Here is a 58,979-nt window from a genome sequence, read left to right as displayed (position 1 = left end):
CTCCGGGAGCTGTAGCTAAGCCGCCAGCAATTAAACCCGGACTCCACTTCACCATTGTACACGAATAAACCTGTAAATCACCACTTCCACTGAGAGCACTCACTCTGGACTTGTGACCGTGTTGTGTTTGTGTGGGTCATGGTTTGCCTGAGCGATACACATCGTTGTGTAGAGCCAGGTAGAGCCAGCAAATAAAGAGCTGCTTTTTCACCGTGAACTGTCTTGTGTCTATCATTCCTGAGCACCACATCACCACTGCACCTGTGCACTACAAACCACTTTGCCAAACGTGGTGTGAGAAACGGGACTATGGACGTCACAGCACTGTCCGTGCTGCTGGAAGCACTGGACCAGAGATGAGAGGAGGCGGACAGCAAGAGAGGAGAGGTGCGCGGTGCTGATCGAGAGGATCGGCATCAGAAACGCACCCCAACTACCAACAATACCTGGTCACCTTTGAACGTCTGGCTACCGCAGCATCACGGCCTTGGGAATACTGGGCTAGCCAACTGGGCTCCTGCTTAATTGAGGAAGCCCAAGCAGCCTACCAGGCCATGACCAATGAAGAAGCCAGCCAGTACGACCTGGTAAAACAGGCCATCCTCCGGCGTCTTCACATCACGGGGGAAACACATCAGTTGCGTTTCAGGGAGTACCTGCAGACACCAGAGACCCGCCCCAGGTTGGTTGCCCAGTGGTTGTGCAACCACATAGTGCACTGGCTTTGCCCCAGCGAGAAAACAGGGGTACAAATGGGTGAAGTCATCACCTTGGAGCAATTCTGCCATGTGGTCGGTGCTGAGACACAAACCTGGATACAACGCCACAATCCAGCCACCCTGGAAGCAGCGATCTGACTGGTAGAGAATTTAGAGGTCTCCCTGATCTCCTCTCTGATCAGCCTACTGACCCCTCCCTCACCACCAAGCAGCAGGGGACTGGTTGCACCTCCACCATCACCCCTCATCCTGCGGGAATCCAGACCGCCCAGATCACCGACCCCAATGGGCAGCCCAACCTCCCTACCATGGAGGCGACGACTGGCCCCCAGCTGGGGTAGATTCAATGCCCCTGACCCGCTGGACAGATATGTAACCCCAGTGCCTTCTATCCTGCATATCTATCATGTTCTTATGACTAAACTACTAAAACGGCTACCTTGCTCCAATAGTGAAGCCTCATAAGTCACCTTATGTTTACAGGAAATTACTTTTTTTTTTTTTTGCCATTTTCTTTTTTCTTTTTGGAATAAAACTCTCTTCTTTTGCTGATCATTTACCTGAGAATTTTTAAACCATACTGATGAGGAATCCATACAGTGTAGAATTTGCTGCCTATTCTGGAGCGATCTATGGAACAAACGTTGCCTTATGGAAGTGGTCAGATGGCAAGAATTGAAGATTTTGGAACATCAGTCATTCACCTTGTTATTTCTATTGCAGATTCTATGCTGTAAACTTCAATTTACTGTATGAAACCAGTCTGTGAAACCAGCTTAATCTGCAGTCAACACTCTAAAGATCACCAGCATGATTTTTTTGTCTAATTGCAGTTTAGTTTTCCTTTTACAAAATCTTGTGCAAACATTATGGATCTGACCAACTGCCTGAATATTATCTTGTATCTTTATGTGCATTTTTTCCCCTCCAGTATTCAATTAACTTTAATTAATTTTTTTAAAGGAGAAAATAAAAAGAACTAAAGTTGTGTTGTTTTTCTTATTTTGTTAGATTAAAAAAAAAAGCGTTTGCCTTTCAGGAGAGCGGACATTTTCTGACACGACCTACCTCACGCATTTAATATGGTTTCAAAAGTCTATCCGACAGGAGTCTTTACTTATGCACCATCATATGCGTTATAGGCTGGGGACGCATTGTAAACCGCTGTAGAATCACCATCGTCATTTTTACTTGTTGGTGCAGAAGTAATAGCATATACTGGTGCAAAAAACACAAAACCAGCCCTCCAATCTGTGAGAAAGATCAAGGAATGCTCCACTACAATGGACTGGTGCTCATTGAGCGAATGCTGGTGTGTCGTTTTGCAGCCCCGGTGAATGATGTGAGGCTCCTGCTCCAGTCTGGCTCGTATGTATTCTCTAAAGGAGGAATGGGTTACGCTAAGTTAGCTTAGCTGTAACTCCTAATCAAGCAAACACATTGCTTCACAGCTACAAACGAATTGTATCGACTCCAACGTTACCACCACCTACCCACCTCCCTCCCGCCCCCGCAGAGACAAACTCCCGCCTGCTTCACTAGCTAGGGATGGGGGAGAGAACTCCAGATATGTAGCATAGTCATCGAGCAACAAAATTGCCACGGAGTGGTAACTAATTAAACCCGGTCACAGATCTGAGCATTGTAGCTGCAGCCAAAACCAGCACGGTCAATGAAAACGAGAAAGAAAAACCTGCAACCAACAAACTGACACGGTAAGGCATTTTATAAATAGAATTAAACACAAATAGATGTATTTATAAAAAGAGCGCACATCATATTTATAGAATTAAACACAAATACATGTATTTAAAAAAAGAACGCGCATTTTATTACTAGAATTAAACACAAATACATATATTTTTTAAAAAAAGAACGCACATTTTATTACTAGAATTAAACAGAAATGCATATATTTTGAAAAGAACGCGCATTTGATATCTGCTTCTTAATTTTTTTTGAACGGTCTGCTGTACTGCTGTGAAGCTGATCAATGCGGTTATTCTTTCAGGATTGATCGCTTTTGCATTCTTCTACTGCTCGTTCTAAAATTAAGGCACGAGAAGAAATACATTTATTTAAGGATTATCCAACTTTCAATGAACAGGAACTAATATTTTAATTCTTTATACAAACTCTACATTTATGAACTTGGAAATCGTTATAGAAAAGGTGAATTGCATTACTGTATATATTTTGTTTTTTAAATAAAAGTTTGTCTTGTCTTAGTCATTCTATACATACGACTATTAAAAAAAATAGACATATGCTTATAACCACAACAATGGGTATTAATTTGATATATGAATACTGCTATGCTACCGGTATTTAAATAGCCAATTCAAATATTTTTATCTGCTTTAGTTTCACGTATTCCATGCGTTACATTGGTTCAGTGCATAATCCATGCCTGCGTATTCGGCTATAGAAAACATTATTTTTTATGATTTTTGTATTAGAAATCATTTACTTTTGAGGATATTATGTATGCATATTTAAATAGGCTAAATGATCACACCAGAGAGATACCTTACAACGTTATATTGTATTATTATACCGACTTACCTACAGTCATTGACCTAACACACCTGTGATATGCAGCACACGCATTTGTGTAAGCAAGCCACTGCTTATGGAAATTTGCATTCCTGTTGAAAATACGTTTATATCACCACAGCTAAGACAGAGCATAGACTAGGTCGCACGTCCTTCCTGATATGTCGTGTCTCAAAAGTGATTTTAGAGAACAGATTTAGCTGCAGATATAGCATAGCTTGTATGATGCATTTCTCTGTATTTAAAGTATGATGGATTTTCTTGTTGTTACTGCATCTTGTAAAGCGCTTTGTGATGGTGGTCCACGATGAAAGGCGCTATATAAAATAAAGATTGATTGATTGCTATCCGACCATAGCTTTCCTTATAGGTGAACTATAGCCAGGTATCCTTCCACACACCTTGCAGACTACCACATTGAATGAGTTCCATTCTAGGCGCCAATGGCTGTGCAACTCCTTATTGACAGTGTTTTGGCAGGTGTTTTTTAAAATAATAATAATAACAAAAAAACACTGTGTAGCTTCTAGTTATCCATCAACCTATATAAATATGTGTTTGAAAACCTCTCTGTAGCTAATATGTCCATTGTTTTCACAGAGAAGGGAGGTGGCATCAATAATTGTGTTATTCAAATGAGAATTGCCTTTCTGAAAATAGCTTTTTATCTGCATCCTTATTACCTAGCGGTGTATCTATTTATGTTTCTAGGACCCCCCTTCGGATGACTAAGCAGTGAATCCGCTGTATCTATTTAAGCTCGCTGTAATTTCGACTTTACTCATTTCTTTGCCTCCCACTCCGTGCAGAACAAAACCATCTCCACTTAAGTCTATAACGCAAGGTGAAAGGGTGCCAAATGACTGTGTCAATCCCTCCTTGGTCGACAGTGCAGAGAATTCCAATAGCAATATACAGGCAGCTGACCTGCAGAAAATAACATCGGGTGGGTTTATGATTAATAGAGGTACATTTTGCTCCTTTTGATGGATCACATATTCAGTTTAAGAAGTATGTAGTTATCTTTAACTTCAAACATTTGCAGCCTGATTAATGCAATATGAACAGAAACCATCCAAACGAGTAACTGTGTCAATTTGTAACTGTTTCAGGTTTCACCTTCCATGTTATTGTCCTGTTTTTCTTTTTAAAATGTATGTATGCATGTCTGGCATTTCCAGAAACGCAAATAAAAACAGTGAGACAAAAGGTGTGTTTGCACTAACACATACATTCTGCAACCAGAGGACATTTTCAACTCGAACCATCTAAATAAAGTAAGTGCAACTTATATATATAATATTTATTTCAATTATATTGTTACTCACCTTTCCGAAAGTTTTTCGTGGCTTTCATTGAAGATATTCAAAATATGGCGCTCGATGAGTTCTCTGTCCTGAGAGAACTACCCCCTGCTGTTTTAGCCAAGTGTAAACGCGTTGTGTCGGAAGGGTTCCGGAACGACAGTGTAAACACACCCAAAGAGTTTGAGTTTCTTTTAGTATTCATAATTCAACCCTTTATACTGCAGAACAGGTGACAAGAGGTATGGTCATGGCTGCCATTTGCCTTATAATGCCTTTCCACTAGCACTTGTATTGTCATTATATGGCTCAACACAAATTGCAGTGTCTTATGTCTCCCCACTACAGCGTTATAAAGGAGAAGCACTGTATGTTTCATTCAATGAACAGACTCTGTGCCACAGTTAATGAAAACCATGGAGCCAATCAGGCTAACTGATAAATCAATCTATAGAGCGGTTGATATTCTCTAACATTTAGTGAGCAAGCAGGACATTAGAATGTAAGAACATAGCACATTTACAAAAGAGGGGGGCCATTTGAACATTAGAACATAAGAACAGCACATTTACAAAAGAGGGGGGCCATTTGAACATTAGAACATAAGAACAGCACATTTACAAAAGAGGGGGGCCATTTGAACATTAGAACATAAGAACAGCACATTTACAAAAGAGGGGGGCCATCTGAACATTAGAACATAAGAACAGCACATTTACAAAAGAGGGGGGGCCATCTGAACATTAGAACATAAGAACAGCACATTTACAAAAGAGGGGGGCCATCTGAACATTAGAACATAAGAACAGCACATTTACAAAAGAGGGGGGCCATCTGAACATTAGAACATAAGAACATAGAACATTTACAAAAGAGGGGGGCCATTTGAACATTAGAACATAAGAACATAGAACATTTACAAAAGAGGGGGGCCATTTGAACATTAGAACATAAGAACAGCACATTTACAAAAGAGGGGGGCCATCTGAACATTAGAACATAAGAACAGCACATTCACAAAAGAGGGGGGCCATCTGAACATTAGAACATAAGAACAGCACATTCACAAAAGAGGGGGGCCATTTGAACATTAGAACATAAGAACAGCACATTTACAAAAGAGGGGAGCCATCTGAACATTAGAACATAAGAACAGCACATTTACAAAAGAGGGGGGCCATTTGAACATTAGAACATAAGAACATAGAAAATTTACAAAAGAGGGGGGGGCAACTGAACATTAGAACATAAGAACAGCACATTTACAAAAGAGAGGGGACATTTGGCCCATCTCATCTGGTTCCTAGTAGCTGATTGATCTCAGAACTTTGTCAATTTGAGTTTTAAAGGATCCAAGCGATACTGCCTCAACAACATGGCTAGGTAGCCCATTCCATACCTTCACCACTCTCTGTGTGAAGAAGTGTTTCCTTTCCTCTGTCCTAAGTCAATCGCCATTTAATTTCCAACTGTGTCCTCTGGTCTAAATAGGGTATATTTGTCAACAGAAGCTATTGGTATCCCCAGATCCAAAAATCAGAAGCTACTGGACGCAGATAGCAAAGCAGAGGCTACTTGAGATTGCAAGCTGCCGAATGACACACACTTGAAGAGGAAAACCCAAACAGTAGAACAGGTTAGACAGCAGCACTTTACTTTAGCCTGTAGGCTATCGGTATGGTAACACAAAATAAATGATTTGAGCGTTTTTTTAATTATTATTGTTAACTTAACACAAAATAGATCATGGTGCCGCATTGACAAGTTATGATGCTTACAGGAGGACAATCAAGTCTTGTTAATACGAATTTCAAGGGACCAGCAACAAGTGTTGCATTAGACCATTATATATTATTATCATGAGCAGCCTATAAGCCAAATGTATACTGTTTGTTTTTATTTAAGTTAGTCAGTGGTGCAGTGCTAAATTGTGCACAATTACAAACCACCTGCACATTAACAGAATAGGTGTGTTTGCTATTCCTATAGAGATGCTCAGAATGAGCTGGAGGGGTTAGCGGCACATGTGTGCAGTCTATCGCTCCCAACACGTTGGGGGAAACCAGAAATATCATAGAAATTTGTTTTCCAGGCTTGTAAGTACACCCTGCTTTGAGGGGAAAAAAAATTAGTTTTTTGACTGTTCGTCTCAAAAATGTATTGAGCAGAGCTGGCAATGCACGAGAAAAGGCGGACTGGGAAATGCCAGCAACACTTGTGACTGTTTAAAACATGCTTTCTAAAGTTCTTAAAAAATGGATGCAATTGTAAGTGTCGCAATTCTGCAGCTTTCGTACATCTCATTAGAATATTTGAGAACCCTGATTTGCACTATCTCCACCCCTATTTGTGAATTTATTTACAGTCTGTGTGTACAGCAATCGTCATGGTGATGCCTCTGTTGATGGTGGGTGATATATCACTTGGACTGGAGGACACAGTTGGAAATGAAGTAGAAAAAACTGGACAGAGCGAAGGAGACGCTTCTTCACGCAGAGTGGTGAGGGGATGGAATGGATTACTTAGTCAAGTTGTGGATACAGTTCTCATGTTCTTATGATCAGGAGGGTGGTAGAGGTGTCAAAGGTGGGTGGAAAGATTATTTTCCAGAGAAAGAAAGAAAGGGAATTGATTTTTTTTCATTCCATAGGAATAACTCATCATAAACTGTACAAGTCACACATAGCTCTTTAAGCATTTTACACAGCTGCATAGGTTGCAAATGTGCACTTTTGAAAGAAACACGTGCATAGCAAACAGATTTATTTAAGTGCAGATGTCTGCTTTAAAATTAAATACATGTTTGCTTCTTTCAAAACGGAACATTTGAGATCTCTGGAATGCATGAATGTTCATGATAATTTATGTATCTTGTTACCTGAAATTACTTTAAGAATGTCTAAAATGCAGCTTCCAAACCACACAGATCCCACACTAATAACTTATAAAACATGCTGAGGGAGAGATTTTACACCACTCATATTTTCTCTGTTCTTTTCAAACAGTCTCTGTTTCAACCCAATAATTTTCCACTATAAACACCCACTCAGCAGATGAGTTGTATTAGATTGGCATGTTTCGATGCCATTTACAGATTTTAAGAAATACATTTAGCTGATTGAAAATATGGTTTTGTAACCGATCCTGTTATTTCACTACTTTCACATTTAATAGCCAGGGAGCAGTTTGAATGGAAGGAGAAAGGCTGCTCAATCCAGCACGTAGGATTCTTCCCAAAGCCAGATTTAAAGAACACCTCAGTATTGGAGCACCACTCAGCATGATTACAAACACCATACAATACTGAAGCTATTTTCTCTTCAAAAGAACTGGCACATCTCAAATCCAGCGATCTATTAAGTATGTCAGGTAGTGACCGTAAGACGTGGGCAATATTCTCCTAAGTGGCTTCTACTAGCCACCCACATATCACTGTAGGCTGTGCGTTTAAGAACGAAAGCCTCTTCAGTGGATTGTTTCTGTGCTGCTTTAATTGCAGGGGGTGGCGTAGCTCCAAAAGTAATATAAAAGATAATAAAAATGACAGATTATAACACAGGGTGGATTAGATTGCCTTCAAATGAAGCCTGGCGACCTGCTTGTAACTTGATAAACAATGCCTATGCAAAGAATATTTTTTTTATTAATATAGGATATCACATATTATTTATTTTTTAATTTTCATCCTTGGTGTTACAGACAGGCAGGTTTTGTAAGAGGCTCCCCTCACAGCTCTGCAGGAGAGAGAGCGCACCTCAGTCCTGACCTGAACACGCCCTGCCATTCACAGTCTGTCAATCTATTTAGCAAAGAACAGAGAAGAATTAGGGGGAGATGTGATTGAAGTCTTTAAAGTTGTAAAAGAAGTTGACATAGTTAACCCTAACCAATACTTTAAGCACAGTACAGAAACCAGGACCAGAGGACACACAGTTGGAAATTAAATTATTAATTTCTTAGCAGACGCCCTTATCCAGGGCGATTTACAATTGTTACAAGATATCACATTATTTTTTACACACAATTACCCATTTATACAGTTGGGTTTTTACTGGAACAATCTAGGTAAAGTACCTTGCTCAAGGGTACAGCAGCAGTGTCCCCCACCTGGGATTGAACCCACGACCCACGGTCAAGAGTCCAGAGCTCTAACCACTACTCCACACTGCTGCCCATAAATGGAGATAGACTTAGGACAAGACTTCACGGAGAGTGGTGAGGGTAAGGATTGGGTTACATAGTCATGTTTGCTGTTGAGGCAGAATCACTTGGATCCTTTAAGACCCTAAAGGTTTTTGAGATCAGTCAACTACTAGGATCTGGATGAGTTTAGATGGGCCGAATGGCCTCCTCTCGTTTGTAAGTTATCTTATGTTCTTATGTAACTGTGTGGAATTATGTTGATGTTTTGTGGTCCAGTGCTGAGATGATCAAACTCATTTTACTTTGACAACACGGGACACAGCACAGGTAACGGAATACGTTTCTTGTAAACTTTGCAGGGTGTTCTCTAGCACTTTGAGGTGCTTTGCAGGGTGTTCTGTAACACTTTGATGTGCTTTGCAGGGTGTTCTCTAACACTTTGATGTGCTTTGCAGGGTGTTCTGTAACACATGTATAAATAATTTTACCTGGGCATAAGCAATGTTAACAGCAGGGTTAGAAACTAATGCTCGCACGGTCGCCTGAGGCACATTAAAATTGATGAGGCTAGTTGATGTCTGTGTCTCAGTAGTCCTGTGGGCGACTGCTTAAAAAAGCGTACAGATATACTCTCACGTTCAAAGGCAATTTTCTAACGTGGTGTAGCAGTGATGAACACACATTCATAACGCTTACAAAACAGTGACTCAGAACTGAAACCTCTCTTCATCTGCCCTTGTCATGCCAAATTTTGCATCATGCGAATGCGTTGGTGTTTCATTGAATTTTGTCCGTGTGATTACTTACACTATTCATTTATTTATCGCCGTGGTTTAACTGTAAACAAAATGTACTTTTTAGACATCAAAACAGTATAGAAACGGCCATTTCCTCACATTACGTTTCATTTTTCAATTATGTATTTCTTTTTTGAAAAAGCCCAATTGCTTGAACACAACATAGTTATTTGGTAGGTTGATCTTTAGTAAGTGTAAAATATTAAAGTATTTAAAACTATATAGATTTAAGGGATGATTGATGATTGCTTAACTATGTCTTATTACCATCGTGTATATATATATATATATATATATATATATAACATTTCGTAGATCTCACATGAAACACGTACACAGTATGGTCAATTTGATTGGTAATTTAAGCTATTAGTGAAGGAAATATATCAATCGCTCCTTGCAGATTCTTCAATGCTACACTTTGGGTTGAAGGAAAGCAGTCCACATTGATTTGTTTTAACCCAGCGGTGCACAGCGAGGGCAATTGTAGCTCAGATATTTGTTACCATACCCTTTGTATTGAATCAATTACACTTCTCTTCAGATTTTAATCCGTTAATTATTTAATTGATAACCTTTAAAACCTGATGTGGAATTGTCCTTGAAGACTGGAGTTGTTTAAAAGGAAATACGCAGCCAGCAGGGAATTTATTTTAAAAGAAATAAATACAATTGTAATGTTTTTTAAAGATATTTTTCTTCACTTTTGACATTAATTCAGAATAAGCCCCCTTTCCAAGTACGACTGCGGCATCCTGGTACGTTTGATATAGGTCACTAATTGCAGCTCGACCACGAGTGTGAGTTTGAACCATAACCCAGAAAGTGTACCAGGAAACATTGTGTTGTCTTTCAAATATCTGCATATTTCAAACTGAAGTATAAAATGCCAGCAAAGAACCAACATATTAACAAAGGAAAGGAAGGGGAATCAGAGATTGTATTGTTTTGCTTGATATGATAAGCTTTGTTATTTTTCCTTTAAGATTTAGAAGACTGTTGACCTGTTTGTGTTCCAGGATCACCACTTCTCCACTGACGCATGTGCTTTCCTCTGTGATGAAGCCCAGGAGGAAGTGAGGGCCTGACTCAGGTTGCCATGGGAGACGGTGGAATTCTCCAGACGGAGGGGAATGCCCTTCTGAAGGCCGTGTTCCAGGGCAAACTGAGGCTAACCAGGTTGCTGCTGGAAGGAGGGGCCTACATCAATGAGGGCAATGAACGAGGAGAGACCCCAATCGTGGCCGCTTGCCTGGCAGGCTATGAGGACCCCCAAAGCCGGCAGAAGATGGTAAAGTACCTGCTTGAGAAGGGGGCAGACCCCAACATCCCAGACAAATCCGGACAGACAGCTTTGATGCACGCCTGTGCGGAGCAGTCCGGTAAGGAGGTGGTGTCCATGCTGCTTGAGTATGGTGCCGATCCCAGCATGAAAGACTACTCTGGGTCTTCAGCACTGGTGTACGCTATTAATAAGGGCGATCGAGACACTCTGCAAGTCCTACTGGATGCCTGCAAGGCTAAAGGCAAGGAGGTGATCATCATAACTACAGACACTTCGCCCTCAGGTACCAAAAAGACCAAGCAGTACCTCAACTCTCCGCCTTCTCCTGGAGTTGAAGATAAGCTCTCTCCCACCTCCTGCATGTCCCCCTCTGACGTGGAAATCCGAACTTATGCGTCCCCAGGGAGTGAGGAGAAGGAGAAGGAAGACATCTTCAGCTTTTCTCTTAACTCTGCCCTCCCCTTGCCGTCTGCTCGCCCGCCAGGGGAGAAAAGGGCTGTGCCTCCAAGGAAGCACCTCAAAAGGCTCAATTCAGAGCCCTGGGGTCTAGTAGCTCCTTCAGTGTTGAGCAAGGCAAACCAGGAGCAGCAGCAGCAGCTGCCTGGCACTTTGAGAGATGAGGAGAATGTTATCTCGGAGCTAAACGGCATGAGCATCTCCGGTCGCCCCATCCTTTCCAGGCGGCACAGCATTGAAACCCACGACCCTTCCTCGCCAAAACCCATAGATCGTTCTTGTTCTGAAGATTCTGCCGTCCTTCACGGATCCTCGTGGGCGGATAAGGTCCAGCAGCACCAGCTGCTTTACAGGAGAAACACGGCGCCAGAATCTCAGGAGACCAGCTCCACCACATCTGGTGTTGTACCAGCCAATGTCCGCCCACTGGCGCACCCCAGACTCACCCGGATGGATCACTACGAGTCCGATACGCACTTGTGCCCAGAATCCATCCCCGGATCACCCGATTCTGGACGTGTTTCCGTGGAACGCCGTAAGTACAACACATCCCCCCTCTCCCTGCTCACAAGCTCCTCCCGAGAATCCCTGGAGAGCATTCCCAATTCTGTATCTCCCATCACAGTACGACGCAGACCCCAGGGGCTTCTGGAACGAAGGGGGTCCGGCACACTGCTGCTAGACCGGATTTCTCACACCCGTCCGGGATTCCTGCCCCCTCTCAATGTCAACCATCACCGCCCCATCCCTGACATCCGAGCCAATGGGAAGCCCTCCTCCCCAGTCCACTCCAGTCATAAAATCCTGGTGCCGGTGGCCCCCAGCTCCCCGAAACGGGAGCCCAGGCACAAGAAGAAGCTGCTGAGGCGTCACTCTATGCAGACGGAGCAGATGAAGCAGCTCTCCAACTTCCAGGACATCCTGGCCGAGAAGATGATCGAGTTCACCGGGGACTGAGGGTGTCGGCATTCACAACAAAAGGAAAGAGCAGGAAGGGAAAGATATCCAGATTATGCGATGGAAGATGGGCCAAATTTAATAAAAGCAAAAATGAATACAATACAACGACTTAAATATATTGAAGCTGTGCGTCCTTTTCATCACTTTTTCCATCAGTATCCTGGACACAGTCACTGTCATTGTTTTTCAAATTCTAAACAAATTCCACTCAATCCACATTTGATTTATTTAATAAGCAACGATCAGACATGGTCTAAAATGTTGGAACTTTGTTTAATTTTGATTCCTTCTATGACAGTTGTAAACTATTTGCTCGTCACCTTGCTTTGTTGCATTCAATTTAGATTAATAATATATTCTCCGCTAGTTCGGTAAATACGTTCTTCGTCTTTCGTCTTGAGGTATAGTTCCCCCATGTGCTTTAAAACAGTTCTTACATATTTAGAAAGGTTGTTGTCTTATAAAACTTTGTAGATGTCTTCTGTCAAATTTTATCAGCAAAACAAAAAATTGGGAAACAGGAAATCCCTAAAGTGTAACTTTCCGATGGAATAATTATTATTTATTTCTTAGCAGACGCCCTTATCCAGGGCGACTTACAATTGTTACCAAATATCACATTATTTTAACATACAATCACATTACTTTTTACACATTATTTTTACATACAATTACCCATTTATACAGTTGGGTTTTTACTGGAGCAATCTAGGTAAAGTACCTTGCTCAAGGGTACAGCGGCAGTGTCCCCAACCTGGGATTGAACCCACGACCCTCCGGTCAAGAGTCCAGAGCCCTAACCACTACTCCACACTGCTGCCCTATAATGGCTTAACCGTAGCACAGATGCCGTTTCTGGTACAGGATGGAGAAACTGAGCAGTTTATATCCAAGCTTAACTCCTCTTTCTACCCAGGTTTACTTGACTGCTGATATCTGAATTTAGGAATGCCGAACAACACTCATTAAAACGGTCAAGGAAATCCAAGCCCCATGTAGTTTTCTGTTTGGCTCAAAGTTTGACATAGTTGAAAGCAGACTTCAAGAAGGGAGACACCTTTGCAGTAAAAAAAAAAACACTTTCTGTTATAGTATGCAGAGAAGGTTATGAAGGAAAGCCAAAAGCATTGGTACTGTTTGTAAATAACACACACACACAAAAATAAACCAAAGTTGAGAGATATTGCAAGAGATTGCACCTTCTGTATTTGGTGATTAAATCCTGAGTAGGATATCAGTTGATCAATCTGACCAATTAGTTTCCCCTTAACCGCAAGCTCTATACAGGAGAAGTCCCTAAAGATCCTTTAACGTCTTAATGTGATTTTCATGAATTGGCATTTCTTGCAAGGTCAGCTTAAAAAAGATAATGATAGTTTAAAAAGGGTTAAACTAGAAACTGAGCTGATTAAGGCGTTGGTCGTTGGTGCCAAATAACAACATTTTATTCTAGTCAGAGATCAGTGTTCAGTTATTTGTTGTGGTATTGATTTGTAATTTGCAGTTTTTTGATGAACGGACGGTTGTCAAATATGTAATTCATTTTTAAGTGGCATTAATGATGCATTAATTACACACGTTTCTGTGCAATTACAGAAAGGTTGCCTTTTTATCCGGGATGTGCAAGACCCCGGAGATGAACAGCTTTGGCTACTTAATTGATCATAATGAGATTTAAATGAGATTTGTAATTATTGCACAGGATCTCTAAATCAAAGATAACTTATTGTGGAGCTCAACTGGGCAGGGATGGCCTTTAAGTGCCCCCGAAGGTTGGGTGGCATTTCTGGAGTTTGCAACACATTCATTGACTCGATTAGGTACAACTTGTGATGTGTCACAATAATTTGGTTGTAGGGTAATGCTTCTATTCCGATTAGTCATTATTACCTCTGATGCTAACAGACTACTGACAGATGTATATAGGCATTCATTTGCATAAGTTTAACTTAGAGTAGGGTGCCTGGTATGTGTATACAATAAATAGCTGTCACTTTTAAATAATCGCTTCCCGGTTCTGCATTATCTTCAAAGATTTAGTTTTGTTCAAATGTATGCAGTATGCTTTGAATAAAGCAGAATAAAGGAGAAATGTCTTCCTCATCCAGCCTGCCTCTTGATACTGCCTCAGATTGTGACATGTATGCACCGGCCAATGCTGGAAAAAGTGTTATAACATAACTTCAAAGTGATTAATCAAGTGGCTTGTACACTGAAGGCGGCACTATCCAAAACATCTGTATAATACAAATCAACCAACACATCTAATAGGATCATTTTTCCTACGAAGTGCAAATGTAAATCTAATTTTGATGTTGATAACAAAGCCAAGAGCCACATTGAAATAAGGAAACGAAATGTAAATTTGAACAACATAACGATGCAGTCGTGGCCTGCTGTATAAGGGAACCCATAAACTAATTCGAATGAAGCAGCTTATTTGCAAGATACAACGTTCAGGGCCAGGGCTGTCTGCAGGTGCTTGCCCATTACCTGCCATGTGGTTTTGGAAATCGGACTATTAAGATTTGACAGGCAGCGACACCCTTTTTTATGTTTTTGCTACTAGTCGATCATAATATTATGGGGTAGGTGTACTAAGATGGGCCAGTCGCAGCGCAAACATATCGCAATTTGCATTTTCTGTTGCGACACTTAGCAAAGTAAACATTTTGCCGTACGTACTACGAGAAAATTTACTGAAGACAGCCACAATATACTCATTTAAATTTTGGTTGCTTCTTCTTAGCGAGATCTCCTCAGATTCTATAGTGGGGCCCCCATCTTCACCCCCCCCAGAAGCTTTTCATAATCATACAGTAGCCCCTCGCTAAACCGGTCATGTTTGTCCAACATAAAAACAATAAACATTAAAAACAATACACTAAAATCGCACACACATACATTTATAGAGCTCAATGCATTTTAAATGTAAATCATTGCACTGAACACTAATGTGTTTTAGGTAGGCTGCAGCTGGGGTTAGAATGAGCTGGAGGGGTGAGTGGCACATGTGTGCAGTCTATTGCTCCCAACACGTTGGGGAAACCAGAAATGTCATAAATATTTGTTTTCAAGGTTTAAGTATTTGGGTGCTCGTCTGAAAAATGCATTGAGCACAGCTGGCAACGCGGACTGGGACATGCCAGCAACAATTACAACTGTTTAAAACGTGCTTTCTAAAGATCTTAAGAAATTGATGCAATTGTAAGTGTTGCAATTGCCGGGAGCTTTGGTACATCTCATCATAATATTTGAGAACCCTCATTTGCATTATCTCCGCCCCTTTTTTGCTAATTAATGCCGGACTGCCCATAAATGCATATTCATCGCTTGCGCTTGAACCACAAAGTAAAAACCGCTGCCCCAAAGCATTCCCTAAAAAGTCGCAAATAGCATTGCGCTTGTTTAGTACATTTCACCCAAGACTTCCGACTGTGGGCCAGTCGTTAAGGTCTTGTAACCAGAAGGTCACCAGTTCAAATCCCACCTCTGCCACTAACTGACTCACGATGTGACCCTGAGCAAGTCACTTCACCTCCTTGTGCTCCGTCCTGCGGGTGAGATGTTAAATCACTGTCTTATTGGAAGTGACTCTGCATATAATGCACAGTTCACAGCCTACCTGTGTAAAGCGCTTTGTGATGGTGGTCCACTATGAAAGGCGCTATATAAAAATAGATATTATTATTATTATTATTATTATTGCGACAGCCGCAACACTTTAGCACATCTACCCCTACATATTTAAATATATTTTCTTATAGTTGTTTAGTTTTTTTTTATTATCTAATTGGCCGACTAAAGCACAAATTATGCACATGTTATTGTTACTATGACAACTGGAGTTCTAAAGAGATTCATTAAATTCAAATCCAAAATATGAATTTTGTAAGACCTAAACACATTGTAAGTTTTGTGAGAAGAATGTAAATGTCATACGTGAATTAGTGGATAGCTGTAATTAATTTAAAGGACTTTATTTGTCTGATGTGGGTGAGCTGTTTACTGCCGACAGCATTGTCTGATTTGAATGTCCCTACTGAGGGATGGTATTCGATTTTCTTGTCATCTAATTAGGACAGTTAAAATGGGAAGGAAAAAAAAGGTTGTTTTGTAGATTTGCATGGATGGATTTAGACATTGTTAAAAGAACCTTACAGGCACTAGATGGAAAATTTGCCTCCCATAGATTTGCTTTAAATAATAGTTCATTAATAACACTCTACATGGGTTGGGTGCATTCAAAGATCCTTCTGCTGTATTAAATATTAATGAACACTTATTACAGAGGTGCTAATGTTCAAGTTCCACACGGAAAGTAGGAACAGATTTATTTATTTATTTATTTATTTATTTATTTATTAAATATATTTTATAAACACTAGTCTCCATCCTTCTGACAGGATAACAAGGGCCTGAATGAAATCAAAGTGTATTTCGTTGCGTATTCCACAATGAAATCATTTTTATGGCAGCAACATACCTTTGATTTAATCGCGGCCCAAGTAATTTTCCCTGTAAATACTTTTATCGGAATTATTAAAGTGTGCTGTTTAACATGTTTTAATAAGTAACTTAAATATCATTTTAATTGTCTTTTTACATTTACATTTGTACGATCCGTTCAAATCATGTGACAATGGGGCCACTCTGCTGTAATGATAAGTCGTGCCCTATTTAATTTAGTAAGGTTAAAAAAATATCATGTTATTATCACACCTTCTGTAATTACACCGGTTTCCAAGTTTCATAATTTACATTTGTATTCATGTTACGTAGCTCTCCGACTGGATTATTTAACACAACTTAATTAGGGGAAGTAGATCAAACAAATATATATGTGTGTGTGTGTGTGTGTGTGTGTGTGTGTGTGTGTGTGTGTGTGTGTGTGTGTGTGTGTTAAATAATCCAGATGAGCTACATAACATGAATATAAATGTAAATTATGAAACTAGGAAACAGCAATGTTTAAATAACTTTGCCTCTAGAAGGTTGTAGAGCAGAACCCTCAGGTACTCCCATAGGAAATCAGGGTTCTGTTGATAGGCCCCATTGTCACATGATTTGAATCGAACCAGGACGTCTTTGCTATCTGGGAAGCCAGGTTGTACAGTGAGTATCTTCACATGTCACTCAAACTGCTTTCTTACTCTCCCCTTTACCATTGTATGGTGTTTGGAATCATCCTGTGTGCTCCAGGGTTCTGGTGCTCCAATACTGATTGATCATCTTTTTTTAAAATCCGCCTTTACCAGGCTTTAAACCTTTCTGGATAATCCTAAAGCTGAACAGCCATCCTTATTCAATTCAAATCATGTGATGTCACCTTTCAACTCTGCCAGCCCCGCCTACTCTCTGTGACATCACCTTTCAACTCTGCCAGCCCCGCCTACTCTCTGTGACATCACCTTTCAACTCTGCCAGCCCCGCCTACTCTCTGTGACATCACCTTTCAACTCTGCCAGCCCCACCTACTCTCTGTGACATCACCTTTCAACTCTGCCAGCCCCGCCTACTCTCTGTGACATCACCTGGCGACTCTGCCAGCCCCGCCTACTCTCTGTGACATCACCATTCAACTCTGACATCACCTTTCAACTCTGCCAGCCTCGCCTACTCTCTGTAACATCACCTTTCAACTCTGCCAGTGGGGCTGGCAGTTGAAAGGTCATATTGTCCCATGATTTGCATGGATTGAGGAAGGCTGTTCAGTCCCAGCACTCCAGACAAACTCAAAGCAGCTCAAAGTCAGACGAGAGCAGATTATAAAGATAATATCTCAATATTGGAGAAACAGACCCCCGAACCAAACACCATAAATAAAAAGGGAATGTAAAAAGGAAATCAAAATGCCACGTGAAGCTACTTACTTAGACAGATAAACAACAGCGGAACAAGAGAGCCCAGAATAAGGGAGATTTACCATAAAAATGACATTTAAAAATACTTACTGTTTAAATATTGAAATGTACTGTATATGTTGTATTAAGAATTGCTGCTGTTGAATAAAATCTTCTATAAGGTAAAATACATTATTACTGTGTTCAAAACAAATGTTATTTTTATAATGTTAGGAAATTGTGGTGTGATTTTTTTTAAAGCATAAATTGATTTAGATTGTAATATAATCATGCTAAAATAAAACACGGAGTGCTGCTTTGTAAAGCTTATTCCACATATGAGCATATGAATGTTATTTTAAAGAATATATATATATTATTTCAAAGCAATATGTTAAAATAACATGCTTTCATGTAATTATGTATGTCTTACATGCACTGTAAAAACCAGAAGATGTAATATAAACAAAAGGAAATATGTAATAACATTCATTTAGAGAATGCATTTACAAAACAAATAATTTTGTGAAATTATGAATGCTTGCCTGTCTCACACAATGTTTTAAAAACATTTCAATGCCTGTGTGTCTGCCTTTCAGGTACGTGTTGATTCATTGCATCCTGAAACCAACGCCAGCATAAGCATAAGATCTTTTTCGATTACCGCGCACATTGTTTTCATACTCTTATAAGTATGGCTTGAATTTTTCGGTGTTTATTTTTCTTTTAACGGTTTGCCTTTAAGTCTTAAGCCGCTACATCCTAATTATGAGAACATTGTGTTAAATTAGCGGGGAAGAACAAAACAACACGAAACGGACACATTGGAAGCTATCTAGTTCCCAGGCAAGTGCGAGAACGAAATGCAAGTTAAACTAGCACCTGGGGGAAGTGATTAATGTCATTGCTTGCTCTTGTGTTAGAATAATGAAGAAGGTGAAACAGAATCAGCAAGTCAATCAGGACATCAAAGTAAAAAGAAGCGACTTTGTTTAGTAATTAACGGTTTAATTAAGATATTGAATTGGCTCAAAACACGGTCACGTAAATAAAAACGTAAAACTTCAAGCCCTAGTTCCTTCCGTTTCAAAATGCTGTATCTGCGTCTTTTCTAGTGCCGAATTTTTCAGCGTTTTTTTTCTGGCACTTACTGTCTTTACAAGTTTAATAACTTTAATTCTGTCATCTAGGGAGGACCTTTGGTTTCTCTACGTTTTCTCTCTTCCTTTACAAGAGAGCGCTGTTGTTTTATTGATTTTAAAAGACGCTGAAATGGTTACCGTATTCCTTTTAATTTAGGACGTACCATTTAAAATCATATTTTTCTTATAACAATAGCCCTGCGTAGTGGTGTTTAATACAGGTTTGAGTCCGTTGCTGGGTAAGAGAATTGTGGTTGCTGTTAGACAGGTGGCCGCTTAATACAGTTAAATAACTACAAAATAATTGCTGATGAATACACTGCCTGGTCAAATAATTCTAGAATGGCATTAATGGGCTCACAGCACATTGTTTATGTGGAAACAGGGTTGTTTTAACCACTGTTGAAGGTTAGTCTTTGGGTTAGGGTTAGAACATAAGAAAGTTTACAAACGAGAGGAGGCCATTCAGCCCATCTTGCTCGTTTGGTTGTTAGTAGCTTATTGATCCCAGAATCTCATCAAGCAGCTTCTTGAAGGATCCCAGGGTGTCGGCTTCAACAACATTACTGGGGAGTTGGTTCCAGACCCTCACAATTCTCTGTGTAAAAAAGTGCCTCCTATTTTCTGTTCTGAATGCCCTTTTACCTAATCTCCATTTGTGATCCCTGGTCCTTGTTTCTTTTTTCAGATCAAAAGAAGTCCCCTGGGTCGACATTGTCTATACCTTTTAGGATTTTGAATGCTTGAATCAGATCACTGCGTAGTCTTCTTTGTTCAAGACTGAATAGATTCAATTATTTTAGCCTGTCTGCATACGACATGCCTTTTAAACCCGGGATAATTCTGGTCGCTCTTCTTTGCACTCTTTCTAGGTTAGAGTTAGGGTTAGGCTTTGGGTTAGGGTTAGGGTTAGGGTTAGGGTTAGGGTTAGGGTTAGGCTTTGGGTTAGGGTTAGGGTTAAGCTTTGGGTTAGGGTTAGGGTTAGGGTTAGGATTAGAGTTAGGGTTAGGCTTTGGGTTAGGGTTATGGTTAGTGTTAGGCTTTGGGTTAGGGTTACGGTTAGTGTTAGGCTTTGGGTTAGGATTAGAGTTAGGGTTAGGCTTTGGGTTAGGGTTAGGGTTAGGGTTAGGCTTTGGGTTAGGCTTTGGGTTAGGGTTAGGGTTAAGGTTAGGCTTTGGGTTAGGCTTTGGGTTAGGGTTAGGATTAGAGTTAGGGTTACTGTAGCACCTATTGTTCCTTGTGTCATCAAAATAGTACCAATGTTAATTCAGTCAACCATATAACAAAATAAATGTTCCAAACGCCAAGACCTCACTATAATGTTCAGAATCCAGGCAATTGTTCAGCCCGCTACAATGTAATTTAACATAGAATATCCACACACAATGTAGAACAATCAACACTGGTATATTTTCATTTCATTTGTGTGAGCTCTATTAACTCCAAATCTAGAAACTATTCAGAATTCAGCATGCCAGTGTGATTTAATACAGAACCTCCTATTTGATCTGCTTTTATTCGCCCTACCCTTTTCTGTTTGATGCAAAATATTTTTGATTTCACTTCCAGATTTTTTTCTCGTTTCCATAGAAATGTACCACCTCTGCAGTGAATTGTGGGATTGTGGTCCTCTGACTAAACCTGGAAAGCAATTTCATGTTCCAGTACAACATCTTCTTCAGTTCACGGCACCTCCTGACCGTATGTCATTAAAAATGCCAGCATCCGAGGTGAAAGGAAAATTCCTTCCAAACGGCTTTTAAATCACAGACTGCGGAAATCAACTGCCATCGATTGGTCCTCGCTTGTATAGATTAGGGCAGAGAAAAGCAGCTTTTCTTGTGACATTAACAGTTTAAACAGGCGTATTTATTTAAAACCTACTGACAAAAACACGCTAAAGGGAATTAATCATATTTTTGGAGTGTCTGCAGAGCCCTACTAAATAGTACACAGCTTATAGTCACATCGTTTTCTACTCATTTTACTGTAATTTGTTGACCGGTGTATTTTAAAAAATGGTGTTGAAATTTTCTGTTGAAGTCCAAAGGTTTATATAATGTTTTGTGCTGAGATGGATATAAGCACATCTGTTCACATTAACTTTTTGTCTCTTGGCGATGTTGCTTAGCAACGTTGCTTAGCTTTGGAGAGTGAAGGCTTTTAACCTTTGAAGAAATGGAACACAAAGAGCAGAGACCTTGAAAGTACAAAGGCAGATTTTCTGCGTGAAAATAAAACAGTTGTAACCATATAAAACTAGCAAGAAATTACTATTATTGTTCATCGTAGTTTATTGCTAGTTTTTATAACATTTAGCCTTGAAACAAAATAAGAACAACAGAGTTTCGTCCATCATGTGAACATAATTATCTAACTTTGGTTGAAACAGATTAATGAAATATGTTTAATATAACAGCATTTTTTTTTATAACAGTAACTGTTGCTTATCTTAAGTAGTAGAATATACAATCCATGTACAATACATTGTGTGAAGTTGTTTGCATTTGAAATACGTAAAGGTTATGTTTTCTGTTTGACAAAAAAATAAATGTTTTATTAACTTGACCTTTGACCCGTGTTTATTAATGTTTGTTCAGCAGCCCTGTGATAGTCTAGTTGCTCACTGGACTCTCTGGAATGTGTTTTTTGTATTGTAGAGACCAGAATTGAACATTCAGAAAGGAGACATCCACCAATAGAATGAAATGAACAATTTATTAAATTGACAGATAAACATGCCCGTAAATGATTACGTTGTTGGTGGCTGTGTGGTCCAGTGGTTAAAGAAAAGGGCTTGTAACCAGGAGGTCCCCGGTTCAAATCCCACCTCAACCACTGACTCATTGTGTGACCCTGAGCAAGTCACTTAACCTCCTTGTGCTCCGTCTTTCGGGTGAGACGTAATTGTAAGTGACTCTGCAGCTGATGCATAGTTCACACACCCTAGTCTCTGTAAGTCACCTTGGATAAAGGCGTCTGCTAAATAAACTAATAATAATAATTGAATTTGCCCACTGGAGCTAGTTAGCCGCCCCTGTGCTGACAAAACTATGATGAATGAAGTATATGAATTAATGACTAATGCCAGCGGGCAGGACAAGTGGGCACCTAGGGCCACCTTTCCACAAAAAGGACAATGCCATCTAAGCCTCCGCCACATTGCAGAATTAAACCGCCCGGCGCTCAGGTATGGAATAACCCTCTGCTCACCCACAAGGTCACAGGAGGAAACCTTAGGGAATCCATGGCTAAGGGTTGCCCTTTCTCCAGGCCCCAAAAAATAAACCTCTTAATTGTCTTTCAAACTGTGTCATTGACATTTTCAGATACACCGTTCGTAAGCTCCTGAGGTCTATTGATTAAATGTAGAGAAAAGCTGCAGAAGTAGCAGCATCGATTCTGAATGAATGTCCAGTAGATGCCGGGAGCAATCCAGCACTGAGAAGACACAGGCGAAGATAATTAATGAATCAAGTCCTGGAGATCATTGTTCCCTCCAGGGTGAAGAAACAGGGTTCATATGGACAGCAGCAGGACATAGTGATAGGTAGCTAGAAAGAGCAGACAAGGACAAATAATATGATTAGTATGATATAAATAAATAGACCCCTTTTTTCCCTGATAAGTTTTACATGCTTTTAAATGTAAAGACTGCATGACCTGAGATTGAAGGTCTCCCATGCAGAGGTCCAAGGATGGATCAACTGCCTGTTTAAGGCTGTCTTCACTTCCAACTGTGCAGCACTTAAAGTACTGTCTAGGGTTAACAGATTTCAGTCAAGATTGATTTCCCTTAACAGCTCGTTCATCTAAACCCTGGCATTAGTGTGCTCTTTGGTGGATTCCCTCCAGGTCCACGATGTCCTTTTTACATTGTGGGGACATGAGCTGAACACAGTATTCTGAGCACGTTCTACAAGATCAGCAAAGTCTTATTATTATTTATTTCTTAGCAGACACCCTTATCCAGGGCGACTTACATTGTTACAAGAGATCACATTATTTTTACATACAATTACCCATTTATACAGTTGGGTTTTTACTGGAGCAATCTAGGTAAAGTACCTTGCTCAAGGATACAGCAGCAGTGCCCCCCCCACCTGGGATTGAACCCACAACCCTCTGGTCAAGAGTCCAGAGCCCTAACCGCTACTCCACACTGCTGCCCTAATGTGTCCATAAAATGTCTGAAAAAATTCTGCATTTAGATGCCAAGTATTGTGTGAATTAAAAACATACTTGGAGAAGCCCATTTTTGTTGTTTGCTACTTAATTATCAAGGTTCATTAGTCATGCATTTATATGGTTATTATTTTGAAGAACAAATAAGTTTGTATGTAGCTATTTTAATAAAATAGACGACTATTTTATTTTTCAGGCAAACATATACAAAGAAATAGGAGCCTGCAGGCTCCAAAAAAAAATAAAAAAAAGCTTACTTTGAGTTTTAGAGAGGAATGGGAGGAGAGAGACAGGGCGATAGTTCTGAGCAGAGGAAGGGTCAAGAGAAGGTTTCTTAAGAACGGGGGTAATGTGAGCAGCATAATATTCAATTATTAAAGCGATTGCAGCAAAAATGTCAACTATTGTCCAAAGGGAAATAAACAACAGGCTTAATTTTAGGTTTATTGCAAATAAGCAGCTTCTTAACGACCCTAAGGTACTTTGAGCTGCTAAGAAATTAAATTATCAATCAAGTGATCTTTGGAGTGCTATCGGAATACTTAATGAGATAATCAATGAAGTGCGCAGATCTGTGTGTAGTGGTAGTTTCATGTTATCTGTCTGCAGTGCACTGATGCCAACGGCATAGCTAGGATGCTTGTTTGTTGGGTCACCAAACAATAAAGAGAATTTGTGTGCCCTCGTGCAATAAATTAAACATAAAGCCAACGTCTTTATGCAGCTTACTGTGACAATATAGAGAATAAGCATTGCGGCTAAGCTTGTGTATTGCCTAACAGACCTAGGTGCGCCACGATATTTTCTAAAAAAATACCAAAGGAATAAAAAATAATTGTAATGGAGTAATACATCTTAATGCATCATTATTAAAAGTAACCCTTATCTTGCTTGTATTGTATGTCTCCTTACCTTCATATGAGATGTGCAATCAATTGTTTTATTTTTTTGTGTGTTTATACTCTTTCAGGAGGTCCTTTGACCATGAGTTGCATGCCATAGACATATGAAATGCAGGCTTGATCAGCCAGTCTTTATGTTAGTAAGAGCCAGCAGGATCTAGTTAGTGTACAGGAGTGGATTGCCAGCAAAACAAAAGGAAGCTTGATCTAAAGTGGCAAGATCACTAGATGTGTCTCATCTTACTTCTGTAAGACACTTTGGCAGATTTTGTATCAGGAACAGCATTGCCTTTGAAATGCTTGTGTATTCCCAATTGAAGAATATACTACAAGAGCTAAAGGATATTCAACAGAAGACAAAAGAACCAGCCATGTCATTGCTAGTGTGAACTGTCCATTTAAGAGGGTGGAGGATGTGAACTGGCAGCCACGAACACACAGCAAGTGAAGTCTCAATCGCTATGCAAGGAGGCTCATCTGCATGCGTGATCACAGAGCTTTTAACCTCATCTCACTGACATGTGTCGGAATCTGTAATGGCGGAGCATCGCACGCCTGTTACACTCATCCCCTGTAACCTCAATGAGATCCGAATACCAGCCCCTCTGTAACAGAGCGCAGGCTGAGTGCACACACAACCAGCACTTCAAACAGGGGCTCAAAAGCAAATTCATTTTCTTTTTTCTCAGGTGAACGGTTTATTTTTCACACAAGTATTGCAGAGCAACTAATGTCACTTGATCCTGAGAAAGTTAATTCCAAACCCTGTCAGAGTGGAATGAGACAGAGGCAGCACAGATGCCATTTTTAATCTCCCCGGAGCCCAACCAGAACAGCTTCTGCATACTAAATCATTCATCTGCCAAGGCTTGCGCTCAGCTCTGAATGACAACACTGGGATTTCAACAATGAATGTGCCAGACATTTTCATAGAAATAGAACTTGCTTAATTTCACTAATTAACTCATTTATTTTGGATATCTGAACCTGTTCCATCTGTCCTCACCCGTATGGTGTGTGTAACACTGTACAGTTCTGAGTCTAGTCAGTCAATATATATACCAATGATAACACAGCATACTTTAGAGAATTAGTATTTGAACATCCCGATAATTCATGTTACTGTTCTTATTCAACAAAATTCCTCAATTCCAAATAGGCTTAGTATTCTGTCTAGTTATCAGTAAACATATAAACCCCTGCAGTCAATTGAATGTTTAAATAATGAGCTCAAGAAAAAAGAAATACTGATATATTACATTTTAAAAATAAAATCACATCTAAAACCAGGTTGAATACGATCGCAACTTCCTAAAAGCTGATCAGATAGAAGTGTTTTTAATGAGACCCATTTTCTGTAAATTGCACACTGACGTTTATGTTTAACAATATTATAAATGATGAGTTCTCTTATTATTGGCACTGGAAGATTAAGACAGAGAAATCCAGGTAAGACTGGCATGATATGCTGAATAGTTTCCTTATAAACTAGGTTTGTTTGAAGCGTACGCATTCTAGAAGCAATATCTTTAATAGAGAGGAACTTGGATCTCCTGGCTCCATACCTCTCACCACTAAACCACTGCCCAGACTGTAAAAGGAAGATAAATGACTAACCTGCTGCCTGCTACGTTTCTGTCCATTGCAATTACAAATATGCATTATTCAGAATCTGCCTTAAGCTCTTTAATGGCCTCAGCAGCCATAGAAACATTTAACAGTTAATTGGCAGAGAGGAAAATGGAAATTGGCTTAGAGGAGCCTGCAAATCTCTTGCCATCACTGTATAAATTAATCCCAGATTTATTTACTGCAACTTTTGCTAGATTTACACAGCCCTCGATAAGAAGGCTTCAGATCAGCAGCGGACCTTTGCAGTGAATTTGGGACCCTGTTGATTGATTGATTGATGGAGCGTGATTTTGGAACCCTGTCGATTGATTAATTGGTGGAGTGTGATGTTGGGACCCTGTCGATTGATTGATTGATGGAGCATGATGTTGGGACCCTGTCGATTGATTGATTGGTGGGGCATGATGTTGGGACCCTGTCGATTGATTGATTGGTGGAGCGTGATGTTGGGACCCTGTCGATTGATTGATTGGTGGAGCGTGATGTTGGGACCCTGTCGATTGATTGATTGGTGGAGCGTGATGTTGGGACCCTGTCGATTGATTGATTGGTGGAGCGTGATGTTGGGACCCTGTTGATTGATTGATTGGTGGAGCGTGATGTTGGGACCCTGTCGATTGATTGATTGGTGGAGCGTGATGTTGGGACCCTGTCGATTGATTAATTGGTGGAGCGTGATGTTGGGACCCTGTCGATTGATTGATTGATGGAGCGTGATGTTGGGACCCTGTCGATTGATTAATTGGTGGAGCGTGATGTTGGGACCCTGTCGATTGATTAATTGGTGGAGCGTGATGTTGGGACCCTGTCGATTGATTAATTGGTGGAGCGTGATGTTGGGACCCTGTCGATTGATTGATTGATGGAGCGTGATGTTGGGACCCTGTCGATTGATTGATTGGTGGAGCGTGATGTTGGGACCCTGTCGATTGATTGATTGGTGGAGCGTGATGTTGGGACCCTGTCGATTGATTAATTGGTGGAGCGTGATGTTGGGACCCTGTCGATTGATTGATTGGTGGAGCGTGATGTTGGGACCCTGTCGATTGATTGATTGGTGGAGCGTGATGTTGGGACCCTGTCGATTGATATGCAAGTCTACATTTTTTAAATTTATTTCTATAATAAAGCCAAAGTGTTTCTGTGACAGGCTGACCGGGGTAAGGAGACTCAGAGTCAGGATGTGCAGGGAAAATAAAAGACTTTTAATTAAACAAAATACACAAAACAAAAGACACAATGGCCAACCAAAAAGACAAACACAAAAACAGGCTCTAAACAAACTATACCAAAAATAACCAATCACTCTCTCATACAGGTCTTCTCACTCTCACAAACACTCACCAACTAACATACCCAACCACTCCCTTTTATACAGGTGCCTGGGCTAATTGGGCAATTCGCACCTCATTAGCCCAGGCACATTCCACACATTCCTCACACAAACTCACTGAACCACACCCCAAACTCACTCTAAACAATACAAAAAACACAAAACCACCACAAAATAGGCTGCACCCCATCACAGTTTCTCATTTAAAACACACAACACCTCCTCTTAACTCAACTGTACTGGATCTTAATACAATGCCTAAGCTAAAGTGCATTGATGCATTGACGTTAAATTGAAATTTGAAAGTTCAAAAACATCTGTATTACAAAAGTTATTATTTCTTAAAAAAGGGGCTCCTCCAGGAATTGCATCAGACTGTAGCAACTCCTAGGTAGTAACTGGAATTCTTAAAGTTTAAAAAAATGCTGAATAATTTAACAGTTAATAATTTAACAGTTCACATTCTCATACCATCTTTGGAAAATGAAAGATCTATTTTTATATTTTATACCCTTGATATTCCAAATAAAGTAATTGTGTGGGCAAACACTGTGTTTGTACACTATAGCGTCCAAGCAAGCAGTGCCTGTTTATGACAATTGGCAAGAGGAATTGTGTTCACATCAAAATTACATTTTAACAAAACATTCAAGACAACCAAACCTTTCAAATATTTAGTTAGGGAAAATGTTCCAAATGCTTAAAAATAACATCGGAGGTCTTTAGATCTTGTGTATTGAGATTGTTTTCATCTATTACAGATCATATCCTTTTTTTTTAAATAATGATGTTTATTTTTCCAAATAGAATTAAATGCAATGTTATCAGGCTCTGCTGTTACAGACTAGGCTGATGCACAGACTGGCCTAGATAACCCTTCTGTCTTTGACAAGGGAACACGTCCACACAGGGATATATCCCTTGACAACAATGAATCAAACCTCCTCTTAGTTTTCTCTACAATAGGATGAAAGTTTAATCCTTCACTGGAATATCACATATTTCTTTTAATTCACAATTTAATGCAAATAATTCGCAGATACCAGGGAAAATGTATGCATACTCTCAATAGCTTTAGCAACTTCACATTTATCACATATTTTCAGTTCTTTACCAAATCTATTTATGTCTTGGATTGTATCTGTATTTATACAGAGTGCTAAAGTTTAATAAAAAATACATTTAATTGAGCTGTTGCATCAGTTATACAGGGTTTTGATTACCTTTTGAAAATATAAACCAAAATCCAAAAATTGAATTCTTTGTAAAAATCTGATCAATAATTTGATCAATTCCGTGAAATATTAAAATATTATATCAAATATTAAAGCCAATATATTTTCTAGTTTGTGATTGGCCTCCAGTTCTCTAATAGGAGAATATCCTTATTTGGATTAGGTATAAGAGATATTAAACCTTGTCTAAGGTATGGAGGTAATTCTTCTCTCTCAATTTCCCACAGATGTCAGGACTGCCCAGTCCCTGACCACATTCCGGCGCCTCCTTAAGACTCACCTCTTCAGACAGCACCTGTAGAACTCCTCTGTTTGTATCCTGGGACACTATCACCCTTCATTCAAATGTGCTTTATTTTGCTCTTATCTGCCCCCTATTTTACTGCATTTAATCCTGTACTTCAGAATACTGTAATCTGCCAAGTGTTTAACCTGTAGTACTTTGTATTTAATCACATCCTAATGTAACTATCACTATTTAATCATATCCTGATGTAACTATCACTATTATCTGCTGTATTATTGAATTGTGGTTTGTCACACTTGAACAAAAGTTATTGTATTTCTTGCTCTTATTGTATTACTTGTATTGTAACACTTGAAATGTATTTGCTTACGATTGTAAGTCGCCCTGGATAAGGGCGTCTGCTAATAAATAAATAAATAATAATAATAATAATAATTGCTTCTTAAACACAGACAGCAAAAACTGAGTTGGGTCTTCTTGAGAGATTTGCTTTCACTAATTAACCATGGGGGTAAAGTGAACGACAGTTTACACTGCCTGAGAAGGGATTGGGCATCTGTTGTTTTTGACCGACCAATACTATTTCAGTCTAATCTAATATCCAGTGCTAGGAAAGTTTGGATTGTGTTTGTTCGTCGACCAGTAGTCAGCAGCAATAAGCTTATTAATAGGCTTCAAACCGTCATAAACCGGAACAAGAACTGGAACTCGAATGTAAACCAATACGAGTGACTGTTCATGACTGTCAAATTAAAGGTAACGAAGAGTGAACGCGGGACAGGTAAATGTAGAAAAAAACAAAGCACTGGCCTGGTCCTGTATGTGTAGAGTCCACTGCTGAATTCTGAAACGAAATCGAGCCCAAAAGAATGTGCTTGAGAGCTGTATTTCATCAAAATATTAGTGTCAGTATTACCCATTACAGCAAAATAAAAACACGAAAAAAAAAAACAAAACATGCATTGTGTGTCCCCCTGCCTATACTTCAGTGAAAGGATTGCGAAGGGGCACTGCAGCTTTAACAGAATGGGTTGGGCACAGACACGACACTGATAGTTTGGACCTGGTGTGCATTTATTGCGCAGCAGTAATATTTCAGTGAGGTTCCTCCAGCAGTTACCAGGCATTTTGCTAAAAATCTAAGACAACATTTCCATAAGAAAGGCAAGTATACTATATAGCCCTCATTTTCTAGGCACGGTACTGTTTACAGTATAACATTAGCCAAGTGTTAAATGCTTCAGTCTAAACATGAACCGTGTCCGAATATGCAGGTCACCGTCTAGTCTAGGCGTTAGCCTCTTCATAATTGTAAGTGTACAGTGCAAAACAGTTTATTTCATATTCAAATAATTCTCCATAGACAATTAAATGATGTAGACCTTCCTACACAAATGCATGTTGCAGTCTGTGGCGGAGTGTCCCGCCCGTGTTTATTGTTTTATTTGTATATGATTTATTTCTTATTGTTTGTGTTATATTTTAAAACCTCGCGAGGATGCGTGACTGATCAGCTACCCCACCCACACACACAAAATTGCTATATTTAAATATACTTGTTTCTTTATTCGTTTGGCCAACGCGCCTTTTTGTTCAGTGTGTTTTGTGTTTGTTTAAACCTTTTGTTTATTTATTATTTAATAAATACACTGAGCGCCATAGCGCTGCAGTTTCACCACCGCCATTATCTGGTTTGGTTTCTGTTTCTGGTCCGTGACGTCACCACATACGACAGCTGGGCCACACAGTCCTTTTTAAAACTTTAACTTGTTATGAAGGCTTTCTGATTTGTTTACGTTTTGGAATTTAAACAGAATGCTATAACACATTTTTGGCTGTTTTCAAACTCCTTCTTTCTTCTCCTTTCCAGAACAGCTCAAGCGCTGAAGGACATGTCTCTGTCCGTTGTCAAAGCCCATGGCATGGCGGCCTACACCCTGACCATCGCAGAGTGTGACGACTCTGTGCCTCCGATTTGCCAGTTGTTCAAGATGCTGTGCTGCAGTTCTTTTTGCAAAGTGACACATAAACTGAAGAACCTTTTCAATGGAAACCAGGGAGCCCTGGGGGTGAGAATCAATATCGTATATGCGTCTCTCACCCAGTGTCGTGAGTTACCTTGTAACTGTAATGGTTCCTTTTTCAGACCGGTAATGAAAAGTGATAACAGATTACATTTTATGTGAACAAAAAACATAGTTACTTCTTGTTAATAACAATATAAGCAAAACATCTGATTCAAGCATTCAAAATCCTAAAAGGTATTGACAGTGTCGACCCAGGGGACTTTTTCGACTTGAATAAAGAAACAAAGACCAGGGGGTCACAAATGGAGATTAGATAAAAGGGGCATTCAGAACAAATAGGAGGCACTTTTTTACACAGAGAATTGTGAGGGTCTGGAACCAACTCCCCAGTAATGTTGTTGAAGCCGACACCCTGGGATCCTTCAAGAAGCTGCTTGATGAGATTCTGGGATCAATAAGCTACTAACAACCAAACGAGCAAGATGAGCCGAATGGCCTCCCCTCGTTTGTAAACTTTGTTATGTTCTTAAAACAGGACTGCAGCTAATGCATGACATGGAAGTCAGAAAGCGCTTCAACAGTGCAAGTCAAACCTTATGTTAAATAATTTTTTTATTATTTTTTTTATATGTATCTGGTAAAGCACTTACTGTGATGAAACTTCATATTAACATTATTTAGCGTAATTTAATGGAGTATCCAGGGGTGTGAAATTCGTATCGCCCGATACCCGGGACAACAAGATTTTTGTGTGGGACAAGAAGTTTTACGGTTATACTTTGTCGGACAAGTACTTTTTTTTTTTTTTTCTTTTGTCACAACGTTCTGTTGCTATAAAAACTCCCGTAGATTTCTAGGGAGTCACACAAGTTCTGAAAACTCTGAACTGCAGTAGTCTCGCACATGCAAATGAAAATAATATAATACAAATGCGTAACTCTAAACCTCAAAGCAAAAATATATACAGAGTATACACATGTTAATTCACAAACCCTCAGTCACACACAGTAACAAATGTATTTAAATTAATGCAGCAACACTGTTGCTTTGGCTTTGTAAAGTCTGACTGCCAGCTCTAGGAAGAGTATTTAACATAATAAAAATGACGATGTTGCATTCACAGCCGTAGTGGGGGATGTGTGTTACTGATGCATTTAGTTTCACCCACTTCACTCATGATTACACAAGCCACACAGTCAGCTACAGCAACCCGCTGTGTAGTAAACCATGTTTACAGAGTATACTTCATGATCATGCAAGCTCTGAAATGCATTCAGATAGTATAGCTACATTTTAATAATACTGCAAAACTAATTACCAACTTCTGCTTGACTTTGTTTCTTCAATACAATCGGTGCGTTTGTGTTTGACTCTCTTCTCTTTTCCAGACTGTCCAGATAATGATTGGGTTGGTGACCTTAGCGTTTGGTACAGTGCTGTCACAGACTTCATACACAGAGGGATTCCAGTACGGGATTGGTGTAATGGTAAGCCTTTAATGATTTAGACCTTAATACAAGGTGTCTCCACGTCTGGTGGCTCCCTCTACTGGGTGACAGTGGATAGTGTAACAGGGAGGACGCTGGGCACACAGGTAAGAGGCTGGGCACAGTCATCTTAACCACTCTACATAAAGTAATTGTACAAAACAGTTCCATATTTTTTCTCTGCCATGCACATCTGTTCATTAACCAGGTCTCAAATGTGCAGTTCATGTATCTTCATAGTATGTTAGTTCTGTTAGTTCTAGTACTTGTTGGTGTTGCTGTAAGTGCATGTGCAGAAGTGTTGTAGGCTGTGTGGTCCAGTGGTTAAAGAAAAGGGCTTGTAACCAGGAGGTCCCCGGTTCAAATCCCACCTCAGCCACTGACTCACTGTGACCCTGAGCAAGTCACTTAACCTCCTTGTGCTCCGTCTTTCGGGTGAGACGTAATTGTAAGTGACTCTGCAGCTGATGCATAGTTCACACACCCTAGTCTCTGTAAGTCGCCTTGGATAAAGGCGTCTGCTAAATAAACAAATAATAATAATAATAATAATAATGTTCATGTATCTTCATATCATGCTTTTAGACTCTCTTGCACTTCCTGGGTCATCTGGAGAGTGAAATTGCCCCCACTCCTTCACTGGCTTCTTTCCTGTCAATAACCAATCAGCTGCTTCGCCTATTGACTGATGTTCTTTCAGCCAGAACACAGTATTCCAAGATTGGTCTCACCAGTGCATTATACAACCTCATCATGACCTCCTTGGATTGATACTCTACACTTTAGGCTATATACCCCAGCATTCAGTTCGTCTTTTTGATTGCTTCCCTGTGTTTTCTTTCCTATTGGTATATATTGTTTAACAGGGTGCAACCGTAAAACCTTTATGAATGTATTAAACTCGCATTAGAAAGCATCTTTCTTGCAGTGAGAGGTGTGGTAGTATTTGTAAGCGTTTCTGATTTAACAACGCAGTGAAGAGGTTGACGAGAAAGTAGCGGCGTTCTGAATAATAAAGCTTTGCAACTGTTTAAATAACGTACTTATACATTGTTAGCATCCTGACAACTTTTTACACTTATAACTTTAAAGTCTGTTTCAAAGCTCTTTTCAAAATGTCCGCTCTAGTGCTCTGATAGGGTCTGGATTATTAACCACTCTTTCTGCAGTGATTTAGAAGACCGATCTCAAACCCCAGTGCACTAGAGCTGCCATTTTGAAAAGAGCTTTAAAACAGACTTTAAAGTTATAAGTGTAAAAGGTTATCAGGATGTTAACAGTGAAATGAAAAATTACAGGTACGTTACTTAAACAGTTTCAGAAAAGCCCAACCAAATACAGAGTTCATATGGGGATTCAGGGTTCCACAGGGAGGCATGGTTCTATGGAACACTGACCCTAATATAAAAATCCTTATTGTTTCCTGACAGTGTATTGTTTCGGGAATTCTCTGTGTCATTACGGACAAGTTTCCCAACCCGTGCTTGGTAAGTACATTCTGGTAAATTTGCGTATAAAACAATTCACAATGGCTTTGAAAGAGATTGAACTCCACATATGTAGTAGTTTGATGAAAAATAACATTCTGTTAAATGCAAATTAAATAATTTAGGACCTGGTACATGGTGCTAGCAAAATAATTCCAGGAAACCTTACATTACTATCTGTGACGGGGGTACCCCCCCCTCGCCCCCGTGTGTATTTGGGTTATTTTGTAAGGTTTTGGGTTATGTAGCACTGGTGAGTATTTGGGCATGTGTAATGCACAAAGTAGTTCATGTGAAGACTGTGCCAGGGACGGAGTGAATCATTAACTGCATAAGAGTCTCGGTTCTCGCACTCAAGGTTGGGCGTTCAGAGGAGAGAACGAGAGAGAGAGATGGGAGAAATAAAGATCAAATATAACAAATGCTACTCGTGCTGGAAGGACCAGCATGATACTTGTGTGTGGTTTGTTTTGTCGCTTTCTTTTGGCCATCGTGCCGTTTTCTTTCGTGTAAATGTTTGGTCTTTTGTTCAACCGTTTTATTTACAATAAATCCGTGCAGCGGCGCATTTCACTTCCAGTACTGTGTCTCTGTATTTCCCGGTCTGACATCAAGCCATCCTTCCCACGCCATCTCTTTTTTCCAAGCTGTACTTCCCATTGAGTGAATGCTGCCAACAAACATGAGTTGCTTCTGGGAGGAAAAACTATTTAGAATGTTTTTAGACAATGCCTCTTTCTGTGTGCATTTAAAAAAAAAAAAAAATTCTCCAGGAGAAAAATTACTTTTAGAAATGTTTGACAGTTCTTTAAAATAGCTCAAACTCTCTAAAGCTTGATATATTGGCTCGTATTTGAGTACCAATCGCTGCTTTTCCTGTGCCAACGTAGTTCTTTCATGCAACCTCTTCAAGTTGACTGGAGTGTAGCCTTGAAGTATCTGCAAGGAGCGTTCCATAAATATTCTTCACTGACTGCTTTGAATAAATTAGTTAAAAAAATTCACCTTTAACATAATGTGTGCATGTTTCCTATAGGAAAACATGAGACCTAAGAAATATCTATCTATCTAGCTATCTATCTATCTATCTATCTATCTATCTATCTATCTATCTTTATATCTAGCATATATATATATATATATATATATATATATATATATATATATATATATATATATATATATATTCATTCTATCTATCTATCTATCTATCTATCTATCTATCTATCTATCTATATATTAGGTAGGATTTACTGGAATTATTTCCTGTTGTAATATAAACTCCCAACAGTTTACAGACTAAAAACTCAAGCTGTAGCTAATAATACTCTAATATTCTCTTCAGTAGGCGCCTCAGTAGTCTGGCCAGGTTACAATAAAGGACAGAGCAAACACTGGCGTGTGTCACTGCGCAGAGGGAGTTCCTGCAGCCTGTGTTGGTAGCTCAGATTGAGTTGTTTTTTTGAGGTTGTTTTTTCTCATTTGCAGGTTTTGCTAACCATACTCATGAACATTGTGAGCGCCATCCTTGCTGTTACTGCAGTCATCTTCCTCGCTGTAGATATGCGTTGGAATGCTTGGGGGAATGCCTGCTATGAGCAAGATGATTCTGACAAAACGTACATCGAGGAATGCCTGAAAAACAGACACATCTTGTCTGTAAGTACCCTTGCATACTTAACTGTTATATAAATGAAGTTATTCAGAATTTGAGCAAACTTTCTATACAGAATACATTTTTTTGCATTAAATAAACATTCATTTTCTTAAATAGTAATCTCCATGCCTAAATTATGTTATCAGGTATGTGACTTTATGGTTCCCGGATGAGAAATGCCTGATGCTTACACAACTGTATTTTATGATTCTAATATGTAAAGTTTGAGTGTGGGTTTGTAGGAGGCTGTGTGGTCCAGTGGTTCAAGAAAAGGGCTTGTAACCAGGAGGTCCCCGGTTCAAATCCCAGCTCAGCCACTGACTCATTGTGTGACCCTGAGCAAGTCACTTAACCTCCTTGTGCTCCGTCTTTCGGGTGAGACGTAGTTGTAAGTGACTCTGCAGCTGATGCATAGTTCACACACCCTAGTCTCTGTAAATCGCCTTGGAGAAAGGCGTCTGCTAAATAAACTAATAATAAGTACCGGACAAATGAACCATTTGCAGACACAGACTCAAAGGCTGTTATGAGGAAGTGTATTGTTTTTATATAACAAATAGTGTACAACGCGGTGTCATTTGGAACAGTGCGATTCACCCCGTCTTTCTTTTGTGGGCTAGATCTCTCAGCGCTTGTGGTACAACGAGCATTATGCCACGTTTCTATATAATTTCTCAATCATTGTCTATTCATTATTATTGTCATCACAGATGATCTTAACTAGTTTGAGGAGTTCGTTGTTGATCTTTGGAGTGCTTCAGCTCTGCATCACCATTGCCATGGCTGTGTTGGGATCCAAGGCTCTGTGCAAGTACAAAGGCACCCAGCAGGTAAGGACATCCCCTCTCTTATGGAATCAAGATATGAGCGTCATCCTGAGTCAAATCAACCCAATTCACTTCAGCAACTCGGATAAAACAGTCATGTTTTGCAGCCTGAATTTCTGGTTTGGACCTGTTTTTTTATGAATTTTGTTTTATTTGTATTGCCGAGATGAGGCAACAGAAACTTGATTTTGAAACATACTGGTGTGTTATAAAATTGAATACATATTAGGGGTGTGTGGACAGGACAGCGTCTCAGGCAAGGCTGTTACGACCAGGAAGGGAAACTCGGACGCAGAAGCTGCAGGTTTAAGTGTTAATGCACACGTTTAATAAAAAACAAAGACAGTACACTAAACAAGCAAACACTGAACAAAACACATTAACAAAATAAAAGGCACAAGGGCCAAAACAAAAGGTTATACAAAACTCACAAACGTAAACAGACAGAGCACGGAGCACAGAGCACAGAGCACAGAGCACAGAGCACAGAGCACAGAGCACAGAGCACAGAGCACAGAACTCCACCTCCAACACCAACATAAATCCTAGTTCTTTCTAATTACACCCATTTTATACACCCATGGCTGGAGCCTAATTAATCACTTATTTATTCACTTGTCGGCTCCAGCCACATTCCCCTGTGTTTTGACATTTTCTGAAACTGCTGAAGATAAACACACCTAGGAAACAGAAACTTAAATAACAACACCAACATGGAGGAGAGGAAGTCCAGAAAGTGATTTTTTTTATAGTGGTCAATCATAATTAATATTTTCACAAAATTAAAAATAAATAAATAAAACCGGCATGCGGCTCCCGGCAACGTGATGTCATAGAAATAATTTCTTACATTCAACCACACAAACGAATGATTTTCTCATTGAATCGTTAGCACTTTAATGAATGAATTTGAATGCTTTTTCAGCCTCTTGCAGAACACGAGTTTGAACCACTCCTGGATGTGACCACTGAAGACTGCCATTCCAGCTGCTACGCTCAGACTGTACCTGACAGTAAATAACAGGTGCTACAGCGATGCTATGGTTTTGATTTACCCATGTCTTTTTGAGCTTAGAAAAAGAGGAGTGTGCACTACACATAATCGTATCTTTATTACTGTGGAATTAAATGAGTCCTAACCAAGGTTTCCTACCTCTTATCAGCAGCATGGTCCACCATTTCTTGAGTTAAGACCTTTCCCTTTGGTTGCTTCTTGTTATACTTCTGGACTTTTCAAATACAATGCTATAGCTACACTGCTTGGCCTCTTTACAAGTTGGATTTGGCCTCGCCCTGGTGTGGGGCGCCTTCTCCTTGTATATCCTGGGTCCCTCGATTACTCTGGCAGGCTGATTTGAATGCTACAGTTTACATAGTCATTGCCAGGATCAAGTCCACCCAACAATGTTGTACCCTGATGGCGATGCCTACTTGCAAGACAAGGATGCCAGAATAGTGTGTGAATGGTTGGAGGAGCATGATGGAGAAATCTTCCATGGCTACCACAATCCCCAGACCTCAATCCTAGTAGGCATGTTTGGGATCATCACAATCCTCTTACTGCCTCTCTGCACCATTTATATGAAATGTTACTGGCTGAATGGGATCCCTAATGCACGGTGGCCCAGCCCGATATTAGGTATAGGTTCTATTAAAGTGGCTAGGACATATATGTAGAAAGCAGTTGTTACTGCTAATAAGAGGTAATAAAACTGACTAAATCTGAACAGATCGAAATCAATATTGCACCACAATTACCTTTGCTTAAATGTCTTTTCACCCAGTTGTGTTGGGTTGCTAAATTAGTGTATTCTTATGATGTGTCAAGTTCTCTTTCTGATTTAGCAATACACTTTGTTGGAGCTTATATGTGCCTTTGTTAAATACGTTTCATACTTTTGCAATAAATGATGAAAGCAGAATGTGTTGAGTCGACAATGTGTTCTTTAGAGAATGTTTCAAAACACAAGACATCACTTTGCGCTGCCAGTCCTTCTGTACGTTGTCTCCAGTTCAAACTACAGTATAAATCTCCTTTACACAAAAATCGATTAGAAAAACCTGATAAACCAAAAGACAAGCCTTACTGACTGCTCGTTTAATTCCGGTAGTTTAGGACACCCCCCCAGAATTTGTAATGAATGGTATTTACTTGATACCAATGGTATTTACTTGATACAATGGGGCAGTAGTGTGGAGTAGTGGTTAGGGCTCTGGACTCTTGACCGGAGGGTCGTGGGTTCAATCCCTGGTAGGGGACACTGCTGCTGTACCCTTGAGCAAGGTACTTTACCTAGATTGCTCCAGTAAAAACCAAACTGTATAAATGGGTAATTGTATGTAAAAAATAATGTGATATCTTGTAACAATTGTAAGTCGCCCTGGATAAGGGCGTCTGCTAAGAAATAAATAATAATAATAATAATAATAATGATCATGGAGTTTGGTACAAGACCTCAACTAATGTTAAATCAGCTATACTCTGACTGACTGCACCTGTAGATGTACCTCTTTTAATGCTCTGCACTGGACTCGCCTGACCTCAGAACCACGTCACTGGATCTTCAGCTGATGCGCTATCCTTGCACTATTGCACTGCTAATATGTCATTGTAGATATAACTTGCTGTGATCCTAACTTGTTGCATCCTAGTTCATATTGTATTCTAGTAGTATTATTTGCACATAATGTAAACTATACTGTATTTAAATATGAATCTTGCATTGTTACCCTGTACTGGGATAAAGACGTCTGTCAAATAAATAAAATACAAAATAGTAATAATAATATGAAAAGTGTTGGCAGTCAGAATACAATAATAAGATTCTACTGTTGCTGGGGGCTTAATGGGACTCCCAAGCCCTCTGCCTTCTCTGCCTCCCCATTTGTTTTGGTGACCAGCCACCACTTATATGAGTGTGCCAGAGTAGAGATGTGCTGAGAAACAGTCCTGTATTTCAACCAGAAGGATTGGGGCATGTCTGCTGAGCTTGAGTGCATTTTCTTTAGTCAGGATTCAGATGAAACCAGGTTTGTTAAGTGGGTCCATTAAAAGCACAAGGAAAACTCTATTGCAGGATTCCACCACCCATACTTTCCAAGACATTATGTCGCATTGCTTTTGCCAATTATGTTTTAATAGTGTAAGGATAATTGCCCACATTGTCAGACAGGTAACACAGCTATAATGATCCATGATGTGGTACAGAACAGAAAAGCCAGAGCACTTTTTTTTTTAAATCGCTTTTCATGCAGTGATTTAGAGGACAGATCTCAAACCCCAGTGCACTAGAGCAGCCATTTTGAAAAGAGCTTTGAAACAGACTTTAAAGTTATAAGTGTAAAAAGTTATCAGGATGTTAACAATGAAAAGAAAAAAATACAAGTAGGTTATTTAAACAGTTGTAGCAACACGTGGGGACGTATGACACTAGGGCAGCAGTGTGGAGTAGTGGTTAGGGCTCTGGACTCTTGACTGGAGGGTTATGGGTTCAATCCCTGGCAGGGGACACTGCTGCTGTACCCTTGAGCAAGGTACTTTAGCTGGATTGCTCCAGTAAAAACCCAGCTGTATAAATGGGTAATTGTATGTAAAAAAAAATAGTGTAAAACATAATGTAATTATATGTAAAATAATGTGATGTCTTGTAACAATTGTAAGTCGCCCTGGATAAGGGCGTCTGCTAACAGTGTTAGTTAACTGGGTGCAGTTAAAAAGACTAATAATCACACAATTTGAATCTTAAGCACACCAATAGTATTGAACATTCAAAAGGAAATAAGTAGCTATTTTTGTCCCAAAAGTATTTATATTAGGGGTGTGCCCAGTTATATATATAAACAAGTATCCGTAGCGATTGATATTTTTTCACAGTATGAAAAAAAAACAAAACAGAAGTATAAAGTATTTTACCGCAGGTAAAATGACACATTAGACTTTAAAATCATTAAAGGTTTTATTTTTTGTTTAAGACCGTTAAACAACATCTTTGGAAACAATACAGAAATTTAACAGGAAGAAAAAAAAGTATTTATATTTGAAAATAAATGATGTTTAATTGAATCAAAATGTAAAATGTCTCTGCTTAACGCAGGAATTTATATTTCATGCTATAAGTTAATTTTAATTGAGTCAATTTTGCTCATTTTGCTAATAACTTTAAACTCTCAAGTTATAGTGTATACTGTGGTACAAGAGACCTTACCAAATACTTATCATTAAAACCCCAGCACCCCAGACTATGACTCGCCCTGCACACCCCGCAGCCGTGCCTTTATTAGGTGAGCCACTTGGGTACCGAATCCATTTTTTAGATCTGAATTTCTGTGCTGTAAACACTGTCCCAAGTTATATTAAATAAATCAATGTACCATTCTATAAGTGTAATTATATTCACCAGATTGCATTTGGAGCTTTGTTAGAACCAGATTAATAGCTTCTCTGCTAAAATGGCACATATTTTTTCATCTCAAAGATTCAGTTGAATTCAATAATGATTTTTATTAACCAAGCAGAAGGAAAATCTATGCCTATCATTCCAAAACGCGTCTTCTGACCCCTCTGATTGTTCAGGTACTCGTAAAGCCTGGCGTTGATACGCTTGGCAACGTCGTCGGGATACGCCAGAACGCCTGCGCCGCTGCTGTATGTCAGAAAAAGAGTGCTGTTGTTTCCGACCTTGGCAGTGTCCAAGTGATTTTTAACGCTGTCCCACTTTTGGTTGATGTGAAGCAAGGTAGGCACTTTCCAGTCGTCTCCTATGTCCAGTGAGCTATATTTCATCCCAATGGCATTCCCGGAAAAATCCTGCAGAACAATCAGTTTCCCTCGGGCCTGTCCCATTGTAGGAATGTCCCTACTGTTCCAACACGCTCCCCAGTCTCCATGCTCTTTTAAATAGCGTACTACAGCGTCATATATGTTGTATGTGGTACTGAATTCCTCTTTCACTCTCATAAGAATGGTCTCCGTTGGGTGATCTTTTAAGAACTGTATCGTTTCTCGAACAACTAAGTCGAAATTGGCCTTCTGATAGATAGGCCCGTGATGTAGCGCCAGAGTATCACCTGTGTAGCGGACGCGGATGTCGAGGAATCGCACGCCAGCTTCCAGTTGTAGGTGTAGCGGCCAGGCTTGGCACTGCACAAGTCTACCCCCATAGAAGGCCATCGTGTTGTGAGTCCCAGCGAGGGAGACTTCTGAAAGAGAGGTGGAGTCAGGGAGCTGAGCCATCCAATCAGGGTACAGGAATTCAGGGGCAGGAGAGTCGTCAAAGTCAGGCCCCTGAGTAGCCCCCTGAGTGCCAGTCGATAAGAACCTGGAACACAGTCAGAGCAGAACGTCATCATTCTTCTCTTTATAGTCGGGGGTAGCACAGCACAGTCGACTAGTCGAATAGAAAAGGGACAGCTGACCTCAGAAACTGGTAGTTGACTAACTGTAGGTCACTTACGTTAAAAGGTAATTACAGATTTACTGACAACCCATCATTCATTCTGTTTGCATCACAATAATTAGATCACAGCTTAATGTTTAATGCAAAAGCAGTTACCATGGTAATGTTTTTTGTTTGGTAGATTAGTAGTGAACTAGCAATGTCAGTATTTTAATTGAGTTCAGCTGCTTCAATTGAAACCCCTCGCTCTCCCCGAAAAAAAAACAACTCGGACTGATGCCTGATACCTAACTGACTGACTCGGGGAGGGGTGACGACTGACTCGAGGAGGGGTGACGACTGACTCGAGGAGGGGCGAGGATTGACTCGAGCAGGGGCGAGGATTGACTCGAGGAGGGGCGAGGATTGACTCGAGGAGGGGTGACGACTGACTCGAGGAGGGGTGACGACTGACTCGAGGAGGGGCGACGATTGCCTCGAGGAGGGGTGACGACTGCCTCGAGGAGGGGTGACGACTGACTCGAGGAGGAGTGAGGTCTGAGAATGTCCTAAAATGGACACTGTTCTGGAGGCCTGGATGTACTGAAACGGATACATTGTTTTTTGCAATTGAGAACATCTTAAAACCTACTGACAGACTATCATGTTTGTTGCAATTGAAACTATTCTGCAGTCTATCATTTCGTACCATCCTCTGTACCAACCGCCGAATCATTGCCAGTTACTGCGCTGCTTTTAGTTCATCACAATTGCAAGGGTGTTGGACGTTTGGACATGGCTAAGAGTTACACACGTGCTAATTGGAGTTCAGCAGGTGAAAAGGCTTTCACTGAAACTTCAACCAGTATTCACAATGATCTAAGCACCATTTTAGCTAAGCCAGTCTGTCAGATGAGCACTTAGCTACAGTATATTTAAGCGGTTATGCATGCAGTCAAGTTGTCTTTTTTTAATTTTGTCTCTCTATAGACAGAGCTAAAAGCAAGCCTTTCCCTTCTTATACAAATATTACAGTTGTGATTTGGCTGTATCGAAAATTCAGAACACTTAAGAACGTTCAGAGATGAACATGCAGCTGCACTGTTTACACAAGATAAACATGCTTTATGAATATGGCCCTGTATATTTAAATCTCAAATAAAAGGAAGTTGGCTGGTACTTGGATGGTTTTTGCAAATTTTCAGCTTACTTGGGCATTGCAGGTAGACTTTCCTTCACAAACTTCCACCACTGCTGCCCAGACCGTGCCAGTGTCTGACTACAGGGTTAACTGCCTTTACTGGACTTGACAGACGTTTTTAAACCTTCCTAAAGCTTGTCATCTGTAAAGGATGGTGTGTAGTGTGTGTGTGTGTATGTGTTTTTTTCTTTACTGAGGTTCAAGACTTTTTATTGACTTTTTAAGAACAAATGCAAACTGTTTGCAATTGGTTATGTTTCCACATGTATGTGTTTTGGTTTAGTTTATGACCTACACGTTTTAAACAGATTCAGTGCAGCGTTCTTTTGCTTTGTTGCTAAGTTGCGTGGTGTTGTGTTTTTATTTTTTCCCACTTGTTTACTTCAAGTTTACAGACCTCTAAATTGCTGTATAAACCTGCCATTGCACCTGGATTATCGTTGTCTGTTTGATTATTGTTCACCTGCACACTGTTGACCACTTGCCACACTGTCAAACAAGCTGGTTTTCAAAAGGTTTTCCGTGTAATGTGTTACTGAATTAGTGAGGTGAGAATGAACAGAGCCCTGTACTATAAGTTAATATGCTGTGTTTCTTATTGTATAAGTGATGTAATTTCATGCACTTTGGAAGGATTTCTGGCTGCTCAAATGAATGGTGGTTCATGTAATAATAGACATCCCTCAGAAGACATATTAACTTACTATAAATCACAAGAGCCAAGATGTCATCTTATGCAATTTGGGCTCTGTCTGCATAAACTATGCAAAATGATTTCTGTTATGAAAAGACACCGTACAAATTATGTATACTGTTAACCACAGAAAAAGATGTACTATTGTTTTATTGCTCATTGGGTGAGGTGCAGTACCATACTGTATCTCTTTCAGAAATGCTCTTCGTTCCAGTATAATTTGCTGTCTACTTATTGGAAAGCGATTGGGATTGGACTAACCGTTTCTACATGCAAAGCAGTCGGAAACGCTTTAGCAGCTCTGTGTTTCTGATGTCTTGTCTGAATATATATATATTGTATCACTGTGCCAGTGCTTTCCTTGGTGTATATCAATACTGGGACACCAGGAGGGGTTGCAAGCTGTGTAATTTGACAGTGAAAAGGTTAAACATACTTACGCAATGCACATGAATATCCTGAAAGTGAGTTTCTTAGTACTCCACAATGCCCCACTGGACTCCATAGCCAAGTCTTCAGGGTCCGTGTTACTCAGTAAAAGGTGCACTGAAACTGAGACACAGGAAAACAGATAAACGTCCAAAATGTCTTATTTTACAGTCCAGTATAAAAAATCAACACACATAAACAATACTAGCAATTGTGTTTTTACTTGTACTAAATAACAGACGTGAATGCTACTTATAATTACGATGACATATATTAAATTACTGGGATTACCTGAGCTTTTAATTTCATTTAACTGGTAATGTATAAGTTGTGATGTCAAGTAAAGGAATTTACTAACATTACTAAGAAATACTTAAAGCTCAAATTGCTTAAATCTTCTGAATTACTAAGTAAAAATTGCTAAAGCTAAGTAATTTGATTGCTTATTGTTAAAAATACTAATAATTACTTTGCAGGACATGCCATTACTGCTAAATTGTCAGTGTTTAACTGTATTTTTAAATGTATTCATAAGTAGCTTTACATATATTTATTTTTTGGTTTAAAATTGTTTTAAAATTGAAATAAAGTAGAAATATGTATATTGCAATTAAAATGTAATCTACTATAAGGCAGTTTACAAAACATAATTCATGTTTTTGCCAGTTTTATGATGTACATTGCCTTTATCACATACCTATTATTTTGTACTGCTGTACTAAAGATAACCCCAGCTATAACTAACATAAAAAAATGTATGTACTGTTAAACCATATTGGTCAAATGTTTTTTCTACACTATTGAAGTGAAATATATAAAACTATGCATACTGACTTTAAAGGTCTTTAATATAAGAGGCTTGTTTGTATTGCTTTGCTAAACACAAATATACAAAGAAGGTATTACCTGGCTGTGAACTCAAGTCTTCACAGAAGATCACTGTGGTGAATGCAAGAGCTTATCAGCTTATATAAAGACTGATAAGCAGTGGCGTAGCTAGAGGCGTGGTTTTAGGGGTTGGAACCCCTAAAATTTATATCATATTTCAAACTCGCGTCCCTTTCATATAGGATCTACAACTTTCTGTCTTTTTAGGCGTCTTTACTCAACCAAGTCTACCAGAGAGAGGTTATTACAGTTACACAGTGTGGTCCGTTCTGGTGTGAATGAGCCATATTGAAACATTGGCCTAAACACTCAGCAATCAGTCCGAACGCTGTGTGCCATGTGCCAGTACTGGGAGCCTCAACACCTGTGCATTAAAAATACAATCTAATCAACACCAGCCAAGGCCATTGATATCCTTTGTAGCCAAAATAAGGGCAATGTTAAACAGAGTCTGGCTTACTTATCAAGGGGGTGCAGATCCTATTCTTGTCAGTCATTAATGAGACAGAATAGAAAGGCATATGCTCAGGTTCATAACGACATTCACCTTTGGACAAAATGGTGTGATATGCGTGTTGTTTTTGTCTTAAGAAAGAAAACCCCAAAATACAGGATAGTTATTAAGAGCAAACAGTCAAACATGACCTTGCAGGTCTCCTTCCTGTATGAAAGATGCACACATAATTTTAAACGCAGATTTGATTTTCTAATGGTACGTTTTCATAACATTTCTTTAAAAAGAAGGTGGAGTTTGCTGCAGGAAAAGGATGGCAGCTCACACACCTGAGGTACTTCTGGGAGTTTCAGTTCTTGTTGGAAAAACTAGAATGGTGTTGGTTTAGAGAATTGTTGGCTGTATATATTTCTCCCCAAAAACATTAAATAAAACATTCTAAATGTTTTCCATTAATTTTCTTTAAAAGAACTCACACTCCCTGAAGCGAGATGCATTGGCTCACCTTTTAGTACCAATCACTGCTTTTCCTGTCAAGCTTAGATGGGCCTAATGGCCTCCTCTCATTCATAAATGTTCACAGATAGCAAAGTGTTACAAAACAGTACTTTCACAGTAACACAAATTATCAAACACAAGATTTATTAATATATATATATATATTTTATAATGCCGACTAGTGGACCTATTCGACAGTTTGACAAATTAGTAGTCATTCTACCCCTAGGAAGTAATTACCCTGAATGAATATATATTGAAACGTTTTTATGTCTTCTGAAATAGTGACATTCATCAGTGAAATTCTTTGATTCGGACACCTCTTTGTAACGACTGACAGCATGCACAACGCATGAAGGCATATGACTGTAGACATCCTCAGCTACCTTCTTCATGTTCCTTGTCTTCTTTAGTCTTTCCATCAACTGCTGAATTTGAGCTTTATCTACAGGTTCTGGTTTGACACTGTAGGACACGACAACATTGGTGTTGTTGTCAAAAAGCTGAAAGTAGCTTTCTCCACTGACACTGTGGTAGACTTTACCAGCCCGCCAGTTATGAAAGAAATTTCCAGAATGGTTGTACACCCTAACCGACCATTTCACCCAGTCATATTTCTTCACTAAGCAACTGAATATGTACTGCGAGAATTCCTGGTTGGTTCTGTCGTTCTTTTCTTTCAGGCGTTTCCGGGTGTCACTCTCCGCTTGCTCTGCGAAATTTTTGCAGTCCTCTATGACCGATTTCATTTTGGTCTCAACGGCCTCCATCTTCTCCCCCCACTGCCTTCCTAATTCCTCTGTGTCTTCGTCAAGAAGGGCAGCGTGACCGATCAACGCAATCAAGCCGATGCAGAAAAGCCGTTTCAGTCGAGAGCAGAAATCTTCCATGACACGACGATTCTTCTCCTCGTAAACCAGAGTGATGTTGAGAATGGATTCTGTGAATAACTCTGCCCCCATCACGGCATTGTAGAGGATTTCAAGATTTTGTTCCTTACCCGTCCTGCTGAAGAAGTCCAGGAACAGCTTCCTCTTGACCTCCTTGAACTTCGGTTTAGCGTTTAGGATGTCCATAAACTTCCGAAACTGGTTCGTCAGGTTTTCTTCAACTCCGAAGTATTGCTGGTCCATCCCGCTTTTCTTAATCTCATTGTTGATGCTGGTGATCTCTTCGGAAACCACGTCTAACTTGTCCCTGACTTTCTGGAACTGTTCCTTCATGTACTCTGCTTCGGTGCTTTCAACATTGTCTAGGGCGAGTTTCACAATCGGAGCGGCTATCTGGAAGATTGGGAAGAACTCTCCCACTACGCTAGCAATGATTTCAGCTCCCTGCTCAAATATTTCCATTACAGTTTCTATTGTTTCTTTATTACCAGCTACCCATTCTTTTAGTTGGCTTGCCATTTCTGAAATCGAAGACGGGAGTCTTGGGTAGGAGAAGCGGTTCTCGTAGAAGCTGAAACGAAATGCAGAACGATACTGAAATTATTTCATTTTCACAGTTAAGAAATACAAAAAGAAAACTAATTCAACGAGAGTTTTTTCAATGTGTTCAATTTATTTATTTTTATTTTGTTTTATTCTTGTCTCCATGACTTCCGCTAACTCGTCATTCACACCTCTGCCAGGTGAATTTCCCATTCATGAATAATCAGCACCACCCACTTCACTTACTGTGACCATTAAGAGACCATTCACACTTTATCAATCAGGGGAAGAACTCCACACCACAGTATGGGAATCCAAACCCTTTCCAACATAGAAGGCATTGGAAAAGAGTTCTAGTCAATGTTCTGCATTGGATTAATTAAGTTTCTTTTAGTATTTCTAAAGTCAGCACCATTGAGTGTTTAATAGTCATGGATGATTTCCACTGTTATGTTAAATGTGTTTTTGTGTTTACTATATAAATGTATGTTATCTTGTTTTATTTCTGTTTCATAGTACCAAAAGTGTCCACATGGGGGCGCCACAGAAAAGGAAAACCAGTGTTTCAATGTCAACAACACATTTTGACTTACAGAGAGCCTTGTAGAAAACACAGAGCACTGTATATATTGAACATAAAGCCCAAACAAGGCCAAATAAAAATACGAATACAATACAATACATTCTGTACTACCCTTGGGAATGGAGGTTGATGGTAACTCTGAAATACCCGTAACTCTGAAAATGAGTTTTCAATGGTTTTAATAAATGTGCAAACCTGTTGTCTACAGCTTTAATTTGGTGAATAATACAAGCATACAGCACAGTAATGCAATATGCATATTGTTATGGTTCTAAAGTATTTAAAACAGTACTATAAATGGAAAAAAGGCTACATTTAAGTTACCATTGAAATCATAACTGCAGCAAAAACACAGAGATGGCTTGAAAAAAAGTGCTTTGTTTAAAACTAAAATGTTCCCAGTAAAAATTGCCCGTACCTGCTTTGAAATCTGCCTCTGAATGCATTTGTTGGTACAGTAATTTGCCATATCCATGACCAGCACTCCGCTTATGTAGGAGTGGCTATCTGGTTGCATTGCACGCATGATTGAGTGATTGCATACTTCCGGTTAAAAGTGGGGGTTCGGTAGAGCGGTCAGTTCCTAAGTTTGGTGTTCGTAACCCTGGGGTTCTACTGTACTACCAAATATAGTGTTATCTATTCAGTGTTAGACGCCATGTAATTAAACTAGGAAGATTGCTGTAAATCAGCCCTCTCTATTGTGGGAGAGAACAGAGGCAGGGTTTATCTTAAAAAGCCAACACGTGAAAAACAGGCCAAGAGGAAGAACTGCTGACTGGAGAGACTGTCACATCTGGAGTTAAAACATGAAGATGAGTGTTGGGGTCATTGTTGGCCGATAAACGATGAATGAAAATGTAATCATTGTCCGACCTCTAAGGCATGTTTAGATCCACTGACAATACCCTTTCGGCTACACAGTCATGTTGTTGAGGCTGAATCACTTGGATCATTTAAGACCCAACTTGACAAAGATCTAAGATTAATCAGCTAATAGGAACAGTACTTATTCCATATTTTCTTATGTTCCTGTACTGGTAGGTTACATAGCAAATTGTTAATTTAATTCCATTGGCAGTGTCTCCTTTCTGAAATAATAAACCAGAATTATTCAGACAGCAAAGTTATAGATAGTATATAGTCAGTACATTACTATAGTATCCTGACCAATACTAATAGATATCTGAAACCTACAAAAGACCTAAAAGGGAAGGTCAAAGAAACTTATTTCTTAAATTAGAAGCCTTTTCTTATAAATAGAGCCTACCTTGATTGAATGGTAGCCTTGCAGTCAATCTCTTTCTGGTGTTTTTTATACTATAGTATAGTATAGTGTTCATGGCAGGGTCCTTGTTTGAAATGTTTCAGTTTCTATCACGGTCTAGTCTCAGTCTTTTCCGGTTGCTGCTAGCGATGTTTCTTTATTTCCTGAAGTTGACAGTTGCCTAATGTGTGTTAAAGTGTCTAGTTCACAGGGGAAGTAAAATGGGTTCTACATCACTGTGACACAGAACACTGCTTGAAATATGGGACCAAAGGTGGGGGGGGGGGGCTAAAATAAAAGTGACTGTTGTCACAGCCAATGTTTTTTCCTCTCAGACTTCACACGTATATACGAACTCCAGTATGTAAATCACACTATTCCAGGACACACAAGAAGGCTATTAATAGGAAATCAACATATTTGTCATGTTTGTTTGATTTATTTATGATTTTTTTTCAAGGAAATAGAGTCCACACATAGGTAATGTAAGCTATTTAGCTGTATTAAACTAAAGAAAATCAGATATTATACTTTAAACGTCATGCATGTTCCTGTTATTTGTTAAATAATATCTTTTCAATGCAAAAAAACGTAGGTCTTTAAGGATGACAATGTTGCAACAAACTGATAAGAATGCATGAAAAAAATCAGTTTACAAACCCAAATAATCAATGGTGGAGTTTCCATGCGTGTTTGATATGTAAATTAGCTATGCGTAAAGTGCTTGTGCTGTTTTTGAAGATTGCTAGTGACATTTTGTGAAAATGTGGTTTCCATGCTCAGAGAACTGGTACACGAGTGAATCTAAGCTGCTGTAATAAAGCAAAATATCTCGTGCCTGGTTGGTTAATAATGTGTTTTACTGCTCTTGCCCAAATTGTTCATTATTATTATTATTATTTATTTCTTAGCAGATGCCCTTATCCAGGGCGACTTACAATTGTTACAAAATATCACATTATTTTTACATACAATTACATTATTTTTTACACAATTACCCATTTATACAGTTGGATTTTTACTGGAGCAATCTAGGTAAAGTACCTTGCTCAAGGGTACAGCAGCAATGTCCCCCACCTGGGATTGAACCCACGACCCTCCGGTCAAGAGTCCAGAGCCCTAACCACTACTCCACACTGCTGTCATTAGTGGGGTGGCATGTCATTAGTATTGAATCCATTTTCAACTAATTTATATAATGATTCATTAAAAATTAACTGGGAGGTATAAAATGAAACTGACCAACACAGGTATTGCAGATCACTGTGGCTGAAAACCGTCGGAGACGTAGGATTCTTAAGCTCTATGCCACACATCTTCCACGTGTGCTCCCAAGGCTGTCTGGATTGGGAAAAGTGGATGTTTTCTGGAGCTTGAACCTCCAAACATCCTCTACCAGCAAATCCTTGTGCCCTGTTATAAAAGTAAGGAATATATTAAAATGAACACATCAGACAATGAGGAGAGAGGAAATGGCAGATGTCTTGAGTTTGAGTCCATTGTTTACCCTTTCTAAAAGTATACCAGAGTAAAAACTTAGTAATGTATAATAAAGCTGTCAAAATATGGTAAAGCATTGTAAAGCCCAGAGAGGTATGGTGAAGCATTCTAGAAAATAAACCATGGTATTGTCTAAAATTGGGAAAAGCATGGCAAAATTGAAAAATTACCACAGTTACCATAGTAAACATTTCTAGGGGACTATATAGGACTATAGAGTGCGGTCCTGGCTGGCTGCCCCGTGCTATAACAGCACAACAGGAAAGGGTGTCTCACAGCACTTCCTGTGTGGTTTCACTTTGCTTCTTAGAGACTGCAAAAACAAACGCATCGTTAAACTTGGAATATTCAGGCAAGCGGATAATGTTAAGATCTGCTTTTCCTCCGAACCCGTTCCATACCTACACCTGCAGTGTTACAGAAACCTCAGCAGTGTTTACAAGAGGCACATGACCGTGTCTATTTGAAATAGATCCCTGTCTCGACTAGCCAACCTTATTCATATTACCACTCAGTTTTAATAGCACAAAGTTAAGAAGAGCCCACGCTCTCCATTCATTTTTCAGTAGAGAGCCCTGTTGCTGGTTCATGCTCAAATGTGTGCAGCTGGGACACAGAACAGGAAACGCGTTGCTAAGCAACCAATGGAGGAGCTAGGATCGCCCAGCGAGGCTAATACACGACCATTGCTACACAGACGGGCGCTGAGAGAAAGCTTGCTTTGTTTACATCCAGGAGGAGAGTGTCCGCTCCGCAAGACAACTACTACGGAACCCCTCAACCGCAAGACGGTGCCTGGGAAGCTGCTCAGCCCCAAAGACCAGGAGTCGCTGGTAGGCCGGGACTTCGGGAGCAACAGCAGTAGGTTAGTTTAGGGTATGGTGATCCCAACCAAGTATAGCGAGGGTTGCCGTAGTGTAGTAGGTTCCTGGAGCGGGACGTCTCGTTTAGAGAGACTAGCTTGTATGGCAAACTTTTATTTTTAGCTTTCTTTTCTTTTCTTTATTAAATCTGGCGCTAGGATTACCATTGTTGGTAGCGTAAGCCTGTGTTGTTATTAAATCTGTGTGCCTGTGCAGCGTGTCAACAACCAATGCTCTGTGTCTGCTTCATTACTATCCAGTAGCTACACATGTAACAAATCCCCCTGTTACAAATATCTTAAATGATTTCTTTTACACAGTGAAACTGTTTAAGTATTATTATTTAGCCCTTTTTTTAAGACATCATGAAGTAAACTAAAGTTTGACGGCACCTACACATTTCGTCATCTCAACGTAACCTATCAAAATCATATCAATCCACATGTAACTCACCCCTCTCTGGCGTTTGATTAATTTGCATCTCTCCACCTTCCCATCTCTGCCCCAGTAGCTTCTCTAGTATTATGAGGATCTCCTGCCTCATCCAGACATCCAGGTGGTGGACGCTCAAACCAAGCAGGTTTGATGCCAAATTATTTCTTCCCTTCATCTCATAATCATCAATAAAACATTTCCTTAAACTCAAACTTCTGTGTTGTGGGGTTTGCTCTGAACTACTGAATTGGTATTTTTTAAATTTTGGTATTTTTAGAGCACATATTATGATTGAAATCATTCATTCAACAAACCTGTTTAATTAGGTCAAGCATGAGAATGGTGTGAGCAATAAACACTTATATACAGAATTAAGATTTTTACATCGTTCTCTTCCCAGCAGCATCACAGGAACATTCGCTCCAGAACATCTCTCAAAGTTATTGAATAATCTTGCAGAAGTGTAAAGAGAAACAGTAACAGATGGAGTGTAGGTGTGAAGAGAGAGGCAGAGACAAGGTTGCAGTTCAAGTGTTGTGCATGTATTTATTTTCAGCAGTCAAAAAGGAATACGATAAAACAAATCTAATCAAAATAAAGATGATGTCTGGAGTCCACCCACTACTCCTGTGGGCAACTCCCCCTTTCACTACTTAACCTTAACCTAATTATTATTATTTGTTTATTTAGCAGACGCCTTTATCCAAGGCGACTTACAGAGACGGGTGTGTGAACTATGCATCAGCTGCAGAGTCGCTTACAACTACATCTCACCCGAAAGACGGAGCACAAGGAGGTTAAGAGACTTGCTCAGGGTCACACAATGAGGCAGTGGCTGAGGTGGGATTTGAACCGGGGACCTCCTGGTTACAAGCCCCTTTCTTTAACCACTGGACCACACAGCCTCCTCCTAATTATACTGGATAAGCTACCTTTCCCTATCTCTTGTCAAGACACACTATATGTCAAAACACGTGTTTTTTTCATGTTTTGCTTTAATAAATGATACAACTTTTTTAAAACAAATGTAAGTGGAATCTGCATATAATTATCTGAAACAAAAACACATTGGAAATGTGAAGAAATGGCAAATTATCAAAAGTGCCCAGCCATTTAGAGTGGAGATATCCAAAACACAAGCCAAGTTTCAAGAAACCATGAGGGCAACTTTGCTCAGCACAAAGCAAATAGGCACAACTGTAAAAGCAGCGGGGGTCAAATTTGCCCCAAACCTCTAAAATGCATTTTAAGCTTGCCAAATGTCCTTTCAATTACGTTGAGAGTTCTTCTGTATGCCTCATTGTTTATGCCAAATATAAAGCTACATACACACATAGCTGCTGTATTTCATTGCAGTGTCTTCTTTTCCATTAGTAGCATGTGCTGCGTCTTCATGCTACGTGTGTATCTTCACGCTTCTCTTCTGTCAATTCAAGTACTTTGGGTTGCATTTCTGTTGAAGGATGTCTAGACAATGTATCTTCCACTACGATTGTCTTCCCAGGCACATATTCTGCTTGTGGGTTGTATCACATCATATGCATTAGTAATCTTTGGCATCTCAGTGGTAGGCAGTCTAGGTATTTGGTGTTTATCAGCGGAATCAATGGCTTATGATCTGTCTCCGGTTTGAAAGTATCAGTACAGGTATCTTGAGAATTTTTAGCATGCCCAAACAGCATCTAAGCACTCCTTTTCTATCTGAGCGTAGCGTGCCTCTGCATCTGTTGGGGCTCTGGAGCAGTATGCAACTGGTTTTAGCTGTACATTGTGACTCTGCAGTAGAACGCAGACCTAATCCGTAGCTACTTGCGTCTGCACTAACTGTGTTAGCCTTAGCTGTATTGTAGAAAACCAGAACTGGTGCTTCTGAAACTAGCTTTTTCACTTTCGCAAAAGCTTGTTGCTGCGCTGAACTCCAATTCCAAGCTGCATCACTCTTTAGCAATTCATTCAGAGGTCTCATTGTCTCTGACAGGTTAGGTAGGTATCAACCTAGGTAGTGTATCATGCCTAGAATTGTTCTCAATTTGGCTGCAGTTTTTGGGTGGCTATATCTCTGCTATAGCTGTCACCTTCATTGGGTCTGGGTGTATCCCGTGCTCATGTATGCAGTCACCTAAATAGTGCACCTGTCTTTGTCGCATTAGACATTTTTCTGTATTCAGCTTCAGACTCGCTGCTTCAATTATCTGGAGGGCATCCAACGGTCTTCTGTCGTGCTCTTCTTCTGTGTTGCCATATATCAGGTCATCCATATAGACAACTATTCCATGTTGTTGTCTGAATAGCTCTGTCATCTCTCGTTATATCTCTGGAGCACTTGTGATGCCAAACGGTAACCTGTGAAAAAAATATCTCCCAAATAGGGTTATAATCGCTGTTAGTTTGGCACTTTCGTCATGTAGTGGAATCTGCCAGAATCCACTCGCTGCATCTATTAGTGAAAATACTCTCGCATTGGCTAACTTTGGCGGGATGTCATGAAGAGCTGGAAGGAAGTATTTCTCTCTTTGTACAGCTTTATTCAGTTGTTTCAAGTCAACACAGATTCGGACCGATCCATTTTTCTTTGGTACAGACACCATTGGAGCACACACTCAGTCGACTCCTCAATCTCTTCTATTACACCACAATCCATCCGGCTTCACTTTCGGGAGCATCGGCACTGAAATCCTTCTCGCTGTGGGTATAAGGCACTGAACTCCTTCTCGCTGTGGGTATACTGTAAGACACTGAAATCCTTCTCGCTGTGGGTATAAGGCACTGAAATCCTTCTCACTGTGGGTACACTGTAAGGCACTTTAATCTTTCTTGCTGTGGGTATAAGGCACTGAAATCCTTCTCACTGTGGGTATAAGGCACTGAAATCCTTCTCACTGTGGGTACACTGTAAGGCACTTTAATCTTTCTTGCTGTGGGTATAAGGCACTGAAATCCTTCTCGCTGTGGGTACACTGTAAGACACTGAAATCCTTCTCGCTGTGGGTATGCTGTAAGACACTGAAATCCTTCTCGCTGTGGGTACACTGTAAGGCACTGAAATCCTTCTCGCTGTGGGTACACTGTAAGGCACTGAAATCCTTCTTGCTGTGGGTACACTGTAAGGCACTGAAATCCTTCTCGCTGTGGGTATTGTCTCAGGCAATTTAGATTTCCACCTGCACTATCAAGGGTATATCTGTACCCTTTAGCTGTGGAGTATTCTTCAGGATTAAATTTGTTGTTTCAGAGATTGCACTAGTATCAGCTCAGTTCCCTGCAGTTCCCTGAATCACTAGATTTATTTTCCATGGCTTGCTAGAATCATTGACTCATGTAATACTAAGAAATGTGTTTATTTTATTTTTACTTTCATTGCTCCCACCTGCAATTACTTCATTCACCACACGGGTGCGTCAGACTACAGCGAAATTGTCTATCTTCTTGCATTTATGACATTCAGCATTCCTAGCACCGCATGGTCCCCTTGCACGTGTGCTGTTCCACATCGTGTGCGTTTTGGACCTTGCTTTGGATTTGCATATTTTTGACCATGCTGCTGAGTTGCATTATCCCTTGCCCCTGTTTATGCCATCATATCGTGGTGGGAACGGCTTTCTTTATTCACTGAAAGATGAAGTATCAAATGTATAATACACTACAAATACACACCCAACACCTGCTTTTGAATTCATATTTTTATCATACATTATAAACATTTTTGTAAATACCATAAAATTACTTCCTGCTTAAGGCTGCATTTTAAACTATGAACACAAAAACCTGCAAAACGTATATCAAACACCCACAGGTCATATGAGATACAAGATTAGTTACACAAGACACAATTAAAGCTAGCGTAGCACCCATATCATCTCATTGTGACATTCTACTAAGGAAAAACCCTTGAATAAATATTAGATTTTGTTAATACAATACTTTGTGTTTAAGAATGATGGCAGGGAAAGATACTCCTCAATTGTCTCTTGTTTAACTAAGCCATTTAATACAGGTTCATTATTTAATGTGTCCCTTTTTAGGCATGTTTAAGCTGCTACTTTTTCAAACCTGGCTTTTTATATGTTGAATATTTTGATCAGATAGTATAGGAAAGAAGGCGTGCTGCTTTGACAGCCTGCATCATGTAAATACCCATCGCAATTGTGACATAATAGCAATCCTAAGTAATAGGATTTGGCAAAAAAAAAACCATTCCACACCCCAATAGCAATGGTACACCCAGTCAGATGTGGCAGATGTCTGGTTTCTGCTTTCTCCAGTGCTGGGTTGAACAGTATTTTGGATAGTTATTGTTTCATTAATCTAAATGTATACTAATATTTAATTAAATGTCCAGTTTGAACACAGTGTCATGAAACAACACCTGGCAGAAGCCTATCTGCAGAGTTCAAAACGGTTCGACTTACTTGGATAATGGATAATTTATGAAAATATGTAGTAATCTACATAAAACATTCACCAAATGAAGGGCTGTGACAGAGAGCGAATGAATCCTAGTCAACGATCTCCCTCCCGACCTGTGAGGGCGCTGTATAACAGGAACAGTGAGCCCCGGACTGGATGGTTTGACAGTTCATTCCAGGGTCAGTCGGAACTGTGTCAGTCATGGATTGGAGGAGACGTGATTGCACTCGTTACCAAAGGGGGCGTGACTGAAGGTATATCAGGGAATGCGGCCGAGTGACCTGTTCCTTTGTTATGGTTGTGAAAGACCTGTAAAGGACAGTAAAAGCCGAAAGTAACCGTGAGTTTTTGTCGTGTTGTATCTGTCTGTCTATTAATTGTCACCCTTATCATTCATAGAAGACTAAATCTGGGAGCCTTTGCTATTCAGCCAGCATCACCTCCGGACTGCATTGCACTACTGTTTCACTGTTGCTGTATAATTCGCCACTTACACAAGGAGCCCTCACTGTTGGGATTCGTGACCGTGTCTGTGTATAGTGTGTGTTGTGATTATGTCGGGACTGAACCCCGTGGTTTTGACTGGCTTTACACATCACTGTGTATAGTCAGTCTTATTATTTAAAGCAACAAATAAGGCTTCGTTTTCACCATTGGAAATGTTTTGGACTGTTGTTATTCAGCACTGCATCACCTCTACAACTATGCACTACAAACCACTTTGCCACACAGGCATATATTTGGATTATAATAAAAATGTATTTAGATTACAAAAAACAGATATTCAGAGTATAAAAACACATACACTATCACATAAAAGCATTATATGAAAAAAACTACTAAATCAGGGCAATTTTATAACCAATCCACATATAATTTATATATGAACATTTATGTATATATAACAGAGTGGTTTATTGAATGGTTTCTTTTACAGCTGCAGCCTTTTGAAGAGTACTGCCCTCAATAAACTATTGGAGAACCTGAGAATTCATCAGTGTCAGTTCTTGTGTGATGCGGGAGAGACGGACGAGCGGGCGCAGAGTAGCAGAGGGAAATTAAAATCACAACGCAGAGACTTGTATTCAGTTGGAACAAGGTCACGCTGGCTACATATACTCATAAAAACCAAATGAAGAAAAATAATGTATAACTGTAATATATATTTCTTTTGATATATCTAAATGTGACAGAAAGACAATGATTCTTGGTGGTAAATCTCCCTCCTGACCTGTGAGGGTGCAAAGTAACAGGAACAGAGTACTCTGGACCGGATGGTCTGGCACTTTGTTCCGAGGGTTAAAAGGAAGTCGGTCATGCAGAAAAGGTGCGGAGCTTCGGTACACTAACTCAGACCCGGAAGGGAAATGATGTGGCAGCCGCGGATTGGAGGAGTGGCTGCAATCCTTTACCAAGAAGTCACGCGTGACGATATAAATAGGGGTCGAAGCAATATTATTTGTTCCTTCGTTTTGGTTATTGTGGGTGACTCGGAAGGACCTGTATTGTTGTGAATAATCGTGATTGCTTGTTTTGTTTTGTCTGTTTGTTTGTTTGTAATCACTAGACAGCTAACACGTTCTGGAGCTGTCGCCAGAGGCCAGCACAAACCCGGAACAGCACTTCACTAGTATCACTATAAGCTGTATCTGTACCACAATCACTAATCACTCACAAACCGGACTTGGGTATGTGTTTTGCATTTAATTTGGGGATACACTGACAGGACTATTATTTCGGGACTAACCAGGGTACACTGCATTACTTACCAGCATTATTATTTGCTGTTTGTTTTGCCGTTAGGCACTGGACATAAAAGAAATAAAAAACAAACCTTTGCACCTGGATTTCAATTGTCTGTCTGTTCTTTGATCACCTGCACCTGCATAACATTAACTACTTTGCAGCAGTAAAATATCTGTTCTTTCTGTAAGGTCTATGTCTGTGTCTGTGTGTGTGCTGGGCAGGGCAAGGTTTGGTTTTATGAGGGGGGGGGGGGGGGTTGTTGAGTACAAGGTTTTTCAGGGCGACTTCCAATTGTTACAAGATATCTCATTATTTTTATACAATTACCCATTTATACAGTTGGGTTTTTACTGGAGCAATCTAGGTAAAGTACCTTGCTCAAGAGTACAGCAGCAGTGTCCCCCACCTGGGATTGAACCCACAACCCTCCGGTCAAGAGTCCAGAGCCCTAAGCACTACTCCACACTGCTGCCCTGAACATGACACATTGTCAGAATGGAAAGAACATTTTCTGATTTCTATAGCTATATCCAACATAAATGCTACCCCAAAAAACAACAACAGTAATAAAAACGCTGATATCTCCCTGTGGCGTAGTGTGGCTACTGGCTTGTCCTGTTAAGGGCTGGACTAGTGCTGGCCCTACAAGATGTAGCATCCTATACAAAGAAACATGTAAATGTAGAGCCTGCCACTGGGACACGGCATTGTGCATCTCATTCCATAAGATCATGTCATCTTTCCTCTGGAAGATCAATATAACATCCATGGAGTAAAGCAATATTATACAAAACACAACACGTCATACAGTAAATATACTGCTGACCATCGCTCAGTGTCCTACCTGAGCGATCCGAACACCTGAACGCATTTATTAAAATCCCAAATGTCCGCTCAACAGCGTTCTTAGCAGAGCTGATGGCACGGTTATATCTCTGCCCTCCATGATTTACAGGGTTCAGAACCAGTGTTTCAGTGGGTT

General features: G+C 39.8%; 4 protein-coding genes across 6 annotated transcripts; 2 read left to right on the top strand and 2 right to left on the bottom strand.

Annotated features, from left to right (window-relative positions):
• The first annotated feature begins 1,907 nt into the window (after positions 1-1,907).
• Positions 1,908-13,367, top strand: LOC117395501 (ankyrin repeat domain-containing protein 34A). Of its 3 annotated transcripts, none has more exons than XM_059006103.1 (3): positions 1,908-2,434; positions 3,987-4,552; positions 10,539-13,367. In XM_059006103.1, exon 3 carries the CDS (start codon positions 10,619-10,621, stop codon positions 12,215-12,217), a length of 1,599 nt encoding a protein of 532 aa, XP_058862086.1. In that variant the 5' UTR covers positions 1,908-2,434; positions 3,987-4,552; positions 10,539-10,618; the 3' UTR covers positions 12,218-13,367. The 3 variants fall into 3 exon arrangements, with proteins under 3 accessions (XP_058862086.1, XP_033850337.3, XP_033850338.3); XM_033994447.3 differs by lacking the exons at positions 1,908-2,434; positions 3,987-4,552 and adding exons at positions 5,810-6,215; positions 6,945-7,079; XM_033994446.3 differs by lacking the exon at positions 3,987-4,552.
• Positions 13,368-29,749: 16,382 nt separating this feature from the next.
• LOC131703233 (membrane-spanning 4-domains subfamily A member 12-like) lies at positions 29,750-38,146 on the top strand. Its single transcript, XM_059006287.1, has 7 exons — positions 29,750-29,903; positions 30,610-30,808; positions 32,155-32,253; positions 33,684-33,740; positions 35,229-35,399; positions 36,108-36,227; positions 37,150-38,146. Exons 2-7 carry the CDS (start codon positions 30,632-30,634, stop codon positions 37,243-37,245), a joined length of 720 nt encoding a protein of 239 aa, XP_058862270.1. The 5' UTR covers positions 29,750-29,903; positions 30,610-30,631; the 3' UTR covers positions 37,246-38,146.
• Positions 38,147-40,172: 2,026 nt separating this feature from the next.
• LOC117970765 (1-phosphatidylinositol phosphodiesterase-like) lies at positions 40,173-45,804 on the bottom strand. Its single transcript, XM_059006366.1, has 2 exons — positions 43,935-45,804; positions 40,173-41,542 (listed from the first exon to the last, which is right to left on the bottom strand). The coding sequence occupies exons 1-2, from the start codon at positions 43,997-43,999 to the stop codon at positions 40,702-40,704; spliced, it is 906 nt and encodes a 301-aa protein (XP_058862349.1). The 5' UTR covers positions 44,000-45,804; the 3' UTR covers positions 40,173-40,701.
• An 86-nt stretch (positions 45,805-45,890) lies between these two features.
• LOC117395111 (protein rapunzel-like) lies at positions 45,891-49,177 on the bottom strand. The gene is made up of 2 exons (XM_033993948.3): positions 49,050-49,177; positions 45,891-47,224 (listed from the first exon to the last, which is right to left on the bottom strand). Exon 2 carries the CDS (start codon positions 47,170-47,172, stop codon positions 46,000-46,002), a length of 1,173 nt encoding a protein of 390 aa, XP_033849839.3. The 5' UTR covers positions 47,173-47,224; positions 49,050-49,177; the 3' UTR covers positions 45,891-45,999.
• Positions 49,178-58,979: the final 9,802 nt, after the last annotated feature.

This window comes from Acipenser ruthenus, chromosome 32 (genome assembly GCF_902713425.1).
Source record: "Acipenser ruthenus chromosome 32, fAciRut3.2 maternal haplotype, whole genome shotgun sequence".
Classification (NCBI taxonomy): domain Eukaryota; kingdom Metazoa; phylum Chordata; class Actinopteri; order Acipenseriformes; family Acipenseridae; genus Acipenser; species Acipenser ruthenus.
Note: the sequence above shows the minus strand (reverse complement) of the source record. Positions and strands in the feature narration are given on the sequence as shown.

What these genes read in the sequence shown, in the direction of transcription:
- LOC117395501 (XM_033994446.3), top strand. Translation starts at nt 10,619, where the DNA reads ATGGGAGACGGTGGAATTCTCCAGACGGAGGGGAATGCCCTTCTGAAG.
- LOC131703233 (XM_059006287.1), top strand. Translation starts at nt 30,632, where the DNA reads ATGTCTCTGTCCGTTGTCAAAGCCCATGGCATGGCGGCCTACACCCTG. An exon ending in AAAACAGACACATCTTGTCT is followed by an intron (nt 35,400 to 36,107) that starts GTAAGTACCCTT and finishes TTGTCATCACAG; the next exon opens with ATGATCTTAACTAGTTTGAG. An exon ending in AGTACAAAGGCACCCAGCAG is followed by an intron (nt 36,228 to 37,149) that starts GTAAGGACATCC and finishes ATGCTTTTTCAG; the next exon opens with CCTCTTGCAGAACACGAGTT.
- LOC117970765 (XM_059006366.1), bottom strand. Translation starts at nt 43,999, where the DNA reads ATGGAGTCCAGTGGGGCATTGTGGAGTACTAAGAAACTCACTTTCAGG. An exon ending in AGGATATTCATGTGCATTGC is followed by an intron (nt 41,543 to 43,934) that starts GTAAGTATGTTT and finishes ACTGTGTTCCAG; the next exon opens with GTTCTTATCGACTGGCACTC.
- LOC117395111 (XM_033993948.3), bottom strand. Translation starts at nt 47,172, where the DNA reads ATGGCAAGCCAACTAAAAGAATGGGTAGCTGGTAATAAAGAAACAATA.